Below are 67,779 nucleotides of genomic sequence, written 5' to 3'. Positions count from 1 at the left end.
TGGCAGTCTTGCAAATTGCCTAAAAAATAATCAAAAACATCCCTACATTCAAACAGGCGAAGAAACAAGAAGAACCAAAAGCCCAGGTAAAGCAAATAAAAACTACAAACCTTATCAAGATACGGCCACATGTACTCTAAAAACTTGTTGAGCCAGTCAAGCTTGAGAAAAAAACGGCGAATCGGGTTAGTTCAACGGCCAAATCCTAAAGCAAGAAAAAGAAACAAAACGAGGCAATTGAGTAGCCAGTTACCCGATCGAAATCCGGACTTTTTATCCAAACAGGAATCTCCGGAAACATCCGCTGCAAAGTCTCTTGCTCTTGCTCCACCATTGGTTTGATTTCAGGATCCTGTCCAAGCCACAATAACAATTATCAAAGCGAAAACGAGGGCAATGCTCAAAGATTCACAGTGTACGGCGCTACAAGCATACATACCTCAACATTAGTGGGTTGAAAATAGATGAAGAGAAAATAGCCAGCCACAAGGCCAACCGAAATCCCAACCCCGAACCCGAAAAACCCCAAAATGGCACTGAAGAAACCCATCTCAACTCGATCCTTATTCTTTCACCCTGTCCCAGATCGCGATTCCTCTCCTTTACTTCACCATTCCTACTATACTACTCAGCTAGCGCAAACAAAATAGAGAAGAAATGATGATGAAACGGTTGCGTTTTTTTGTCCTTATAGCAGAGGTGGGGCAGGTCAAACAAACAGTCCAAGACCAAAGGCCAAGCAATTGAACGCCCAGAGACGATGCAGAAAGCAAAGCATCCATAACATTAAATTAATTACCAAATTAAATTCGAATAAAATATATTAATTATACACGTGGCTTGCATGGGAAGTTGTCGGTATGGGTTTCCGGCCATATCACCTCGCGGTGACCGTGACTCCCAATGCCTCGCACCGTATACATGCCACCTGGCTAGTTTCCATATGAAACAAGACAAAAAATTATCTTTCACCCTGCTTCCAGGTGTGTACTACCATGAGAGAAAATTAAAAAGAAAAAAAAAAAACTTATCCAAATCAAATTTTAATTAAAATTATCCATATTATCTAATGTAAGAAATTATAAGATAAGTAGAAAAGTCGAAAAAATAAAAAGTTTCTACACGAGGGTTTTATGGTGATGGTCACCTTTAGAACATGAAAAGTGGTGTTGGTAGGAATTGCAACTACAATTCAGAAGTTTGACCGGCTGACATTTTTGCGTTGTGTGTACGTGGTTGGAGAAGAAAGTCACATCAAATGGATCCAGTTTTAATCCCTTGATTAATCCTAATCCTATTATTGTAAAATTAAAAAAAAAAAATCTTTTTTACGAAATTTATGTATTTAATAATATGGGTATAAGAAAAGGTGATGAAAATCTTTCTTTCTGTCTTCTCTATTTTTCTTATGAATATCTATTTTATTGAGGATAAAATTTGTATTATATTAACATATGTTTTATTTAAGATTGTTTTAATTTTACTAATATGAAATTTGAAAACTAAAAAACAAATATTCCCTGGTTTAATTTTAAACAATAATTTGCTATTTAAGGTTGTATTTTGTTTACAAATCACTTTCCATTTTTTTTCATGATATTTCGGTCTTAAGAATTTTGCTTTCAAAACACTTTGTTTTCCTATAGCTATATTTGTCAAAGACGTGAACATCATAATATTCAAAAGAAAATAGTGTTTGCTCGTTTTCAGATTTCATAGTGGGAAGACTAAAATAACCTTAAATAAAACAAGGGTTATTATAGTAATCAATGTTATTATTATAATTTCAATTGTCATCTTTTTCATATAGATTGATATCTCCTTTTATAATATAAATAAAGGAGATGGTTAAACATTAACAAAAATAACACATATTTTTTTCGTATAGTCTTTGATAACAGTTGATTTTACGTGTTTTTGTGTATATATTTTGTGAATAAATCAACTCCTTCATAGCTTTGTTTTTACCTCTAATCTCTTTATTTGAGTGTGTGAAATAAATGAATAGGAAGCAATTCTAGTGGAGGAAAACAAACCAAAACTCAAGAGAACATGTTTTGGGACAATAAAAGATCAGTTTGAAGCAAATACCCATGTTGGACGCCTTTGGAGCAAGCAGATCTGCAAAAAAAGTGAAAAAGATGCAGTGCAGAAAAATCAGGCCATGCCCCCTGGTTCACGGGGGCTGAGCGCACCTGCACATAAGCTAATTTCTGGTGTGCTCGAGCCGGGCACCCCGTGAAGGGGGCTGGGCGCCAGTCTTCGCGCAACTCTCGTGTCGGGCGCCCCAGGAAGGGGGTTGAGCGCAGACGGTGTTGATGTGTCAAAATGAGTTATTTAAACATGGGTCTCGCGATTTTTTGAGCATTCTTCTCCTCCTACACTTCATTCTTCACCTAGAGAGATTGGGAGAGGCTCTTGGAGGGTGTTTCGGGTGTTGGGAAGCTCTCCCACTTCTCCTTGGGTCTTCAAGCTTCATCAATGGTGATTTTGCCCCTTTTGGGTTGAGGAAGAAGATGGGTCACAAATTGGAGATGGACAAGGGGAGGCACTAATGGAGCATGGAGTAGCTGCCAAAAACCTTGGGAAAGGTTGTGCATCCTCTCTTTGGTTCCAATTTCTTCCCTATCTCTTCAATTTTGTAAAACTTATGTTCTCCACCATGGAGGGCTTTTCTTATTTGTTGAGATTAGTTGTAAAACATGGAATTCTTATGTATTTTGTGATGTTAATGCTATATGTTTTTCCAATTCATGTTAGTATTTGATTTCCATGCTTAATGATTGCTTTGGATTGATCATCCATGCATGAATTTTGGTTCTTGATATATTGATAAATATGAATTGAACATAGAACTGAAATTGAACACCTATTGGATGGAATTGAGATGTTTGTGAATGCATGAGAATGAAATGGATGAATCATAGTCTTAACAAATTGTAAATACTCTATGTTAAATTCCTTGCACACCAACTGTTTGATAAAAATACTAAAAAGATTTTCTTGTGTTTTTTTTGTACACTTTGACGTCTAATTAAGTTATGGAAGAAATAGTTGTAATGTGTTGCATAAGTCCCTTGGAAGAGAACGATATTTATTACTTACTACGTTGCGACCGGTGCACTTACCGTTGGTTTTGCAGCTAACCGTCTTTTCAATAATTTTTTTATTAATAATAATTTGATCTCAGTATATTTGGTTCTTCCATTTTGTTTTTGTTGAATATTTGTCTACTTTATTGCCATCGTAAACATGTATTTACGTTTATGAAAAAGAAAAACACTTTACAATATATATATATATATATATATATATATATATGTATGTATGTATATTAAGAAGTTTTAACCCTACTCGCAAAATAAATACTTACAAGAGAACTAAAAAGGTTTTACGTGTTCTAAAATGTATTGGCATGTGTATTTAAAAAAGTTTTATATATTCTATTCAAGGGTTCTTAACTATTGTGATTGTTTGCTTTATAATATATTTTTATCTTTTCAAAAGTGTGTAAAAGTTTAAAGAGACTTTATAGTGTGAAATTAGTTTTCATGCCACATGTTTTATTTCAGATCCAAAAGATATGGATGACAAAAATTAAGTTGAAATATATTTAAAAATAATTAAAACTTGTTTATGTTAGGGATCAAGGTAAAATTCGACATTTATGTTAGGCTAATATATGTTAATCCAACATAAATACTCTGTTTTATGTGAAACTCGTAACAGTTTAACATAAAATTATTTAAATTCTGATTTTTAACTTTTTCTTCCTTTTGGTTTTTTTCTTCTTTTTTTTATTTTCTTTCTTTAATGTAAATATTTGTGAACATTTTGACGGTCATTTTTGTAGTTTAAATTAATGGTTGTTAATGTTTTTAGTTTTAGATGTTTTCCATGTATTAGAGTTTTTGTAAGTTTGAATGTGACATTGAAATATGTTTTTTATATTTTTATTGTATTATTGAAATTGAAATCATTATTATTTTTAGATGTCCTGTATGAATGTTTTAATTGATTCATGTTGTATTGTTGTTTAGTTTTATTATTTACATTTTGTTTTTCGTGTTTTAAATTTATTGTATTTATTTTGTGTGTTTTACTATTCATTCAATATTAAAAATATATAAAAGTTGACTTTTGAGTATTTTTTAAGTAAAAGAAAGTGCAAAGAAAAAAAACCATAACACACCATTCAACCCTGTCTTTTATGACTATCTATTTTGGATAATAGTATTGTTTTAAAATGCCAATATTGATCTCTTCCACATGTTTTTAAAATTGATTTACACTGTATTGACCTCGTTTTTCTTTTAAATAAGACCAATTTTTTGAAGAGCCATGTTTCAATAAATCTAATTATAAGAATCACAAGTTTACTTTAAATTATTTTTTACATTTGCAGATTGAACATTATTTCTTAAAAACAATTTCGTCAATAGTTAAAATAGTCTTATATTAAATACAGAGAATTTTATTATGAAATGTATTTTATGCGCTACTGTCAGATTTATAAAAATCCCAACTTATTGGAGTACATGTATAAGTGAAAAGAGTGTCTGAAATTCAGAAGTGGAAGACAGGTGTGTGATGCAGATTGGACGAACGGTTTTGACGGTAGGAGTAAAACTGAAGCTTTCAAATTTTCGTGTCACTTCTCTTCATGCACCATTCATCTTCAACCTTCTGAATATCCTCCTTCTCTCTACCATCTCCACCTTCTCTCTAAGAAAATCTCATCTTTTCTTCTTCCGATCACCTCTTAGGCACCGTTTGAACTCTCCCGGCGTCAAGGGCTTTCGTTTAAACCGATCGAGTTGTGGTTCTAAGTTGGTGGGTTACTTTCTCCTTAGCACGTTCGTTTCTTTTCGCATGCAAACCCATATTTTTGGTTGCCTGAGCGGATCATCTTATTCTGAGAATTTTTGGTTTTCTGTTTGGTTCAGTTTCACTGTCGAACATTAAGGTCTTTGGTAGTGGTGAGCTATATTCTGCATCTGTGAGCGTTCGATTACGTTTGAAGGTAAGGGAAGCTTATATAATTTGATTAAGATTATGTTTTGAATGGTTGTATGTTTGTATGATACTTTGTTTGATTATTTGATGAATATGAAGTATTCGTGTTACTGCATGTTTGGATGTGTGGATGGATGATTGATAAATGGTGTGAACTGAGTGGAAATAGGGTTTGATCTTCAAACTGCAGTATTTTGAGTAAATGCTATAAGTATGGTCGAGCGTCATTCGTGATCGTTCGATTCTTCATGGAAGTGTATGGTCTTAACTGATTTTTCATGCTTTAGGGATATTGTCTGAGAGTCATTCTGTAATACTCTGCAGAATTATGTAAACTGTAACCGAGAGTCAGTATTGGCCGTTCAGTTTTCCTTTTGAACGTCCGTCTAAACTAAATTCTTCTTCTGGAGAGAATTTCGTTCATGAAGATCGTTTTATAATATTATATATAGGTAAATGAGCGTTCGACCTAAGTGTAGTTCTCATTTAGGTTTTCTAAACAATTTAGTTAATGTATTATATACTACTTAAAGTCGTAGATGATATCGTTATTTTTCATTAAAAATAAGGGTGGCGCAATTGTGTATATATATATTCATTCATTTTATTTAATCTTAGTAGTGCTCGGTCTTGGACCAAGCGTTCAGTCTAAGTAGCGCTCGTTCTTGACAAGTGCTTGGTCTTGGACCAGTGCTCGTTCAATAGTGTTCGGTTTCTACAAGGCTTGGTCTTAAACCAAGCGCTCGGTCTCGTTTCCGTAATCTATTATTACCGTTTTTAAAATAAGAGTCTTTAGCCAAACTCAATAGCGTTCGTTTCTTCATAGTATCTCATCAGTTATTAGTATTTGGTGTCAAACCGTTTTGGTCTTTAAAAGGTGTTCGACCTAGAGTCTTAGTACTCGGCCTAGGCTTCGTAGCGTCCGGTTTGAACTCTTAAGGGTCTGTTCATTGAAGCGGATAAATTCGTAAATAACGCTCGATCATGATTAATTTCTAAGAAGTGTTATTCCATTCGGACTTGTGCTATGACGAGAAAGTGTGATCTTATTTCAGTTGAATATATTGATGATGAAGTATAAGGGAATTTGAAATGTGATGCGAATGAAATAGTTTGGTTATGAAAGAGTATTCCAGGGAGGAATATCTCAGAAAGTGGTTATTGAATGGTAAAGTATGAATGTGGGCAAAGCTTAGCGGGCGTGTATCCTGATATTCCGTGATTACTCATTCTCACGTAGAGAGGAGTAAGTCATGTGTGGGAATGGCAAGAGGTCCTGGTCCATAAGGTTAACTTGGACTGAACGGACTAACCTCGGGTGGCAGCTGTTGAGGGTATCCCAGTTACTACATCACCCGGGTGCACAAACGTCGTAGCTACACATGATTCATACAATCCGGACAATGAGAGTCAAGTGGTCAGTCTTTGCATGCCATGATGTATGAATTATGATTTGGTTGTTATTTGATTTAATCACGAACATTATGTGTTTTATTGAATCAATTAAATTATATAAGCTTACCCTATTTATTATCTTGTATGTGTTGTACGTTCGGTTGTTTGTCCTGTTGCAATGATCATCCATGTGTTGTGAGCAAAAGGAAAATAGTTGTTGGAAGAAACACTGGAAGAGGTGGAAGTGAAGGCCGAACCTTAGGAACGTTCGATTAGTTGTTGGCCTCTTCTTTTGTAGGACCGTTCGTTATAAGTTTATTTTGTAAACCATTCGGTATAGTTATAGCCATTGTACAGTTTTAAATTCTGTAGTATTTTGTAAGGTCGTTCGGCCATAGCTGTGCTTCCGATCTTTTGTAAGACTGATTTATCATATTATTAATATGTGATTATTCTCGTATATGGTTTATACTGTATTTTTGGGATGTTACCGCTACAAACTATTTTATTTATTATACATTTTAATTGTGATATATTTACATACTTAAAGTATTATTCATTGTAAATTTAGTTATACCGAATAAATAGATATCGTGTTCATTGCACGTGTTAAAGTATATAAAAAAATCGATACAATTATCTTCGTTATTTTACATACGAATACTTTGATAAATTTATATATTTTTTTGCAATATTTACTTCAAAACATCTCCTTAATAATGATAAATCATCAACATATCACGAGTTATTTTGTATTTTTTCAGTAAATTAAAAAATATAAATAGTGAGTTCACAAACCATTACTTTGTCAGTTTAAGTTTTGTTATGACAGACTAAATATATTTTCTAAAACCTTCATGAAACTTTTTCAACATTATAAGCTTTCAATTCCACAAATATTTATTTTTCTCAAAAACAGTATTTGTTGAGTATAAGTTATGTATAGAAAACACCAAAGTCAAACAAATACATCAATAAATAATAAATTCATAAACATAATTAATATACCTCATAGAATATGGTATTTATATTATTATTAATGAGTCTTAACAGGTATAAATCACATAGTCCAATCATCTACTAATTTGAATTGTCGTAATTAATTATAGGTTAAGTTAAGTTTTTGCTAGTCAACATTAATTATTTCACCAAGTGGATCGAGACAAAGCCCCTAACAAGGATCATTGCTCAACGAACATAATGTTTGGTTTGGAAGAACGTAGTTTGTCGATTTAGGGTGTTGCATATTATTATCACGGATAATGAGAGGTAGTTTATAGAAAAATAATGATTAGTCGAATTTTATATTGACTTCGACATCAAACACATAATTAATGACCTGAGTGGAACATCCTCCATATAATGGTGAGTTGAGACCGCCAACAAGGTCATCATTGTAGAATTGAGAAAGAGACTAGATTTGGCCAGAAGGTTTGCTAAAAGTGTTGTGGGCCTATATGTGCACTCATCGTTCTTTAACTAATTAAACGTCTTTAGCTAGTATACGACATTAATGTCATGATCCCTGTAAAAACCGAGGAGTCGTCTCCTCGGTAGGAACAATTTGAGGAATAACGTAATGGATGTTATCTCGACACTAGCCTACACTTATTAGTTAAAAAAATGAGAAAAAACTCATATTTATGAAACGATTGTTAAGAATAAGGCATTTAAGAAATACAATTCCAAGTTACAATCTAGATAAAAAAAGGTGATATAGTATGGCACATGACAAACAATGTGACAACAAGGTCTCCATCAATTGGGAGGGACCATTCTAAGTGGTTGAAGATGTCAACAAATGTGTCTACCTCCTATAATGTTTATCAAGGCAACTGATACCTAATGTTTGGAATGTAAAAGGAGACACCCCATTTCTTCGTAACCATCATTGACTTTTTCTTCTACATGGATGTCTCCGATCGTTACCAATTCACTAGTTGCCTTAGCAGTTGTGATATCATCAACATCCATCACACGACCTTCATATATGTTTGTGTTGAAATCAAACTTGACATTCTTGAAGAGACCTTTTTGTAAATGAACTTTGCTTGCCCAAGCGTCTTGTTGAAGTTGTTGCTAGTGGTATCAAAATGGGTTAAAATCCATAGACCAATTCGACTTACTATGGGTCCAGGCTGGTGAATTGTTGGGTTCTTCGTGGGTGTGGATGAGGTTCATAACGATGATGGGGTGATGAATCATAGTTGATTGTTATTTTGTTGCTACGGATTTTGTTGAAGCAGTGCCACATGTGGATAAACAACGCTTGTTTGTGGAGAGATTCTGATTGACGTGTGAGATTTCCCGCTTATGATTTGAAAACACGAGTAGCTAGCTTGTCTGCAAAACAAAGTTAGTGTTACTACTCTTGATTTATCCCTGAATGTGTACATGCAATAACCCTAACTGTTACTTTGACTTGTTATAAGAAGAAATTTATAATATGTTAAAAGTTGTCTATGGCAATATTAAAACAATTTAGTTTATATACTAGAGAACGTTTGGAGTTTATTTTCTTATAAACAACTTTAGAATTGATTTTCTTATAAACAATTTTAATATAGTAAACTTATTTATTCGCCAGTTTTTTTCATTCTTTTTTTTATTTGTTAATATTATTAATTGAATTTTGGTTAATTATTTGTTTTTTTAATAAATATTAGATTTCACTTCAATAACAAATAAAATCATATAAGTAGTAAATTATATTAAAAAAATTATTTCATACTAAATTACAAATTTTTTACATTTTTAAAATTAATTTTAATTTTTCTCTCTTTATAAACATTTTTATAATAAAAGAAAAAATTAACAATTACCATTTTATATTACTTTAATAACTATGAGTATTTTGGTAATCTTTAATTTCTATCAATTACACAATTTTTTTTAATTTGTCACATCGGTCAAATCTTACACTAATTTTTATAAACTTTACTTTCGAATTTACTCTCACCAACCTCAAAATCCACTCAAACAAACAACAATAAATTTACTTTCAAATCTCCTCAAATTCATCTACTGACTGTCCCAAAATCATCCCAAATCATTCCTCTAAAATAAACCCACCCTTATAAGTTACAAGATTAATTTAATAAGTCTAAAATAAAGGATATAAGATGATATGGGTTTAACTCCCTCCACTGATATCCACTAACATAATACTAAAGAAAACCTAAGATGAATATAAATGATAAATAAATTGAGAGAAAAAAGAGGTTAATGTTAATGTGAAATTAAAATATTTTACTCTTCAAAATTTTAATACATTTTCACCTCGTAACTTTAAAAAATAAATATTATTTTTAACTTAAAGTTAACCGACTAAGAAAAATATATTAATTTAGTTTTAAAAGTTTAATAATTAGACTGTATTAAATTTTTTAATAAATATAAATTTTAATTTTGTATTTAATTTTTTTGACTAAAAATATATTTGAATTTATTTAAATTAATACGACTAAATGTAATATTCATCCTTTTTTAAAACAACTTTAAGTTGGGAAAAATATATTTGAAAAATATTTTTAAAACTTATTTTATACATACATTTTTTTAGATGATATATTTTCTTCAAATTTTCTTGATGTGAGGATTCAATGTCATGATGTAATTTATGGAACCTTTTTTGATATTATAAGCAATGTGATGATATTATTTTCTTAAACTAAGAGGTGAGAAATTTGTATATCAACAAGAATAGTTAATAACTTTTTAAGACAATGATACATATTTAATGAAAATATGAAATAAAATAAAATAATTATAATATATGTAAGTTATGAATAAATTTACGTTTACATCCTTTATATTATTTTATTACATGAAAAATATCATGATTATACATATATAAACATGGTAAGTAATTATTGAGAGTCAAACGCTGAATAGTATATTTATATGGAATATTGGAATTATAAATATTCAATATTTCAATTTTTAAAGTTAACTTTTGTTTTTAAATAAAGTTATTGACTATAATAGGATTACTTTGCACTTGGCATTTTTCATCGATGTCGTACTAAAAAATATTATTTATTTTCATATTTAGAATTATCTGAATTCTAACTTTATTGCAATTACATTGGACTAAAATAACTTGTTTAAAAAATTTGTAAAAGGTAGTTATTTCTAGAAAAAAATATATTTTATCATAAATATCTCCTTAATTATCTGCATGAGTTCTAAAAATGTTTAAAATCTTACACTTTTTTTTTTAAATTGTACGCCATATTTTGATATTTTGATTTACAAATATGCGTAATATTTTTTTTCATTATATTTATGTAAATTTTGTGGTGCAACCAATGAAAAATATAAAATAGTACATACTCTCGGGTGGCTGGTGTGGTGGCGTTGGCTAAAACGACGTCGTGGGAGGTGGAAGTGTACGCGCCACGCTGTGACAGTGCCACCGAGGAGCGTGGCTAGTTCAGTTCGGTTGGACGAAGGAAAGTGACCACCATCAAATAAAATTTTATTTAAATATTAAAAAAGGCAAAGAAAGTTACATATAAAAGCGTCATTTTATTCTGTCCCTTTATTCTTCCATTTCTTTTTCTTTCTTCCTCTCTTACCCATTTGCCTGGCTTAGGGTTTCCGGCAACAACCCTCTTTCGTCATTACCTCAAAATCTTTGTTTCCGTTGATTACACTCCTCCGAAATCTCACTCCACGCCTTGTTTGAAAACCGCGAATCCCCTCATCTGCAGTTTCTAGGGTTTCAATTTGTGGAAGATTCGTTCTACCGACAAAGATTCGATCCATGGTAGGGATTATTGGGCGGATGAAAGCGTGATTGACGCTCGGTGGCGAGCGAGTTGATAGACTGCGGGTTGGGTGGATTTTGTATGGAAACACGGAGCCGGAAGCGGGCGGAGGCTTCCTCAGCTGCCCCTTCATCCCCTTCCTCTGGTCCCACTACCCGTTCCAGCAAGCGTGCGCGTCTCTCTTCTTCTTCCTCTGCTTCCGCCGCCGCAACCACCACCGCATCTCTTTCTTCTGTTAACACTCGCTCCCGTGCATCAAGAACTAAGGAACAACCCTTACCTCCGAAGAATCCTCCTCCCATGGACTCTGCCAATGAATCATCTGGTTCCCGACGTGATCGCCGCAGCAAGGACAACTCCGACAAGGGTAAGGAAAAAGAACACGATGTTAGGATTAGGGACAGAGATGCTGACAGAGGGCTGGCATTGAACATGGATGGTGGTGCAGAAGATGATGATAATGACAGTGAAGGTGGTGTGGGGATTTTGCATCAAAATTTGACCTCTGCGAGTAGTGCACTTCAGGGGCTGCTTCGGAAGCTTGGTGCTGGGTTGGATGATCTGCTCCCATCTTCTGCCATGGGTTCTGCATCTTCCTCTCACCAGAACGGGAGGCTGAAAAAGATCCTTTTTGGGTTGCGAGCGGAGGGCGAAGAAGGGCGGCAGGTTGAAGCGCTGACGCAACTCTGTGAAATGCTTTCAATTGGGACTGAAGAATCGCTTAGTACATTCTCAGTTGATTCGTTTGTTCCTGTGCTTGTGGGTTTGTTGAATCACGAGAACAATCCCGACATCATGCTTCTTGCTGCAAGAGCATTAACCCATCTCTGCGACGTGCTACCTTCATCTTGTGCTGCGGTTGTTCATTATGGTGCAGTTTCAATTTTCTGTGCGAGGTTGCTCACCATAGAATACATGGACTTGGCTGAGCAGGTTGTTCTTTAGTTCATGCCTATTGTGGGACTAATGAAAATCGGTGTTTAAAACTTGTAAAACAAATATTATTATGCTTCAATGTTGAATCTGGTGCTGCCTAATTGCTTTTAAAATTATAGATTATAGTCTCCCAGGGTCATATTTTCAGTTGGAGAAGAAATTTTCGTTTTTTTATCGGTGACAGCATTTTGAAATGGAAATTCTTACAATTTGATTACTTTGTTTGATGGCATGAACAGTCCCTTCAAGCTCTGAAGAAGATATCTCAGGAGCATCCCACTGCCTGCCTACGAGCAGGTGCTCTTATGGCCGTGCTTTCTTATTTGGACTTCTTTTCTACAGGAGTTCAGGTAAATTGTCAGTGAAGGACTTACATTTAGTGTATGATTATAGTTTTGTTCTTTTGGACAGTCATAGTTCATTTGGCCACTGGTTCTTTAAGTGGCATGTGTAAGTTGACATTATTCTTCGTTTCAGCGGGTTGCATTGTCTACTGCTGCAAATATGTGCAAGAAACTTCCTTCAGATGCGTCTGATTTTGTGATGGAAGCTGTTCCTCTTCTCACAAACCTTCTTCATTACCATGATGCCAAGGTATGGTCATGTTTCGTTTTCAGTCTTGTCACGTAATGGAATCTGTATTTTTGCATTTTTCGTCCATAAATTTTCCTTTTAAGGAAGTTTACCTCGATAGGTGGGAAATTTTGATAATTATATTCTATATTATAAATTATTTGTCTGTACTTTCACCTTATGCATTGCCAATTTTTGTAGGTTCTAGAGCATGCCTCTGTTTGTTTGACTCGAATAGCTGAAGCGTTTGCGTCATCACCTGACAAATTAGATGAATTGTGCAACCATGGACTGGTAACACAAGCTGCCTCCCTCATCTCTAACAGCAGTTCTGGAGGTGGTCAGGCTTCTCTCAGCACACCGACATATACGGTAAGTGTAATTTGTGCTTCAAGTCTCATGCATTTTGCCTGTAGTTGTTGGTCCTTGACTTGGGTATATGCAGGGTTTAATCCGACTTCTTTCAACTTGTGCGAGTGGATCGCCTCTTGGAGCTAAAACTTTACTACTACTCGGAATTAGTGGTATTCTTAAAGATATTCTATCTGGTTCTGGAGTTTCTTCTAATGCCTCTGTTTCTCCTGCATTAAGTAGGCCCCCGGAGCAGGTATGGTTTAACTTCAGAACTCTTCCTTTTTTGGTCATTCACGTTTAGTTTTATATCGTAAGGGTTCATTTATCAGACTCTGACCTGACCTCAATGCACCATTATTTAGAGCCTTGATATTTCCAGTTCTGTTCCATTTCTGAAGAGAAGAGATTATTCTAATTATCTGTTCCAATATATAGATATTTGAGATTGTAAACCTGGCAAATGAGCTTCTTCCCCCATTGCCACAAGGAACAATTTCTCTCCCTATCATCTCCAACATGTTTATGAAAGGGCCCATTATAAGGAAGTCTCCCGCTGGTAGCTCTGGAAAACAAGAAGATTCAAATGGAAATGTTACTGAGATATCAGCCCGTGAGAAACTATTAAATGACCAGCCTGAACTTCTTAAGCAATTTGCTATGGATCTTCTACCAGTTTTAATACAGGTTGACATTTTTTGAATTGATCAATTGCTTATATTTTGCTTCATAGATTTCTTAAATTAAAAACTAGTTGAGATAAATTGCTCCATTGCTTCCTTATTTGTTTTTGGTTTAATTGATCGTATTGGCTTGCCTTTAATTCAGATATATGGTTCTAGTGTCAATGGTCCTGTTCGGCACAAATGTCTTTCTGTCATTGGAAAATTGATGTATTTCAGCACAGCGGAGATGATCCAGTCTTTGTTGAGTGTGACCAATATATCAAGGTATGTAGACCTTTAATGGTGTTGATATTACTTAATATCCTAACTGATTTTGTGGGTTCAAAGAATTTATGCATTTTCTATTTGATTAGTTTCTTAGCTGGGGTCTTAGCATGGAAAGATCCACATGTGTTGATTCCTGCCTTGAAAATTGCTGAAATTCTTATGGAAAAGCTTCCTGGGACATTCTCCAAGATGTTCATCAGAGAAGGTGTTGTGCATGCAGTGGACCAACTTATTTTACCCACAAATTCAACCAATATCTCTACTCAGGCATCTTCTGCTGAAAAGGATAACGATTCTATATCTGGAGCATCATCTCGCTCTAGGCGTTATCGGCGACGCAGTGGAAGCTCCAATCCTGATGGTAATCCTTTGGATGATTTGAAGGCTCCTGTTTCAGTGAATGTCGGCTCACCTCCAAGTTCTGTGGATATTCCAACAGTAAATTCCAGTATTCGCATGTCTGTTAGTGCAGCCGCAAAGGCTTTTAAAGATAAGTACTTTCCTTCGGATGCTGGGGCGTCTGAAGTGGGTATTACTGATGATCTTTTGAATCTGAAAAATCTTTGCATGAAGCTAAATACAGATGCGAATGAAGAAAGGACCAGTGGAAAGGGGAAATCTAAATCTTCTGGATTTGTTCTAGAAGAGTATTTAATTGGGGTCATAGCTGACATGCTAAAGGAACTTGGCAAAGGTGATGGTGTATCTACATTTGAATTTATTGGCAGTGGTGTTGTTGCAGCTTTGTTGAATTATTTTTCCTGTGGGTACTTCTCTAAAGAGAAATCCTTAGAAACCTGCTTACCACACCTTCGCCAGCAAGCACTTACAAGGTTTAAGTTATTTATAGCTGTTGCACTACCTCCCTCAACTGAAGTTGGGACTGTGCCTCCTATGACCGTTTTGGTTCAAAAGCTTCAAAATGCCTTGTCCTCATTGGAACGTTTCCCTGTTGTGCTGAGTCATTCATCCAGGTCATCTAGTGGGAGTACACGCCTCTCCTCTGGACTAAGTGCATTATCTCATCCCTTCAAGTTGCGGCTTTGTCGAGCCCAGGGTGAAAAGTCACTTAAGGATTATTCATCAAATGTTGTATTGGTTGACCCATTAGCAAGTTTAGCAGCCATTGAAGAATTTCTTTGGTCTCGTATCCAACGAAGTGAATCTGGTCAGAAGTCCACTGTACCTGCTGGTCATTCTGAATCAACTCCAGGAGCTGGTGTATCCACTCCTTCCGCTACCCGTCGTCATTCTACTAGATCCAGATCATCTGTTAATATAGGTGACACATCTAGAAAGCAAGTAGTTCAAGATAAAAGCACTAGCTCTTCTAAGAGTAAGGGAAAAGCTGTATTAAAGCCTGCGCAAGAGGAGTCAAGAGGACCTCAGACCAGGAATGCTACTCGCAGAAGAGCAGCTCTTGATAAAGATGCTCAAGCAAAGCCTGTAAATGGTGACTCTACTTCTGAGGTATACGGATGGAAACTAAGTTAGGGTTAGTTATTTGTAAAAATTAACTGCTTTAGAAATCAGTTCTGTATTATAACTCAAATAACACTTTTAGAGAACAATACTGTGTTAGAAACTGTAGGATGGTAGTCATGCGTAGAAAATAACTGCTGGTAGTTTTTTACTAGGAATTTAAGAGTATACATCTGGTAATATGTTTTGTAATTTGGCAATGTGAAGTCACTTTTAGTTTGTGGATAGAGAATACTTTCTGTTGGAGATTTCTTTCTATGGGACATCAAGTGTATTGCTGACTTTGTATGTGATTGGAGACTTTTGTCTCTGATATAGCAACTGTATTGCTGTATTTGTATGTTATAGAGACTTGTCTCTGGGACAGCTCGTGTATTGATGTTTGTGTGTGATTCAGTGTTATATATTATATTTGTTACTTTATGAAATGGTGTTATATTATATACTGTGAAATCCTAGGTAAGAGTTTGGAATGCTTCAATTTTTTTTATCTGTCAATTTATAACTTACAATTATTATGTTTTTATTAGATGTTTTTCCTTTTTTTTTCTCTCCCGTTCCTTATGATATGTATGACCTGACTAGGTTTTAGTTGTCCTTATTTTGGCTTATAATGTGAAATGTAAGGAGAATACTTAAAAGTGCCTATATAAGATGCAAAGGTGCCATATTGGATTGAAAGACATTGAAATTTTTCTGCTATATGTAACTTTGGACACTATATTTATTTTCTGTAGATCCTTAAAATGTTTTACCTCTGCCATTTAGTTTTATAAAGAGCTTTGGATCATAATTATTTATGATATAATCTCTTACACGAGAAAAACTGCCTATTTGTTCTTTTTAATTTTGCACCATTTATTTCTTTACGAACAGTTCAGTTGTACATTAAAATTAAGCTGTTGTAAGATTCCTTGCCTAAGTATCGTAGTTACTAAAAAAGTGAGGTAGAGTTAGCATTGAGAGGATAACTTATTATGTTGCATAAGGAGCATTCTTGTAACGGTGTATTTGGGATCTGATCAAATGGGTGCTTCATATACGCTAATCCCCATCCTTTTTTCGTAAAGTGCACACGTCAGGATTTGTTGCATTGTGCCTCTCATAATTTAAAATCAAATGCTTTATACAGTTTAAGTTTGATTATTTTTTTCTGGCATTATGCTTGTCAATTTCAAAGTGCAGTTCAGTGCCCCTTTTAGGGGGAAATGTTTTAGGATGACTTTTGGGCGGGCTTATAGTTTTCCTATTTACGTCATATTTTCTTTGTTTTTTTTTTGATTTTGTTATGACAGTGTTTACATGCATGCTAAGCTTTGGTCTAAATCATGAACCTAATTCAAGTATCCTGAAGTATCTAAAACATTAGTCTATTGCCACCCATCCCCCTCCCCCCCTTTCATTTTTCTGCCCTTCTATTGACATTTTCCAAAACATTGCAGGATGAAGATTTGGATATATCTCCTGTTGAGATTGATGAGGCATTGGTGATTGAAGATGATGATATTTCTGATGATGAAGATGATGACCATGAAGATGTATGTTATATACTGTTCTTCTTTTGCTAATATTATCTTCCTTTCTTAATCATAAGTATCTCATTGGAGTTGAGTGGTTACTGTGCTACTGTTACTTTTTGCTTTCTGTCATCATTCCTTTTTTTTTTTTTACATTTTGAACATTGCTTTTGATATGTTAAAATCTATGCATCTTTGTTTTTACTACCAGTGCTGGTGTCCTTCTATCTTGTTTGCAATATTTTCAAAATGAAATGCTGCTCTCTTTCTATCATTTTGTTGAGTATATGACCTTGTCCACGGACGATAATAATGGGAAATATTATACTGTAGGGATTGCTTGAAATTGTGTGTTGTGTACACAGGATAATAATGGGAAATATTATATAAGATATTTCCATATCAAATCATATAATGTCTCTGACATTTATCTGGATTGAATGTTAAAATTAAATTCAGTTGTATAATATATTTATGATTTTTACATATTTTGTGTTTGTTTTAATTTTTTTTGTTGCAGGTTCTGAGGGATGATTCTCTTCCTTTGGTGTGCTCTCCTGACAAAGTACATGATGTGAAATTGGGTGATCTGGCCGAGGAAAGTACTGTTGCTCCTGCGACAACTGACGGCCAGACTAATGCTGCTTCAGGTTCTAGCAGCAAAACTGGTACCGTGAGGGGATCAGACTCTACTGATTTTAGGAGTGGCTATACATCAAGCTCAAGAGGTGCAATGTCATTTGCTGCTGCTGCCATGGCTGGACTTGGATCTGCCAATAACAGAGGTTTAAGGGGGGGAAGAGATCGACTAGGGCGTCCATTATTTGGTAGTTCTAATGATCCTCCAAAGTTGATCTTTACCGCTGGTGGGAAGCTGCTTAATAGGCATTTGACTATATATCAGGCAATTCAAAGACAGCTTGTGCATGATGAAGATGATGACGAGAGATTGGCTGGCAGTAATGACTATGTATCCGGTGATGGAAGCAGGTTGTGGGGTGATATTTATACTATAACTTATCAGAGGTCAGAGAACCAAACAGATAGGACTACCCCTGGAGGTTCAAGCTCTAATGCTTCCAAATCTGGCAAATCTGGATCTGCATCAAATTCTGGTTCTGAAGCCAAGCTACATCAGACATCTGTATTAGATAGCATCTTGCAGGGTGAATTGCCCTGTGAATTGGAGAAATCTAATCCTACATACAATATATTAGCACTATTGCGGGTGCTAGAGGGTTTGAACCAACTTGCCCCTCGATTGAGGGCCCAAGTGGCTACTGATTACTTTGCAGAGGGTAAGATTTTGGATTTAGATGAGCTAAGTGTTAGCATTGGTGCTAGGGTTCCTGCAGAGGAATTTATAAGCGGCAAACTTACTCCAAAATTAGCTAGGCAAATACAAGATGCCCTTGCCTTATGTAGTGGGAGTCTTCCTTCATGGTGTTACCAGCTAACTAAAGCATGCCCTTTCTTGTTTCCTTTTGAGACCCGGAGACAGTACTTCTATTCAACTGCCTTTGGGTTATCTCGTGCACTGTATCGTCTTCAACAGCAGCAGGGTGCTGATGGTCATGGATCAACAAATGAAAGAGAGATCAGGGTTGGTAGATTGCAGCGGCAAAAGGTTCGTGTATCTCGAAACCGCATTTTGGATTCTGCTGCCAAAGTGATGGAGTTGTATTCTAGTCAAAAGGCAGTACTTGAAGTAGAATATTTTGGTGAAGTTGGCACTGGTCTGGGTCCCACCTTGGAGTTCTACACACTTCTCAGTCATGACTTACAAAGAGTTGGACTTCGAATGTGGAGATCAGGTTCTTCAGATAAATATTCAATGGAAATTGATGGAAATGAAAGGAAAATGAAAAGTAGCGATGGCTCTTCTGCTGGAGATGGAGAACTTGTTCAGGCTGCTCTTGGGCTGTTTCCTCGACCATGGCCTGCAAATGCTGATGCATCTGAGGGTACCCCATTTTCTAGAGTTATTGAATATTTCCGGCTATTAGGTCGTGTAATGGCTAAAGCTCTCCAAGATGGACGCCTATTGGATTTACCACTTTCAGCGGCATTTTATAAGCTTGTTCTTGGTCAAGTAAGTTATGGAATGTTGATGTCTTGTCAGTTGTCTGATTTCATGTGTATTCTCGATCTTTAGGATGATTTGTAGTTTGTATATATTTAGCCTTTGATATATTGCAGGATCTTGATTTGCATGACATTCTTTTCATTGATGCTGAGCTTGGGAAAACTTTACAAGAGTTAAATGCCCTTGTTTGCCGAAAACGATATATCGAATCTTTTGGTGGTTCCTATACTGATAAAATTGGTAATTTACAATTTCGTGGGGCTCAAATTGAAGATCTCTGCTTTGACACTACTCTTCCTGGCTATCCAGAGTACATCTTGAAACCTGGAGATGAAATTGTATGTATTCAGTCTTTTTCTCTTTCCTTTTTTTTTTTCGGTTTGGTTCTGATTCTCTCTTATGACAATTTCTTTGAATTTTTTTCTGAGCTTTCAGGTTGACATCAATAATCTAGAGGAGTACATATCCATGGTGGTCGAGGCAACTGTTAAGACTGGAATCTTGCGTCAGATGGAAGCATTTAGGGCAGGGTTCAATCAGGTATAATTGTTGATTTTAATTATATCTTTTAAATTTGACTATGCTTCTTGTTTGAGGATTGTGTGTAAGTTCTTAAACAGTATGTAATGTATTTGTTGTAACTGTGAATAGAATTTTTTGCAATTTCATTGTTGTCTTTTATTATACAGGGTCCATTCTTTTTCCGTTTCCTTTTTTGTTTCTCCCAAACAATTTGTTTGGAAAGGAAATTTGACTGGTGTTTAATTTGGTATTGAACATTAATAGTTCAGCTTTTTTAGATTTTTATGTTTAGATTCTATAGGGCACTTTTCTCTAGTGAAAATTACTACCTTTGTTTTCTCCTAGCCTTTTACTTAGTTTGCTACTTGCCTTGTGTCGTGATATGAATTTGGGTGATATGAATTTGGGTATTATGGGGTGTCCAAGTCTCACATTCAGTAGTATGCGATGATGGAGAGTATGGTGCTTGGTTCTCCCCCTTAATATCTAGATTTTTTAGGGTGGGTTTCCCGAGTGCTTTGGTACTTATCTCATCATATTAGAACTGATGGTGAGTATCTTGGAAAGGGCTACCTACAATGGGGTTTAACCGGTGAGGGGTTCTGACCAACAAGAGAATTGGGTAACTTGCCTCTGAGAGAAACATTGGCTCTCGGAAAGAGCTATAATAGGAACTTGGATATTATGGAGCCAAAGACCCCTCAGTGAAGTAGTCTGAGATGTTCAATGGTGTATTGAGTGTTTAGTTCTCTCCCCTTAATAGTTAGCTTTAGAGAGTGGGTTCCCTAAGTGCTTGGGTACTTATCATGTCCCCCTTACCTTTCATATCAAGAAAGGAAAATAAACGTATATATAAGTAAGTTATTCAGTGTAAAAATTTGACAAGTGAAATCAGCTGATAGGTCCTTGTGTGTGAGAGATAGGCTGAGCAATAGTTGGACCATGAAAAAACTAGTTGGATATTGTATTCATATCCTTATGTTGAAAAACTAAACATTTGTCACTTTCTCTCTTGTTCTTGTTAATTCAGGTTTTTGAAATCTCATCTTTGCAAATTTTTACTCCCCAAGAACTGGATTATTTGCTTTGCGGCCGTAGAGAATTGTGGAAGGTATTTTTTTTTTTTACTTAAATGTATTGCTGCTTCTTACAACAATATGTGAACTGTTACCTTGGATATGCCATAAATTTATTTTGTTTTCTGCAGACTGAGACACTTGCTGATCATATAAAATTTGACCATGGTTATACTGCCAAGAGCCCAGCCATAGTTAATGTATGATTCTTGTTCCTGTTGGACAATTGTGTTATTGGAAAAAAATATAGGCTTTGTTATATTTTAAGCTCATTCTGTATGATGCTATTTTCAGTTACTAGAAATCATGGGAGAATTCACACCAGAACAGCAGCGAGCCTTCTGTCAATTTGTTACTGGTGCACCTAGACTTCCACCTGGTGGACTGGCAGTTCTAAATCCAAAACTAACAATTGTGAGGAAGGTATACAACAATAAGTTTTGGTAACTTGCAACCTGTCTGCTAGTTCATTAATTATGCCTTAATGTTATTTTGTATCCGAAATCTTGAATGTTAGAATTGTCTTTATTATGTGAGGTGGGGATGATCCTTTGTTTGGGCTATTAGAAATCTGGTCATTACCAGTGTTACTTGCAGCTCTTTCTTAAGTAACATGATGTTTATGGAATCTTTGACGGAATAGTTATGACATGATAAGCAGAAGATTTACTTTGTATAGTTTTCCTCTTTAATCTCGTAGCAGGGAGGGGGCCTATACAAAATACAATGCTAATAAGTAATTACATTTACATGTCTTGGTGCAGCTTTCGTCAAGTGCAGCTAATGCTTCATCTAATGGGAACGGGCCTTCAGAATTAGCAGATGATGACTTGCCCAGTGTGATGACGTGTGCAAATTACCTGAAACTTCCTCCTTATTCTACCAAGGTAGAACACTGCAAAGCATTGTTGATTTTATGACCGTGCATGTCAAAGCATCTCTTGGTGCTAATCTTTGATTTCCATTTTAAAACAGGAAATTATGTACAAGAAGCTACTCTATGCAATCAATGAAGGCCAGGGATCCTTTGATTTATCATGACCTTCCGGAACTAACCTACCCGACCCTGCATGTTAATATGGCAAACCAGGGTTAATCTCGAGGCTTAATTATTTTTTTGGTTGCGTGTACTTTCCTCCTTGCTTCTCAAATAATGGCTTCAGTTGGGTCACGCACGTCAAAGGTGGGAATGGTTTGGGTGAGTTTACCATTGTGAAACCTTACGATTGATTCTTTATATTATTACCAGATCAATCATATTTTAAAGCAATTTAACCAAGAGCCTCTTACCGTTTTGCTCGTTGTCATTTGTTCATAATCTAATTCGTCTGAATTCCTTGATTACTGGCAGTTGAATTGGATTGCCTCATTTTCAAGGTGTAAAGGGATTTGCGGAGCTCGTTTTAGCTGTTCAACATGTAAATAGAATAGGAATATTGAGTAATTACCCTCCTAAATTTTTCATCATTCTGTTTCCAAGTCAAAATTATTGGCAGCTAGTTATATACATGTATGGAAGATGGTAAAAGGAATAGAAATATCAAATACTATGCTTTATGATTTGACATTTTCCGTTAGATCTCCTGTTCGGTGCATCATAGTGCTAAAATACCAATGATTCTAAGATGTTTGGTATGATTGTCCCAGAAAAAGGCATTCTTACAATAAATAAATATCAGTTACTAGCCTCTAGCTACGTTATATTACCCATAGTGTAAACTCCAACACAGGTAGAAAAACGATATTTTTTGTTTTGGCTAAAGAACGTGGGAGACATCTCAACGTAAACACAAATAAGCACGAATTCTATTCTATATCGGGTTTCGGCTTTTGCGTACTGAGATTGTGTATATAGGGAGACTGTATAGGCGTTTTGTAGCATTTTAAGTTACGAAATAGTAACCCGTACGAAATGCTTGATAACCATCAGTAGGGTTGGCTCTGTCCTAGGCAACATGGACACTTTGTATTACTTTAAAATTTTCAACTTCGTTCTTAGTCGTTTGAGTAATTTGAACAAACTTGGATATAAGATTCGTCATCATATATAATTATATTTTGTATAACTTCTTTTTTATCATCTTGTTCCTAACAACTAAAATTCTCTTGGTGCCTTTTTTTTTGCTAAATTCGGCACTTGTAGTATAAAAAGATCAATAACACACAAACATATGGTATGGACTTTTACTTTTTAGTTTCCACAACAAAAGTTAATGAAAAGTAATTATTTTCTCGAATGGTATATGTATAATTCAGCAGGGAATTTAAATTTGATGATATAACTTTTTTTCCTATGTAAACAAGTCAAACTTCGAAGTTATTGTGCAAAGAAATTACGTTGAAATAATTTATAATTAGTTTCTAAAATGGGTAATTTTGTGTATATTTCAGAAGTTATCCCATAATGTCTGCTTAAAAAGAAGTGTTCGAGGGTTAAGATTATTTAAAAATGGATGTTTCAGAGAAAAATGTCAGTAAATTTTGAAACTTTGAAAGATTAGAATAGCACAACTTGTAACTTTTAAGGATCATAGTTATCATGATTTTGGCGTTTGTTTGTTTGTTTATTAGTTTATCATGCTATATGATAAACTAAGAAAAAAAATAGTTTGACAATTAAACTTATAAAATTCATGTTTTTTTTTTATTTTTTTCTATTTCGGGTTAATTTAAGGTTTGTTTGATTCAATAATGATTCTTAAAGTCATAAAAATTTACATGGCATGTCAGTAAGATAAAAGTATTCATAATAAGTATTTAAATAAATAAAAATTTAACCCTAATTTTAGATACTAATCCTCGCTTACTTAATTACTTATGAATAAAAAGTAAAAAAACAAAAATACTTCTTTAAATTGGTTTTGCCACTATTTTTTATCCACTTTATATAGTCTTAGCTGATAACCCAAATGAATAATTTTCTGAGTTTGTTTACACAAGTTATCTGTACTTATCGTTTTTTGGGTTAATTGTGGAGTCCAATTTTAACGAGATAGACATAAATATTATTTTCGTGGACAATTTGATGACGAAGATGAATTCTTAAAAAGACAGTGAGTTTTGAATTAAGTTTTAGGAGTTTAGTTTAAATTGGGTCACACAGCACTTAACTTTTAATTAACTTTTCTGGTTCAATTTTTTGTGTAATAAAGCATTAATCAATGAATAAACCGCATTTGGTCTTAACCTGCCAGTTAATAGTTTTCACATATTTTGGTCCAATTCTTAAATGGAAGAAGATAATCATTGCATTTTAGTTGCTTTGATCAACTTAGAAATGATAGTTGACAAATCTCAACCTCATTATTACTGTTTTTAAAAGCATAATAAATTACTTCTTTGGGACTAACCATTTTGGACATCTTATATGATATGATAGAATATTCGTACCGCATGAACAAGTAAGAACTCTGGATAAAAGCTTAATCCTATCGAACTTGTATTAAATGTTTCTCTACATCTTTAATGTAATCAGAACAAAATTTTTTAATGTAGTCAGAACAAACAAAAATGCTGTTTGTGAAGAAAGGACACTGATTTGAGGTATCCTGTGACTTACTATAAAACAAAAGAAAAGAAAACAAAGTGAAATCTGAGTTTATGAACTGCATTTCAGCAATCAGATAACTAACGCAAACTCAGCTCTAACTGTCCTAGAAACAGGTTTCTATAAGTCACACTTCACTTGAATTGCAAGAGTCTTCGACACGTCTGGGCAAGGATCTTTTCCCTTGGTGAAGGTTGAGGCTTCAAGTGGAATGGAGCATGACTGTTTTCCCACGCATTGCTGAACAAAGTCAAACAAGCAAAAAACAAAAAGGTTGAGCTGCATGTTTGAGGAGTTTGCAAAGATAAAAACAGTGTTAGTTGGTATTTTGCAAAGAAAGAAACGAGAGGTTTGCCTGTTCAACAATCTGCTTGGTGGCAGAGGCATCACATTTTCCCATAACAAACTCTCCACAGACACCCGTGGGATCACCAAAGCTTGCAAACTCCACAGTCTTAATGGTTTTGTAGGTTGGACATGTGACTGTAGCTGTTGGCTTCGGATTTTCCACAACAGTCTGGAACTTGCCACCCTTAGATGCCCAGGAATTGACGTTGGGAGGGTGATTCTCTGTGATAATACTGCATATTGTATCTCTGTCAACCGTTTGAATCTCTATCTGACTTGGGTCTGATGGCTCTTCCTCAAATATCACAAGGAGATTGTCTTTTTGATTTAAGTAAGTCCTTGGGATGTGGTACCTGATGCAACATAAGTAGCAAATTTGAGATGGCCAAAACAAAAGTTAAAAAAACAAGGATAATGAATAACTCTGAGTTGGTTCGTTTTCTTGGACAGATATTTGTTTTTCAGTGATTTACTTACTCTGACTGAGTAGGGCTTCCAAGGGGAGAGAGGAAACTCATCCAATGACGACCAATGCTTTTACCATTGATCCAAATCATTCCCTTCCCCATACCAGTCATCTTTATGGCTACAGGATCCCTTCCCTCTGGTGTTGTAAAAGTTGTCTGTAAAAAAATTCAAACATGGGTCCCCTAGAAAGAGCTTGCAAAATTTTAATCCATTAACTATTACCTTGTACCACGAGAGAGACTTTCCATTTCCCTTGGCCTCTTTCCATTCTACTTTCTTTGATCCCTCCTCAGTGAAAACGGCGTACTCCTCTCCTTGGATTCCAACCTGCAAAACGCCACCAATTCAGCTGTGCAATCTCACCTGTTCAACTGTTATTTAAACAGATTGGTTGATCAATTAATAATACCTTAGTGCCCCAACCATTAGAAGTCAGATCAATTTTTCCTGAGTTAAGACCAAGGATGAGTATAGACTTCGGTCCAGCATACCTGTGCTCCATGTATGCACCACTGTCCTGTATATATTAAAGGGGATACAAAAATATGATGACATTGAAACATTGAAACATTGAAACAAACAAGTGGTGAACATAGGTGAGAAGGAAAAAGTTGAGCCTCTTACAGGGAGTCCAATAGTGGTAGCCAAGATAGCTATGTTGTTAACTCCAACCTTAAAGTTTACAGCTTTCTGGAATTCAAAACCTTTCTCTTCATGGGTACCATGATTTGTTCCTTAAAACCATCAAGACAGATAGTTAGCCAAATGTGAACAACCCTCATGAGTTTTTCTTAGAGAATAGAATACTATACACTTTGCAAGGCATGAAGAAATCCAAATACATTGGACTCGATCCACTTCCCTCTTTTATGGAGAATGATCATTGGTCAAGTTTCTGCGTTCTTACCAATAAATTCTCCATTTACAAAGGTATGCAGTGAATGGCCAAGACTCAAAATACGAATAACGGTGGATACGTCACTCTTCTTTGGCAAGTCTTCCGGACCCAATTCCACGCTGCATTAAATGTATAAAAGGGTCTCATACAACAGTTGTATAGAATACCAACGCAGGGATGATGAGATTGACGAAATATCAGGGCGAAATCTTATGCATGGGATAATAAATAAGGGAAATTGTTTCTGACAGGAACTCACCTGGTGGTGTACCATGCATAGTCTGTGGTGTCTTTAAGCAAGCTATAAAGTTCAGCGGGGACATTTCCACTAACTGGTATATCCTTGGCGACTGGAATGGTTTCAGTAAACACCTCCCACTTGAAATTGTTTGCATTTTTTGACCTCTTGAAGTTCCTTGAATTATGTTGTGAAGCAACCTGATTGAGGAGGCAATGTGAATTAAATACAGGGACTAATCAAGAAGCAAATCAAAAATTTCAAAGCCTTGTAAAAAGAAAGGGTAAAAGAAGCTACATTTTGGGTGTTGAAGACCACAGTCTTGCAGTCAGGGAGGATACTAATGGAACGTGGTGGCAGAAAATAGTTCGTTTCTCTGAACTTTATGGTGGCTGAATTTTTGGTGTGGTTGTTAGTGATGAAAGCAGTACATAAGTGACTCTCTTTCTTCTCGAAAACTATAATCTGCGTAATTTAAACTTGCAGCATTATGGTTGTAGTTCAAAAAACTTGCAAACATGAAGGCTGGTGAGATGAGATGCTGACCTCATGATGCTGGTTAACTTTTGTGGTCGTCGATTCAGCACCGAACAGGGACTGTCTGCATAGGGTCAATGCCTTGTGCACGTCTCTCAGGTGACTCCATTTTGGGTCTCTCTGCAAACCGAACTCATCAAGAGGGGCTTCATCGTAATATCGGGTTGTACTGAAGGCAGAGCTTGTTCTACCAAAATTTGTTCCACCATAGTACTACACACAAGTTTCAGATTGAGTTGAGTGAGAAGACAAACTCTCTATCCATAACTTCGTTTCGTAAAACAAATTTGCTAGCTGGCTAGCTATATATATAGCATCATAAGGTTTTCATTACCATATAGTAGTTCATCAAAGAGCCCCTCTTAGAGAAGAAACGGGCAACTGAGAAGGCAATGTCTTCTGCTGATCTTTGCGATGGTGGATCTCCAAACACCCTATACCTGTAGTTTCAATTGGGTTAATTGATGTTCACGAAACATTACAAAAATACTTACTTACAATGTTGATCAGCAATGAATATACTTACTGAGCAGTCCAGTTTTCAGTCCACAGGACAGGCTTGTCGGGTTTGTTAGGGCCTGTAAAGGTATCACCACAGTGTCTTCCATTGCATGCATTTACCTGGAAATTCACGCAAAATCTAATTTAACTCTATAAAACCGATTTATGAGATAAGTTTTGTGTGTAAAATCTAATTTAATCTTGTAAGATATGTTTTGCATCCAAAATCTAATTTTTCCCAACCGTTTGTAATATGTATACACGATTCCATGAACTTACCACTGGATCAGGAGCATCCGTTTGTTTGCACATGATCCATGGAACTCCAACATCCAGTGCAACTGCCAAATTTGCAGCCCATTGGACGTACTTATCTCCGTCCTCTCTAAAAGCGCGTTGGATATGGTTGTACTCATTCTCGATCTGTATTATAAATCAAATGCTGTGAACACTACTTTGCTTATACTATATCTTGTGAAGTAATTAGCGTTGGGAGATTTTTTATTATGTTGATAATATTCAGAACCTGTGCCAAGATGATGGGGCCTCCTTGGGGAGCGAAGAGCTTCGCTTCTTTACATAATTTTATAACAGTTTTTGTATATTCTTTCATGTATTTCTGCAAATTAGAAATCATTTTAATAATCTTCAACTATATTACCAGGAACTCGAACCTCACGTAAGGTTGATTCATACCTTAAAGGCTTCATTGTTTGAACGGAATATGATATCAGGAACCTCTCTTAGCCAATACGGAAGTCCTCTGATGCATCATCAACAATGAAGGAAATTAATTATCATCATATGAGACAGCGACGAACAGGTATTATTTGTAGCTCAGAACATGCATTTCATTTCAGAATTTTAAATTCAATAAATAGCATACCCGTGATTCCATTCGGCTTGGATGAAAGGTCCAACCCTGAGGGTAACATACATTCCTTTGTCATGACAGAGCTGCATGAACTTCACGAAATCATACTCCGGATCCACTTTGAACTGCAAAATCAGAGAACAAACCACCATTTAGACCAGCTGAAATATTCATTAACGATTCGTGTATGCAGCTAGTAGTTCGATCTAGTTCCAGAAACAATTTTACCTTGCCATGTACAGGCTCATGAACGTTCCAGAAGATGTATGTTTGAATCACGTTTATACCTCCACGTCTAGCTTTGTCAATAATCTGTGGCCACATCTGAAAACGTACACCCAACAAAACCATTTATTTGTTCATCTATACCGAGAAATTGTTGCATGGTTTGGAATCCTCACGTTCACACGTAGCATGGAGTTGAATATTTTATATTACAACAAAAATTAATTAATAAAGTTCAACTGCATGTTACGTAGAGATTCACTGAGATCATATAGCATGCATTCAGTACAACAATTTCTGCATGTTACGTGATGAAGAAGGTACCTCAGGGGGACTTCGAGTGTAATGGACGGAACCGGAGAAGAGAAGCTCCCGTTTTCCATTGATGATGAGCGACCTTCTATCGTATGTGACTTCCTTATTCTTATTCTTCTCTGCGCTGGTAACAGTGATGAAAAGCAAGGTAATCAAAGCAAGTTTGATTGTCGACATGTTGAGATTGTGTGAGGGCAAATAACTCGAAATTGATTAATCAGATGGTGTAGTTGTTCTGAAACTGTTTCCACAATTCCATCAGCCACACTTACGTAGTGAAACAACAGACAACACATGATGTTGTATATAAGGTGTTGGAGGAAACCTCGGTTTCCTTTGTCAAATTTCTGTTAGGAATCATTGGTCATGGTTAAGCTTTGTCTACGTGTCGCTTAAATATGTTGCTTTCTCCTTCTTTCGCTGCTAGCTACATAGTATTTTTCTTTGTAAACTATACTATTATTGTTTTGCCTGTTATTTTTGGAACGTGTATATATACATATATATCACATGTTTATCTTCCCCATGCATTGCTTTGAATTCTTTGCGGTGTTCATGGTCCATTGCACACTCTACTTTCCTTTTTGAAAATGTTTGACATACACTTGCAGTTCATGTACACCACTTCCACGTGGCAGTATGTGTGGCATTGCTGTACAGGTGGCAATATTTTAACTTAATATCTTGTGGATTTTAAGAAACTATGTAATGACTTATGCTTAGAAGACATTTATAAAGTTTGGATGGTTATTATATATTTATATTTATGCATCCTATTAAAAAAATAACACGAAATCGATCAGCATCAATAAGATTTTTTTATCAAAAAATTATTTTATGATTTTAATTCCTTTTATTATTAGTAAGAATTAAAGATGTATTAAGAACTTTACAATAATTCACAAGTATCTTACAGAACTAATATTGAGTTACAGTTATAAATTGGAATATACAATCTTTATTTTGTTGGAATTGTAACAACTCTTCTAATTATAACATATAATTTACAATATGATGTAATTTATTCCATTTAAAAAATTCGAAGTATTTTAAAAAAATATGTATAAAATTTATTACCTTCTCATGTATTAAATAGAATCAAATCCATGCATTTTTAAAGTCAGAAGATTAAATTGGACTAAAATTTCAAAGAAAGATTAATTCTAATTTTAATGAAAGTTAATGAATCAAAAATATATTTTACCCTATTAAAACCCATGATACGAACAAAAACCAAAGAAATTTCTATTTAAGATTGTTAATATAAAATATAAAATTAGGTTGTATAATCGTAGTTGTATTATAAAATTTATATTTCGAAATGTACAATAGAAATAGGATAAATTTTAGGTATTAAATTGTAGAATTCAAAACAAACAAATATAACATTTTAGCTAGAGTGTGTAATCCGAGATCTACAAATTACATAATTCAAAATTAAAATTAAAAAAATGAAAAATAACTCATCCATAAGAAATGCACCAGTACCACTCCCACCACCAACTGCCACCAAAACGCACACCAGTACCTTCACACCAAACCAAAAACAAAAAAGCAAACCAAACACAGTCTTAGGGGTGCAGAAAGAAAAAACGGAGGTGCAGATAGCATTGGCCTTGCGAACTTGCGGTCAAAGTGGTTTTTGTCAGCACACGTTCATATGTTTCCTGAAGAAGCAGCAAATTAAAATAAAAAAAAGAAAAGAAAAGAAAAGAGTAGAATTGTTTGAAGAAAGAACCAAACTTTGGAATACGAACGAAAATTGAATAAGACCCATACATCGTGGTGGTCGCTTAAAATCAGGTGGTGGAAGGTTGATTGACATAGGTTTAGGTGTAGATTAGATACTCATAAATTACTATCTATAGGCAAATTCAACATAAAAATTCCAAGAGATACGTGCCGTGTGTTACACACAGAGACGAATATATATAATCGGTTGACTTGATTCATGCAAACGATTATTGATGCTTAATCTTTTAACTTTGATTAATAAAAAAAATATACTTTTACATAAATAAAAAAGTATTATTATTTTTTCTTATATTATTACTCGATGAATAATTGATAACAGTGGATTTGCTTAATCAGTGGCAGATGAAGCTGAAAGTACCTGTCAGCACTCTGCAGTAGTTCCGTAAAACGTCACAATTGTTGATTTGTGATGATCCAACTAATCTGATTAGGTGGGTGGTACCATTCATCAATTTTATGCGAAATGAAATTGAAATTTAAGCATGTTGTACCACTGCCATGGACATGCTACAAAGTTAGAGATAACATTTATGCATCACCATTCACTATCAATAGTAGCATATTTCTGCTTTAATTACACATTATTAAACAAAAGCTTTCCATACCCAACCATGAATTATCGCTTCCTAATCAAGGAATGCTATGCCTTTCTTTCACATCATTCTCACACTTGTCACTATCTTCCACGTGGGTTTAATGGAGGATGCATTACCCATCCCTGTCGTCTCTTTTCTCCCTAACACTGTAAACTTCTTTCGTAATATGTAGTGGACGGTGTCGAGAGTTCTGTTTAAGTCTAGAAATGAAAAAGTAGAACATAAAAATGAAAGATTTATTAATTTATTGTTTTAAGATTTTAGATAAAAAGTGATGTCGACTCTTGATATAGTTGGTTCAGATGTTATTGGTGTTTGTGTAATCCACATAGAATCTATCTCTTCCTTGATAGACCCAATTATTTTAAGATTTTAAGTAAAAAATGGTGTCGATCCTTTATATAGTTGGCTCAAATGTTATTAGTATTTATATAATCCACGAAAAATTTTTTTTTAGACTGAGAAGACAACCTGCTTTACATTTTATTCTTCACATAATTTTAGAAGAAAAATATCTTCTTAAAAACTTTTTTTTTTATAATTTTTTTTACAACGTTGTAATTCGTGATTGATTAAAAAACACTAAGTTGCAAAGATTAAAAAACAAGACATGATTTGTTTGTTTGTTTTTCTCTTTGTCAGAATTATGAGACATTATCTGAAGTCTTTTATGACAGACCGAGATTCATTTTAACATGCAATAAATTAATTACTCATGCAAAATACCGAACTAATATATTTAGGGAATTATAATACTCCCAAGTTTGTAAAACTGATAATGCATGCATGAATGGTTAATGAGAGAGAGATAGTGTGAGACGGCTAATCAGAATTCAGAAATAAAATTTTCTTTATTCACAGAAAACGACGAACATTTCACATGCTAGTCCTATGTATTAACTTCTTTCGTACAGCAGCAATTTCTTGTCTCTCTTCTAACCAGAGATTCTTAACAAGTGCATCATCACACTTAGTAACTTTTTTTTAAAAATTATCCTAAGTGTCTAATTTATATAGGCTACTTTACCTTTGTATACATTAAAACAGCTACAAAAGAAAATTCATTTGCATTATGCAGCAAGCTCTATGAACAATGAAACATGGCTGACACTAAGTTGCAGCCAAGAGTGGGGGTCCTCTAATCATGGTTCTTTTGCAAAACAAAGAAAATAAATCTTCATTTTATCTCATGTTTATAAAAAAAATTAGATATAATCTATCTACCTAAATGTTTGAGGTCTTTTTTCTTTTTGTTTTTAACTAAATTAAAGTTTTATCTTGATAATAAAAAATTTCCGTGTTTATAGTAAAAAAATAATTTATCAGAATAAAATTCTATTTTTGGTTAAAAAACAAAACAATTTATCATAATTTATACCGGCCTAGTTTTATTATATACTAGACTTAATTATATATTTTATTACTTTTTTGACCCATTTTTGCTATTATTTGGTTTTTAATTTGTGCATTTATTATGTAACAAAACGATATTATTTTGTAGAAGTTTATGATAAAACGATATCCTCAGCTTCTAAGGATTCTTCCCTAATTTTTTACATACTGAAAAAAAAATGTAAAAATTGAATAAAAGTGATGAATATATATTAGTATTGGAAAAATAGGTGTACTCTATAAAATGATGAGTTGAACCAAATTAATAATAGTTACTTAAATTTGACTAGACCAATATTGTTTAAACTCATTTAATCTATAATATTGGCTTTCATGGGTTTATGATCTTGTATGCTTTTAGAAAATAATAATTATAATTTAAAAAATAAAACAATATTATTGTACTAAATATACACATACGTAAAATGTATATATCGATTACTTTTTCTCTTGATAAATCATTTTACACCCCACATTAAATTTTCAGAAAAAAAAAAAAAACATAGTTGTAATAAATTCACAAAATAACTATATAAATAGTAAAAAAAAGGGTAAAATCATTGCTTTGTTATTTTATGTGAAGAAGCCACAAATGGAGACTATGCAATCATAGGGAAATATTACGATTGAAATTCGTTTCATAATTTGAATTTTTGTGTGGAATAAAAAAAAATTAAAGCATTATAAATGAATCCCACAAATAGGTGTGAAGTAGGATTGGTTGAAAAGTTGGTGCGAGTTGTTTATTTTTCTTCAACTTGAAAATCATTCTCACAACTTTTTTTAATACTTTTTCTCTTCATTTTTTTAATTTTAAAAAAATTAAAATAATAATAATGAAAAATGTATTAAGTAACATATTCCCGAGTTTCTTTCATATTCCAACATCTATAGAAAATATTTTATAAAATAGATATTTGCCAAATACTATTCATCCTCACACTTATTTTTATTTAAAATAGATATTGCCAAGGTGAGATATTTCTAAATATAGTCTTGGAAATCAGTAAAAGTAATTAAAAAATATTCTTTAATCATTTATTAATACAAAACACCCATATTTATAATAATTAATGAGATAATTAAGATTTTATTGAAAGCATAAAATATCTTATAGTTGTTTGGATTTCTTTATTTGACAAAGGCATTGGGATGAAGGTGAGGGGAGTTGGTGGGGGCATATTAAAATTTGGTAGTCTGAGAGATGAAAGATGATGAATTTGTGGCATAACAAAAACAATAGCTGGCAACTACAACATGCAGGCCCAGCTCCAGCAGTACACCAAATTCAATTCTTTTCCCCTTTCTCTAACACCCTTTTTTTCTTCCTTCTCTCTCCCTTCTCTTTCTTCTTCTTCTTTCTCATCTTCTTGAACATGCACAATTTTACTCACCATTGCCGCATGAACCATTAACCTTTATCCTACCTGCAACAAACACAGCAATGAGTGCCTCCAGGTTCATCAAGTGTGTCACCGTTGGGGACGGTGCCGTCGGCAAGACTTGCATGCTTATCTCCTACACCAGCAACACTTTCCCTACGGTCAGTCTGTTTGTACTTCTCTCTCCCCAAAGAAAGCTTCACATTTTATTAGCTCTTCAGGTTCTCGCTCACTGGGTTTTCAGACAATGACAAAATATGGGTTGGGGATACTTCTGACCTATTTGTTCTTGCTTTTTAAGAAATGGGGTTGCTTGTGTTCTTCAAAATTCATTTTTTTTTTGGTTTTTTTCGTGTTCTTGTTCCTAGGGTTTTCTTGGTTATTTGTCCTTACCTTACCTCGTTTAGAGTTGCTGATGCTAAGGTTTCTTTTAGACAGACCAAGCATGGTTTTTTTTTTTCTTCTCTTTGGTTAAATCTTGGATGTTGATTTCAATAGGTGCTATATTTTTGCTTTATACGACTCTACGGAGGTACAATGTATCTTTCAGATGCTTTGCTTATCTTGGGACTTAGATCTTTGTTTTTGGGATTGATCTTCAAAACGATTTTCTTTATGCTGTTTGACTGACAATTGACCTAATCACGGGGACGACTTTGGGGTAGTTATTGTGACATCTTGTGTTTCTTTGTGATTCATTGCAACAGGACTATGTGCCGACTGTCTTTGACAATTTCAGTGCAAATGTAGTGGTGGATGGAAGCACTGTGAATCTTGGGTTGTGGGATACTGCTGGTAAGTATAATTTCCGTGTCATTTTTCATACTTACTGTATTTTGGGAGTGGCTTGTCACGGTTTTGGTTTTTAAACTCATGGAACAGGCCAAGAAGATTACAATAGATTGAGACCCTTAAGCTATCGTGGGGCAGATGTTTTCCTGCTTGCTTTCTCTCTCATAAGCAGGGCAAGCTATGAAAATGTTGCCAAAAAGGTATGCTTGATATTTTTCTTTCTTTTTTATTGTTTCTTTCCCTCTCTTTTTCTGGACTAATTTCACCCCCTTCTTTTCCAGTGGATTCCTGAGTTGAGGCATTATGCTCCCGGTGTTCCAATTATTCTTGTTGGAACAAAACTTGGTTATATTTTTGTCCCTTCATTACTTTCTTTAATTTTGTTTTACATTGTTAATGTGTTCCTTATGTGTTAGATAACAATCAGCATAACTGTAATTCCATGATATTGCAAAGTTTCTTCATTTAATGATGACTTGCCTTGTTGTTCTCACTTTGTGTACCCCTCACGGTTTTATAGTGAAGAAGTTACTTGTTAAATAAACCCAACCTCTAGTTATATGTCTACACCTAAATTCTATCATCTTAAGCTATCGCGGTTACTTTATTGGTTGTTATTCAGTAGAGAGTGATGAAGTTCCTTCCTGTATTACAAACTTACCTCAGTTGTCAGTTGTGACTTTAACAAATAATTGGTTCGCATATAACTAAAAAGGCAAGTGTAGGGGTTGTTCTAAACGCTGCATGAGTGGTTGTTCATAAAAGCTTGAGAAGTTTGGAGTTTAGCTGTGTATTAGGGGGTGTAGGATGAAAGAGTGAGCATATTTAGTTGCCAAGTGAGTTCATGATTTATCAGTCTCAATTTCATGACAACCAAATCTGTCTTGTAGATCTTCGGGATGATAAACAGTTCTTCCAAGATCATCCTAGCGCAGTGCCTATCACCACAGCACAGGTGCTAGTTATTTGCCACTACTTCCTTCAATTAATTGTTTATGCATTTTCTTTTACTGTTTTTTTTTTCTTTTTTATGCATTTTCTTTTACTTTTTTTTTTTCTTTTTTCTTTTAGCCTTTATTTGTCAATACGGGCATGAACTTGGTAGATTAGTGGTCTGATTTACTTTATTTTCTGAAGGGTGAGGAACTGAGAAAGGTCATTGGTGCTCCAGTTTATATTGAATGTAGTTCAAAAACACAACAGGTTTGCATATATGTTCTCTGAACCTTTAAAGTTCGGAAGGTTAAAGGAAGTCACAACCTTATTGATGTTAACCTCTGAATGCAGAATGTGAAGGCTGTTTTTGATGCTGCCATCAAGGTAGTTCTTCAGCCACCAAAGCAGAAGAAAAAGAAGAGAAAGGGGCAAAAGGCCTGTTCCATTTTGTGATCTTCAAGTCTTGATATAGTAGTTTGCGGAGGATGACATGACTTTAGTCTTTGCCATTCTATATCTTATACTATTTCCAACCTAGATGAAGGAATCACCACGTCCAACTGACCACATCAAGGTTCGCTCAAAAAGAATCAAGCTATTTGTCTAATTGTCTCTGGCTGTAGGATCTGTACAGTCATAATTTCAGTATGTTTGGCGTGCGCACAACACTTACGTTTCAATTGGCTGTTTTCCTGTTGTATTGATTGCTATTAGATGGACATTTCCAGCAGTGGAATTCATGTTGTAATCTAATCTAGAAGGTGCTTGCATGCATATGTGGCATTGAATATGATCTAAGTATATGTAATTAATTATGTTAGCTGCTTTAACAGCTTGGATGTAGTTGGTTTGATCAAGTTTTCATTCTTCCATTTGTTTGTTCCTATGAGTTTGACTTTCCGAACTAAAATGTTGTGATAATTGTAGCATTAGGCTGGTAAAAGCGAAATTTAAAATGCAATCTTAACTGATAAGCAATGAAAAGAATATTATTGGAGCTGTCAACAACTTTGTGCTTGCACCGTTGCAATGGAATATACGTTATTTTGAAGGATTCACAAAACAAGACCAAATTCATCTTTGACTTCTCACCAGCTTTATCAGATCCTCAACGTGTGGACTGCGGGAAACGACTAGCGAAGTGTGGATCTAATTTCTTCTTTTTGGATGTGGGTTGTCCAATAACTATTTATTTTGGCATCGATGCATTTACAGGGGAAGTAGCATCAGAAGCTTAAAAAAGGAATTCTCGAACTTTTCTTAATTTACAAATAGTAAACTAAACTATAATTATGTGTTTGTAGATTCAACATTTAGCTTTGATATAATATCTTAATGAAGAATCTTATGGTGTGAACCCTTCTTCCACCGATGATTAGATTGACAGCAGGAGGTTGCCAAAAACTATGTAATGTGGCAAACAGCTTTCGCTCTTTGGTTTCTCCCATATCGTATCAAAAAGTTGAATGATCATTAGAATCTTATCTTCTTTTTTGTGAGGAATATATTCTGTGCCCACTTCCGTTAGTGAATTGAACTCTTGATTCTGTTCAATCTCCCTTCTTTAGCCATTAAATAGCCTGCAACCTGCTTTGTTTCTTGTAGTGTTCTAATCCTTTTGGCTTCCCACTCCTCCTTACTTCCTCTTCTACGATCCTAAAAGAACTTTGAATGGCAACCAAGAGAATACTGAAGGAGCTCAAGGACTTACAGAGAGATCCACCAACTTCATGCAGTGCAGGTAAAGAGGTTGATAAAAGTTTAATTGCGTTATTAGCTGCAACACACTGCAATGTAGTGTGACATGCTAGTTATGGCGGATTTCAGGGCCTGTGGGTGAGGACATGTTCAATTGGCAAGCAACCATCATTGGTCCAAATGACAGTCCCTATACTGGTGGCGTTTTCCTCGTCATCATTCATTTCCCTCCTGATTATCCCTTCAAACCTCCCAAGGTATACACCAAAAACTGTTACTCCTGTTTCTGACACCAGTTCTCTTTATTTCAGCTAAACTTTCATTTACAAATGACTATGGATAAGCAAAGAGTGTCTTCCTTTGCCATATTTGAAGGTGGAACATCTGTTTTTCTAGAGCAATACACACATATAAGCAGCCATGTACTAGATTTACATACAAACATATAGTAGCAAAATCATCAGCTAAAAAAAACATGTGTTTTCAGTTTAGAATTCTAGGAACTGTTATTTATTGTGAAGGGCTGGATCTAAATGATGGCTAGCATCAAAAACTATTTTACAGGTTGCATTCAGGACCAAGGTATTCCATCCCAACATTAACAGCAATGGCAATATTTGCCTGGACATACTCAAAGAACAATGGAGTCCTGCTCTCACCATATCAAAGGTCGTATTGGGGGAACTTTATTCATTGATGTCATTATTAGTTTGTATCTGTTTGTTGTAAATGCTGACTGGTTTTCAAAAATCATCATGCAGGTGCTGCTCTCTATCTGTTCTCTGCTAACGGATCCAAACCCTGATGACCCTTTGATGCCTGAAATTGCTCACATGTGCAAGACCGACAAAGTCAAGTATGAGTCCACTGCTAGAAGCTGGACCCAGAAGTATGCCATGGGCTAAAGCTCTCTGCTTTCTTGCCTCCTCCAATACGTTTTGGAATTATCTTTTTGCACTTCAAAAACCTTCTCTTTTATATTATTATTCATTAATATATATACATATGACCGTGAAGCTTGAGCATTATTGAATAACTTGTATACACATGAGAATTGTTCTCAAAGGCTTTACCTTTGTGATTGGAGCTTTGCTCTCTATGAATAAATGCTACACTGATTTGGAGCTTTTCTATATATTCCCATTGAAAATAATACCAATACTAAATTGTCGTTTACTTCCTTGAGTCAAGAAACAACTAATATCTTGTTTACGCAGGTAGGTTCCTAATGTCCCAGATCACTGGTTAGGTTTTCTGAATTATATATAAGTACTAAAGGTAGCAATTATTGCAGAATATGAGATTAATATTCTGATTTAATAAATGCAACAAGCAGTATGAACATCTTTAAGAGCAAAAACATGATTAGCACGCAAATGAAATTCGAAATTAGACATTAGTGATGCCATGTCAAGCACGTAAAGCTACATGAAATGTCCTAATAATAGGATTTGATGGTCTGCTTATGGTTGGCGTTATTACATAAAGAATAAGGCTTACAGCATCATATTCCTGGACCAAATAATCCTCTTGCATCGTTACAAAGATGCAGTTGAGTATGCTACAACACCTCTCTCATATCTACACCATTCTCAGGCTTCAACTGCTTCCATCTTCGTCCTTTCTATTCAACCTCCCTAGTTTTTTTCATTCAAATGGAAGCTTCTACTTCTGTTTTTTGTTCTCGATTGATCGTTACATTCTACCAATTTTTGTATTAGATCTGACAAGTTGCAACTTTTTTTTCCTCTCTAAATTCATTGCTCAATTCTACACATCTTTAATAAGATGGTCTGAACTTTATTGCTATTACAATTTACAACTAGTATCCTTTATTGAGTTGAGATTAAATTATTAACTGAAATAAAATCTTAATAATTAGCTTAGGCATAATAAAGCTTATAATTTTTCCTAACTCAAAAAACTCAAATTCAAAGTCATGAAATTGGAAGATAAACTCAATTTCATAAAATCATATCCTGGTGCAAAACTCATGCAAGCAATCACCACAAAGGAAAAAAAAGATAGAAATTTGAGGACAAAAAAGGTAAAAGGTGAATTCTTCAGGAAGCTTATATTTATTTTCTTGTAGCTTGACGAGACAGAGAGAGAAATATGGTGTTATAATAATCCTTTGATGCTTTTGAAGGGTAGAAAGAAAAATGAAAAGAGAAGAGAAATCAAATAACAATATTATTTTTTGTTCTAAATATATATTGGATGGAGTAGTTATAATTAAGATCATATGTTTAATTTGAATCTTATAAAACATGTTTATGTGATATAAAATTTAAAACTAAAAGTAAAATATTTTCTTTAAGTTTTGAAAAATGTAAATTCTAAATTAAAAAACTTCCAAAGGGCCAATTTTATAAAACTCTTGCATATTAAAACAAAATTGTAAAAAGTTTTAAAAATCATACAGTGTAGTGCTGTCCGTATAAAACATTACCCAACGAACTTCGTATTATAGATGACCTAATAAACTAGTTGCCAAATAAAATAATCCAATTAAAAATAAATTAAATAAAGTAAGTAGAAATGCAAGGATATGGATTTGATTTTAATTTTTAAAGCAAGGAGAAAGAACCTTGCTCATCCTTTCTATTCTAATTTCTTTGGTCCAATAATGCTTTCGGTTGGTCATGCATCTTTTCAAAAAAATATAATAGTTTCCTTTGATAAATTATTCTTTAATTTATTGAGTAGTTGCAGCTTTTATAATTTTTTTTCACATAAAATTTAGATATTTTTTTATTACAATTGTATACTAAAAATAATTAAAACTAATAAAACTATATATATGCACTAAAATTCAGCAATGAAAACTATAGACATGAAAGCCACTATAATACACCAAACTAAAAGGCGAAAAATACAAGTTTTACTGATTCTACATGTTTAACAAAAGAAAGTCATCCCATGAATTCATAAATATAATAGTTTTTGTGTTCTTGTAAAACATTCGCAAACAGTTCAGACCTCTAACTTTTACCAGAAATTCTTAATCCCTTTCCATTAAAAAACTATTAAAATGTTTTGACTTTCTTATTCTCTTCAATAAATTTGTTTTCTTTTCGATTTAATTGGATTTATTGAAGAGATCAGATAATTAAAAACATAAAAAAATAGAATTTTTTTAATTTCAGTTAAAAACTGAAGCGAAAAAATGGAAGATTTTGCTTTAATGGTAAAAAAATCAAAACAGTTAACTGAAAAAAAAATGAATTTTTGAATCGGATGTTATCATATCCTGTTATGTTTTGATTCATTGAAAACCAATATGAAAGGTTATTTTATTCTAGTGATTAGTGTTTCATACCACAGATGAATATATATAATCTTATTTATTAATATGTTTAATGGATTAAACTGTGCAATGCTTTTTCTTTTTTTGGTTGTTATGAAGGAGAAATGACAACCTAAATGTGACAGAGAAATGGACAGAAAAATGAAAAGAGAAAAGGTGAAAGTCCAGTTAGAACAAACCAAAGCAGAGCATACCAATTTCTGTTGTACCTAATATATCAGATAAGGCAGAAGATTTGTCAGCTCATTTCTCACCAAAGAACAACCTCGCCTGACAACATTATATGTGACATGTATTGAGGTTGAAAGTTGAAAGGTTATGTTTTAGACTTTGAATTTGTGGGGCCTACTCAAGAATCAGAATTTTAACGTGTTCAACTTTTATTTCATTGTCAAGTTCAATTTCTTCTGGCTAAGCAACTGTAATAGATTAATACACACTACGTGACAACGTTCGTGTTGCTGAGTTAGGGCTGCTATATTCTGCTAAGGGTGGTGAAAACAGAACACTGTACAAAATTTCAATGGAAAACGTGCGCTCCCAGAATTCTAGAGTCTAAAATAAATTCATCATCTTTTTATAAGTTAAAAGTCTTATAGAATAAAAATAAATAAGATGATTAATATATAAGTTGATGGTTTACGTACTTATTTTTTTAAGATTTTGAATTGAAAATTGTGTTGCAGTATGATTATAATTGTTATAAGTTTGTGATAATTAACATAAAATAATTTCTTATTTACTGATATTACAAATAAAAGATACTGAAGCGATTATATATTACTATAATAAGGGTTTATAGTTTTTTTTTATTGAAGATATTTTCTTCGCAAATTAGGGTTTCGTATGGAGCAGTTAACCAATCGATTTCTTAAGATTCTAAAGAAAGCAAAGGAGACAAAATGGATTTTGTAGGCACAACGATACTGCGGGCACGTAATATCATTTGGTTGTGTTTATCCCCTTTGGACGATATTAATTATTACATAATTATGAATCATCTTTGTCATAGCAATTATGTCATGGGAAGAAATTATGATTATTAGAAAATCAGATGGAATGTTCATAGTTAATTTCTGTAAAATTCAATAGGTAGCACTTTTGTCTCATTTTTTTTTCTGAAATTTCAAAACAATTAGATGAAATTTATGATTTAATTTCTTCCTTGGATTCCATTTCACTTAGCATATATGTCATGTATAACAGAAAATATAAAAAAAAAACCCGTTATGAATAAATGAAAAAAGAATTCAATAAATGTAATAGTTATGATTTCAAATTATATATGCTATGCAATGACATGATGTTATGGAATTGAATGAAATTATATTGATTTAAATGTTAATAAAATGGTTATTAACATTTATGATTTTAAATCTTGAAAAACATATAATTGTTGTCGTGTAATTACACTTTCTATTGTAGTTCATCGAGCTAACATCTACGTACATTTGTACCAAATGTGATGAGGTGGTGTTCGGCGCAATAATCGTGGAACAGTGTTTCGTTTTCATGGAGCCATGTACCAGAACCGGATATTAAGGGTTTCCCGCGAAAACTCTCTGTTAGGACTAAAATTTTTCAGGTTCATATATCATCATTTCGTAAAACACAACCTTCTACCCTTACTTTTCGCATCATTGTTTTTTCCTTCCTCGCGCCTTAGAGTTTTTTACTTCTTCTTTCCAATTTTATCAACCCCTTTCATTCAAGAACACACTTTTTTATTTTTCAAATCTCAAATTTTCTGCATGTGTGTTCTTTCATTCCGTTCTTCCACAATGCCTAGATGCAGATTCACTCGTCTTTACGATTCTAGTTTAAGTTGGTTGTTTAAAATAAACATGGCTGCTTCCAACAATACTTAGGTACACATTTATTCGCCTAATCTTGTTTTATTCGACATATGTTTAATGCCACGATTTGTTTTACGAGGATATTATATTAATTATGAGTCGTGTGACTTTTATGTTATTCTTCTTCTCCCGTTTTAGATTTAAATATTTTTCTAATAGGACGCCGTCTTTGTCATGGGTGCTGCTATTTAATATTCAACTATGGTATATCCTGGTGTGCCGAGTATTGGGCATGATGTTCGAGTCCCAACCATGAAAGTAACAGATGCTCTGTTTTGCAGAGGATGAGATGGTTCGCTCAACAAGGAAGGCGAGGTGTTTGATGTAAAGGCAAAACGCAATGGAAGTTGAAAAAAGGTTTGTTTTGGTTGGTATTAGAATTGATGGCCATAGTAGACAGCTTCTCGACTGGGCACTTGTCAAGGTTGCTGAACCAGGGGATTCTGTTGTAGCAGTGCATGTTGTTAAAAATCCAGGTAAAAGAATTCACAAAGCTTCCACGCATATTATAGCATATGTATTTTTTTCACGCGTGTACCTGTTGAAAGAGTTAATTTAATGCAGATCACGTTTGGAAAAGCAATACTCTGATAGATGACTATTTAGAAGTTTATGAAGGGCTATGTGATGCTAAGAAGGTAGATAGACTTTTCTGTACTTTTTAACTTTTTTTTTCCCTTTCGTTCTCGTCGTTGGTAAATGTCACAGATTTTTATTGACGGGTATGGTTGGATTTCAGTTAGATCTCACTGGTCAAATCTTCTGTGGATGCTCCGTCCGAAACATTCTTGTTAGAGAAGCAAAAAAACATGATGCTCTGGCTCTAGTGGTAGGGTATGTGGAGCTTAGAGAACAAAATGAATTCTGTAATATTTCTTGTTGCGTTTAGTTTATCTGACTTCCTTTGCCTCCTCTGATTGGTTAAAAGACTAAAGCAGATTTCACTTGCAGGGGTCGAGCTGGCTTAGCTAAATATTGCGCCAAACGAGTACCAGCCACCACCAATGTTCTAGCCATCCAAGGCTCAAGGATTGTATATAGGAGTTGCACCAACGAACAACAACCAGGTTTGTCTGGTGGAGACCATGGTTTTGTCTAGTGGGAAAAGTATTAACATAAGTGAGTCAGTGACAAAAGCGAAAAAAGAATGAAGATTGTTTCTTCCTCTTGTGGCAGGTACTCTTATAAAGGACCCAAGGCCAAGCTTAAGAACCATAGGAAAAAACTCAAGTGACAGAGTAAACCAGTCTACATTTGGTGACTCCACCCTGGAGATTGAGAAACCAGCAACCAAAAATTCCTTAGATTTGAAGGAAGAAGCATTTAAAGGATTAGCAAAATGTAAGACAAGGTCAATATCCATGTTTGCAGGTGATTCAGCTAAGCAAAAGCTTGGGTGGCCTCTACTCCGAGGAGCCAATTCGGGAACCTCACAAACCCATCATGCAAGGGACATGTCAGTAGTACAATGGGTAATGACGTTACCGGATCGTTCACCATCTAAAAGTCCCTGCTCTTCTTCTTCTGAGGATAATCCATTTGAAAGGAGCATCAGCGATATTGATGATGAGAGCTCCAAATTTTCTTCAGCTCCATCTGTTGAGCTACCAAATGGCCTAGAGGAGATGCAACGCGTAAATTCAATCGACTGCAAGTGGTTCAGCCTTGAACTTCTGCAGTCTTGCACTAGACAATTTTCTTCAGGTTGGACCACTATGGCTTGCAATACTAACTGTTACGATTTTTTTTAGTTTGTAAGCAAATATAAGTATATAACTCTGTATTTCATTGCAGAAAACTTGGTTGGGAAAGGAGGGAGCAATTGTGTGTACAAGGGAGTCCTCCCTGATGGAAAGCCAGTGGCAGTTAAAGTATTGCAGTCATCCAAAGAAGCCTGGAACGAGTTTGCCCTTGAGATGGAAATAACATCCTCATTGAGGCACAAAAACATTGCCCCTCTACTTGGGATTTGTACAGAGGACAATACTTTAATCTCCGTTTATGATTATTTGCCCCAGGGCACCTTAGAGGAAAATCTGCATGGTAAAGTTTCTTTCTATTTTTTCTTTTACTTTTCATCCATAATTTCAATTGTCGAAAGATGTAATTGCTGATATGAACTTGGAAATGGATATAGGAAAGAGCAAATTGTCATGGGAGGTGAGATTTAATGTGGCAGTTGGGATCGCTGAAGCCCTGGATTACCTACACAGGGAAGCTTTGAAGCCTGTTATACACAGAGATGTCAAGTCTTCTAACATTCTTCTTTCCCAAGGGTTTGAACCTCAGGTAATCAAAAAGTTTTGAGATTCTTACTATTGAAAAGAATATCTAGTACTATCAGTATTCAAATGAAGCAACATTTGTGAGAATTTCATTGTAACTCACTATGGTCCATGATGCAGTTATCTGATTTCGGACTTGCAGTATGGGGACCTACAAATTCATCCTTTTTGACACATGATGTAGTAGGAACATTTGGTTATCTTGCTCCTGAATACTTCATGTATGGAAATGTCAGTGACAGGATAGATGTTTATGCATTTGGTGTAGTTCTACTTGAACTAATATCAGGAAGGGAACCAATCAGCTCAGCAGCTTGCAAAGGACAGGAGAGCTTGGTCGTGTGGGTAAGATCTAACCCCATTTACAATAATGAATTTTGACTTCTCTTAATCATATAAAAAAAATGTAAGAATGGCATTATTCTTGCTATACCTTGTTACAGAGATGGAAAGAGAAGCACAAAATAAGATAAATGATTTGACTCAAAAAATGAATTTGTTGAAAAGTATATCAGACAGAACTTGTGAAAACAGCGTCAGTCAAAGTATAAATCTTTATTTGATACATCATAGTTTATACACCTAGGAATCCTAAACAATGATTTCATTTTCAGGCAAAACCAATGATAGATAGTGGGGATATTAAAGGCTTATTGGACCCAGATTTAGAAGGGAAATTTGATGAGGTCCAATTGCAAAGAATGGTTATGGCAGCATCTTTATGCATCCAACGGGCTGCTCGACTTCGTCCTAAACTGAACCAGGTAATACCAAATTACACATTAAAGTTGTCATGTTCTTAATGATAATCACGTTTAATTAAGAAAATTAGAGGTTTGAAAAAAAAAACACCTTTTGAGGAAAATCAAGCCGAATCACTTTATAAAAATCATTTTTCTTTAATTATCTGAACTGTTTTTACAGAGTTCTTCATTCTGATTTTCTAAATTGAACTGTGCATTAGTGTAACAGCGATAACTAAACTAAATGTGTTTAAAAGAAAAATACATTCTTTAAAAGACTGAACCAATTCCCTTTATAAAAATGGCTTGATTCCATTTTTCATTGAGGTTATGTAAAGTTTATTTATGAGAGTCATAGAAAAAATATATACTTTTAGATCTTAAACTCTGTCATTTACAGATACTGAAGATCCTAAAAGGAGATGAGAAAGTTGAATATTTGCTGAACTCCCTTGGGAACAATGAGGATGATTCAGAAAATGGAGAAAACATCGATGATGAAGTGTATCCAAGTTCAAGTGCTGAGTTACACCTGAGTCTTGCTTTACTTGGTGTGGACGATGACAAAGCATCACAAACTAGCACTGAGCTCAGCTATAGTGAGCACTTGAAAGAACAATGGAGCAGGTCATCAAGTTTCAATTAGTTTTGTTGAATCCTAAGTTCCTAACCCTTGTATTTGTCCTTAGTTTGTGCATGTACAGTTACGTTAAAAAAACAAAGAAAGAAGACAGAGATTCAGCACCCTTGATGAGGTGGTTTGTAGATGTAGAATGGCAATTTTGTTTTTAATTTACCCTGAGAATAATGTACTAAATTTTGGTTTTATGAATGCATCTTAGGCAATGGTTGAATGCATCTTACTCAATCATATATACCGAAACCGACCATAGTTCATAAAATATATAAATTTCAACCGACGATAGGATCATTATGTTTGAAATTTCAACCAACAACGTAAGAATATGACGAGATTCCGAAACAAATTAATCTCTCACTGCTAACCAACCAAGGTCTGACTTCTCTTTGTTTAGGAATAATTTTAGGTTTTATATCCTTTTTAGTAGGGTGAGATAAGTACCTTAACTATATTTTACTACTACTACATCTTACCAATCTAAACTCACAAATGAATATAATAGAGACCAATTTTAAATGAAAAAAACAATTATCGTTCCCTTTTATGATTACCTTTTACAACAGTATACAAACTAAGAAATATAATCCATACAGTTAATATTATGACGTAAACTTAATTTATTTGGACTTAATATCATCCTATTATTTCTTTTAACTTTAAGGCCATTTTGAGTATTTTTTATATTTTTATTTTTATTTAGATATTCAAAAGTTTTATTTTATTTATTAAGTTTTGATTTTTAATTTTTTTGTTAGTTGATTAATGTGACTTTTATTTTGTTCCATAATTTTCTTTGTTTGCGAGTGAAACGATAGATTTATCAAACCTCATTGGGAGATATTCTCATATCATGTTAAGACTTGAGTTTAATTTTAATTCAATTTTACAAATCAACTTGTAAGAGTTTAGTTAGTAGATTTCGTTTTTAGAAGATGATTACTTTTCTAGCAAATTTTGATATTTTAAGAGACTGATTGCTCTTTTAACATATTTTTATTCTAGAAAACAGGTTGTTCTCTTAGCATATTTTTGAGATTTTAGGAGTATAACAATTTCCATAACAGATTTCGTTTCTAGAAGATTGTTATGATATCAAGATTTTAGGAAATTAGTTTCTTAACAAATATCTAGATTTTAAGAAACTGATTATTCTCTTAACAAATTTCGAAATTTTAAGAAATTAGTTATTTTCTTTAACAAGACACCTTAAATAAATCTTCTTTCTATATGATATAGTGTTTTAGTATTCTCTTTTGCTTAAATTATCATTTAAACAAAACTACATATATTTTAAAACAAATAACAATACAAAGTTTTTATAATATAATAATATAATATCAAATAATAATAGTAAATGTTTCAGTTATTTGGAGCTAAGTCACCAAATGCCTCCACAATTTGTCTTCTTATACGAAAACCCTTGGAGATTTGATAAAATAGTAGTGAATGTGCAGTAAATGCAACCTATCTACCACTTACCTCTGACCTGTATTTATAGTTTTTGCTATGAGCTTGAGATTAGTGAGAAGTTAATCTTGGTCCAATTCCAACCCAACATATCTAATCACTTTTGACCTTAATCTTCGTCTTAATGACCTGGTTTATTGATTGGCTGGTTTTGCTCCACTCCCACACGGTGAACCATCATAAATATTTATGCAAGTTGCTCATAATGCTGTCAAAGGAGTAAAAAGATAAAAGAAATATTGGCTGTCACAGAAGTTCCAACCCTACTTTCGGACCGTCCGGTTTATATGTTACAGTAAAGATTTCCAATACAAGATTGCATGAAATATATTTTACTTCTCGAAATCTCTTTCAATTTTGGTTTCATTTTTTTACCGTCTCATTTTGTCCAATTTAAAAATACTCAAATTTAAATTTAAAGTGTGGCTGTAATGATTTATAACCGCCTTTAAGTGATAATTATAAATCACATCATGAAATTGAAGTACTTTAAAAATTAGAATAATAAAAATAAAAACACTTGTTTTAAGAAAGAAAACCAACATTAAAAGATTTTAAAATATTCAAAGTACATGTTTTTATACCTAAGATTGAAGAGTGTGTACGTGGGAAGTAACTGGTCTTGGTTTGGTAGGCGGACGAAATCAAAACCTTATTTGAACGACGTAATAAAACATCAAATTAAATGTTTGACTTATAGCTTTTATAATAGAATAATGATATTGATTTAAAATTAATAATAATAATCATAAATATTAATATAGTAAATAACGTTAAAATATTATAAAAAAATATTATGAAGGTATCATTATCTTTATAATATTTCCCTCACATTTCATTTGTTTTCACGTTTCATTTGTTTTCACGTTTCATTTGTTTTCATTTGAATTGTTTTTTACTGAACTTGTTAGAAGTTATTAAATAATTTCCTGGATAAAATTCTCCAAAAGTAATTATAAAAAATAAAATAATAAAGTAAAAAAAAGTTTCCATAAAATAAAATCAATTATATATTAATTAATTTATTTATAAAATCTACTTTTTAACTTTATTTAAAAGAGGTTTCTTAACCTGTACATAAAATTATATTATTCTTCTACTTATTTTTCGTCCCGTACTAGAAATGCGATTTTTCTATTCTACCCACTGTATTTGAAAAGGATTGAAAAGGCGAGAGTAAAAGAAAAAAATATGCTAAAGTCAGCATGTTTTTTCGTGTTTTTTATTTTTGATTTATTCAACTTTTTACTTATACTACATTTTGCTCTAAAAACTAATTTTTGAAATCGAATTTATAGAAAGAAAAAACAAAATCAGAATTAAATGGTGATGGGTGATGATAATTGTGGTATTATTTTAATTAAAATAAAGCTATATGTTAGTGGAAAAGGAATATAGCTATATGTTAGTGGGTACAAGGTAATAGGTGAGAATCTTAAGCCCATTAAAATAAAGTAATCTGAATTACTTTAGTCGAAGATTGATGATTAAGTTTGAATTTGTGTTGGATTAAAACAAAGAATAAAAACTAAACAGAAAAAGGTTTACATAATCACGTTCTCACAAGATTCCTTGTCTCTCCTTAAAAAGGAAATTATAATATTATTATGATATTTATGAACCGCTAATCTCTGAAAGAGTGTTTGGGAAGAGGGTTGTTCTAAGAATCAGAATTTACAGTGGGAAGAGGGTAATAGGTATAAATTTGAACCCATTGAAATTGAAGAGAGAGAAAATCGACAAAGAAAAAGTTGAGGGTAGAATCTGTGAAGCTATCGTTTCTTTCTGGTACGTCCATTTTTTGCTTTTCTTTCTGTTTCCAAATCATGTTAGGGTTTCTACACGATTCGATGTAATCCTCTGTATGCACGATTCCAGGTTCAGTTCAATTTAATTGAAATAGCACATTTTTTTAATAGGTCTGATTTGGGGATTTCCGTTCAAATGGACGACGGCGAGCTCGATTTCTCGACGCAGGAAGTGTTTTCGAGTCCGAACATGGGGGAGCTTCCGAGCAGTGGTTCCATGGACAGTTTCTTCGACGAGCTTCTCAAGGACACGCATGCCTGCACGCACACCCACACATGCAATCCTCCGGGGCCCGATTTTTCGCACACTCATACGTGCTACCACGTGCACACCAAAATCGTGCCGGCACCTGATGAGGACCAGGTGGCCACCGACGACACGGCGGAGTCCGCGGAGAAGAAGTCGAAGAAGCGGCCCCTTGGTAACAAAGAAGCGGTTCGAAAGTACCGTGAGAAGAAGAAGGCTCGCGCGGCCTCGCTGGAGGACGAGGTGGTGAAATTGAGGGCTCTCAATCAGCATTTGATGAAGAAGTTGCAGAACCAGGCTGCTTTGGAAGCTGAAATCGCGAGGCTGAAGTGCTTGCTGGTGGACATAAGGGGCAGGATTGAAGGGGAAATTGGTTCCTTTCCGTATCAGAAATCGCCGAATGCGAACCCTCCGGTGGTTAACCTGCCTGGTTCTTATGTGATGAACCCTTGCAACATGCAGTGTGATGATAGGGTGTATTGCCTTCATCCAGGAGCTGATGGGAGAATCGTGGAGAATGTGTCGTTAAATGGGGAAGAGTTTGGTGGTTGTGAATTTGAGAACCTGCAGTGTCTAGCAAACCAGAATTTGGGGCTCAAGGAGCTGCGTGCATGTGGAGTTGGGCAGGCAGGGTCAAATGTAAATTCTTCTGCGTCAAAAAGAAAAGGTTCGACCGCTTCACATGCACTGTCTTATTCTAGGACGAACTGTTTGATTTGCTGCTTAATTTGTGTTTATTCTTATTTATATTTTAATTGCTGGCTGATGGTATTGTCTAATAGCATAGAAAATCATCGAGATTTGAGAGAATGAAAGAAAGAGTATTGAGATTTGAGCAATGAGAGCGAAAGCATTGGAGATGACTTGCTTTGCAACGTGATCTCCCGCATCTTTTGTCATGAATTGTTGGGAATTCTGATCTCAGATGGTCACGCCGAAACAACCTTTTTGTTTATATTTGGTATTGTTTCTTTGCTAACATTCGTTAGTGTACTCATATTTAGGGCTGAAATTTGATTGCTAAATTTTTTATAAGGTCTTAGTTAGCTTATATGATAGTGCCAAGTGTGGAAAGGGTAGTATTCCTATTTGTAAGATGTGGTAAATTAACTAAAGTTCGCCCATATGTGTACGCATGAGTGATCTCCATCGGGAAGATTAAGCAACTGAAATTTAAAGATTTTAAATACCAAATTATTTTATTGAACATTTTTTACACTCTACTAAGAGTGTTGGAACTAGACTTTCTTTTTCAATTTTGTTATTTAAATCTGTTTCTCCCCGTTTCTCTATGAATTCTCAAGTTCAGTATGATAACTTCGATTTTTATTTTTAGGGGGATCTCGTGCAGCAACAGCTGGTTGAAGAATTAATAGAACGTTGGTTTTCATCCTTGCCATGGTAATATCTCCTTCCAATATCTCGTTACCAGTTGCAGCATCAGCTATCCATCAAGTCATTTTTTAAAATAATTCTCTCTTTTTGACCCTCTGCTGCATTATCGTGGTTCGAATGGCTGTTCTACTATGGAAGATTAGTCATAAATCAATGTTTCTTCTTAAAGTATTATGGTTGATCTGTAAACAGCATAGCTTATGGCTGAGACAGATTGGGCTCTTCTCTGCGCAATTAATTTTCTTGCTTTTTTATGCATGGAACTAGTTAAATTGACATCATAAATGTGTCTATGCTCAGCCACTTTTACATTTCTCAGTTTGTGAGTATTGGTTGCTTTGTTTAACAATAAGAGAATTTTTAGTGGCGATTAATGTTTTCTAAATTCGCAAGTTTTTCCTTGATGGATTACAGAACTTAGGGCAGATGGGGTGTGTTTCATCTTTCAGTACTTAGTGCTGTGGACAGGTGAGACACCGGTGTCACTTTGTGTAATATTAAATGTTGTGTGGGTGAAATAATAAAATTAGCTTGTTTGGTTGCCGGCGTTGTTCTTTTTCCGTCTTTGTTTATCATAATAATATGAGAGGTTTACTTGTGTGTTTAGCATTTTTACTGGACAAGGGTTGACTAATATGTATCCAGAAGGAACTGTAGTCCCCTAAGTGAAGATCTTGCATGCGGGCTTGTCTTCTACAAGTTGAGACATACAAGTGACTTGTTTTGTATTTGAGAACGCTAGTAGCTGTACCTGATTCAATGATGGGAAGCATATCTGCCTTTCTGCACTTAGATAACAAGTCTTCACTAGTTTTTGGTGACCATCTTTTCGGCATTAGATGATTAATAAAACATTATATTATTGTATCTTCTACTTGGATTGTCATTTCTGGACAAATTTTGTAATAATTAACCTCGCATTGGTTTCTCGTTCAACTTATTATATATACATCAGGATTTCGGGACTAAATAAAATTTTAATACTATGAAATCAACTTATTCGTCTATTAATAATATACTTATGTTTTTGCTTCCTGTGAGTTTTGATATTATTTCTTATAAAAGATAGTTCATTGTTCTTCAATTCCAAAGCGTTTTAATTACTTTTTTAATCCTTTTCCAAAATTTATGTAAATTTAGGTTAGACTTATTAGATTATTAATTTTGTTTAAGGCGCAAAAGAATATCATCAAGACGAAAGGCATTCTCTCAAAAGGGAAGAATATATATTGTATTCGTCTCCCTGAAAAGTTTCATAAAACTAAGGTCGATGGCATAGCTTTTCCTTTCCAATAACAAGGAACAAAACGGCGCCATGATGCTACAACACGCGGAAAGCAATTCCTAAACCATTTTCCTATTTTACCCATCAAACTTTGCTGTTCTAGCTTGTTGTAGACAAAATTATGCAACGTGCGAGGGGGAATAATCACATGAGTGCGCACAAATTATCATGAGGCATTTTTATACGGGCTTTAGAGAATCCATTTTTGACAAAGAAAGATACTATGTTTTAGGAAATTCACAAAAAACTGACTGGCGATCGTAATAAAAATAGAATAGTCAAGATTCCATTCAAACAACAAAGCATTTGATCATATGGTGGTCAGTTAATCATTGGCCGTCCACATGTTGTCATCGTCGCCGTCACTGTAAATGTTCTCTGCCATTTGCCATACATGGAAAGAATTGTCCTCAGCTACACTTGAGATAACCCATGGCTGACTTTTGTTCCATGAAAAATCTGATATTTTCCCTTTGTGACCCCCGTGAGAGAAGAGTAATTCGGTGGGGCCACCCTCACCATCTCCCTCTATCTGCTCATCTCCGATCCTGAGCCAACACAAATATAAAGCAACAAGGCAATATGTAAACATATCTTTAATTATTATGCCTTTATAGAGTTTGCACTTTGCAACTAAATAACCATAATCATGATAATTTGAAAAACTAAGATCCATTACATCATACGATTGGATGAGTTGCCTACTAATGGAGTTGTATCATAAGATGTTATGTACTAATACAATTTTGTAAGATCATGAATCAAGTGATTCAACGATTTATTTCTTTATTCTATTTTCCACTTTTCTTTCACCAGTTTCCTTAAAAGAAAATGATAGGTTTCTTATTTTGTTAAATCAAAAGGGATTAAAAGAACACTTCTAAACTTATGATATTTTATTATTCCAGTTTTATTTTTCTCATTTAATGTATGTACTCAATTTGGCTTTTCACACAATCCAATATAACTGGCCCTTTTGGTTTTACGAGACATTGATAATTGGGTTTAGCTATTTCCAGTTCAAAATTATTATATTTAACCCGATCATCTACTAAAAAATTAACCAGGCAATTCTTGATTTCGTAACCATGAGCAAATTGCTTCCTTTAGTAGTAGACCGACAATCGCAACATGTATAGTCAAGAGAAAGAGACAAAGCACTCTGCCCTTACCTGCTAAGATCCCAAACCATCAGCCGTCTGTCAGCGCCAGATGATGCCAACACAGTCTCGTGATTAGGATCCCACTCAACCTGGAATACTTCATCGCTATGCAAATTAAAAACAAACCACATCAGTGAGTAAAGAATATTTGAGCTTCCTAAACTAATGAATAATCCGTCATCACATTGAAATTATATCAACAAAAAACAATTATTTCACCTAGGTTTTATAAGTAGCTGGGAGAGAGTAACTGGATTTCAGAGAATTTAAAAGTAAAATTTTTTGTTATTTATTTGAATAGATTTGGATTTGAAAGAATTTAAAAATAAATCTTTTGTTATTTATTTGAGTAAATTTGGAGATAAGTGAGAATGAATTTGAAAGTAACTTTTTCAATTTGTTAAATCAATCAAATCTTATACTAATTCTCATTAACTTTATTTACAAATATGGACTCACTTATCTTTAAATCTATTCAAATAAACAAAAAAATATATATATTTAAATTCTATCAAATTCATTCAATCAATTACTCACATATCCCTTCAAAGTGAATGGAGCCCAAAGAATCAAACCATTGCTTATTTTTTACTCAAATGCAAACAGTAGATTAGGTGTGGTATTGAAGAAAAAACACACGTGATATACTAACGACGTACGTGTGGCTACTTAAAAAATGTAGTGGAATTTCCAGCTTCCGAATGTCAAATAGACCAACACTTGTATCTGAAGATGCTGTAGCCAAAATCCATTGGTTATATGGACTGAATGAAAGAAAGTTAACCTGATTCAAAAAGAAAACAGATACATGTCACAAACAAATAATATTCAGTTAAAAGAGCAACAAGAGTAAGACGATTAGAGACTTAGGGACTATATTTCAGTTAACACAACGACGATAATTAAACATAAAAAATTGCACAATAAACAGTGTGCTACAGTGGACAAAAAAAACAGCAGTTTTTAGCAATGCCACACACAACCCTATGTTGTGATCCTCACAGCCTCAGGCTCTCGGTACAAATTCCATTCAGTTAAATCGAGGACTTCCAGAGTTTAGTGACCTTAAAAATACTTAGTGTCTCTCTTCTAATAGTCACTCCAATTATTTCCTCACAGCACCCCACGATCCCAAAAAATAAAGAATAGACAGCGCTATCTTGACCTTTTTCTTTCTTTCTAGGAACCTAGTAGTAGTTCAGAATAAGTTTTGACGTATGTAAATGTCGAAACTAAACAATCCTAACGACCTATGCGCACAGCAGTGCAGCTTCTGCATGCACAGAGAAACTATGATCAGACTCACAAGTCATAGTGCTGATCTTGGAAGCAAGGATTACGACGCAAATATATTACCTCGTTATCATGTGGTTTGACTGATTGTTGGGGTTTGTTAGTCCGTAAGTCCCAAATGACCAATTTAAAGTCATCTCCTACAGATCCAAACAGATTCTCGTCCTTCATATTCCAGGACACATCTTCAACCACACTCTCATGACCCTGACAAGACAATCAAAAGTCCTATTCAATCATCAAAGTGACGAGCAACCAAGCAAAAAATAAACTGTCATCAATAATTCGAAGCACTACCTCGTAAACATGAACTGCATCAATCACACTCTCTTGAGAAGCAGCAGGCACGTCCCACAAGCAAATCTTATGGTCATGCGAACCACTCAAAAGATACCCACTCTTGAAAGGGCTCCAAGACAAACCATAGCCCTCTTTATCATGACCCCTTAACCTCGAATCAGGGGCAAACTCGCTCCCACGCTGCTTGTTGAAATCAAACACATAAACCTCGGAATTACATGTCTTCGCAGCAACAATAGCAGGGTTCTGCGGCATACAACGCGCTCGATTCACCTCCCCGTCAACAGCAACCTTTTGGGAAATTTCTACCTACAAAAACAACAAGAAATAACACTGAGGACTTTCATCGAACAGTTAGTGGCCACAACTCAATGATGCAAAAAGACGGGCATGAGTAAAAGAAACCTTGGGTAGAACCGGGTCGGCAGGGTCGGCGGCAACGATGGGTTGCGAGGTGTCGGCGGGGAGGGATGCGTCGGCGAGCATGAGGAAATTGGGTTCGCCCTGGGCAGTGTGAGTAGCGAGGAGGAGTTTGTGGACATTGAAGGAAGGGTGGGAGTGGGGTTGGGGAGAGGAAGGAAGCCAGTGAACAGTGAGAGAGGGCCATTGAAGAGGATGAGAAATGAACAAATCGTACAACAGAGGAGTGTTCTTCTTCCAAACGGAGAACTCTTCTTCAACTTCACCTTCATTATACTCTTCCGCCATTTTTTTTCTGCGCCAAAACTTCAAACCCTCGCGCGCCAATGCCACATTCAGAGGGAAACACGCCTTTAAATAGTCCCCCTGTACAGTAAAGATGGGCTTGGGCTGGGCTGGGCTATGCAACTTCCCCCAAGCCCATTTTAGAGTTTGAAAAACTGAATATAAAAGTCCGAATAAATTATCAAATCTAGTACTATAAATTTTATGAGAAATTCCTTTGACACATAATTTTTTTTATATTAATTTTTTTTTTACTTTTTTATTAAAAAAATAGAATTTTTTTATAATTGTTTTATTCTTATAATGTATATTGAAAAAATATAAAAATTTACTCTTTTATAACTATTTTACATATATATCATTCTTCTTTTCGAAGGAATATTTACGAATACGAGTCTGATCTCTTTGAAATATAACAAGAGATGATTTTTCGTATTTCATTTTTTATATTATACTTTGCCACCAATCATTTTCAATGTGAAAAAAAAACGCGCATATACAAATCAAATCAGTACACTACCATCAATATAGTCAATTAATTTTTTCAGAAAAATGAGCTACCAACAAAACTCAGATTAAAAATATTTTTAACACAGCATCATAAAAAAAAAAAAAAATGACAAAATCACTTTAAAGTTACATACATTAGGTGACCTATTTTACTTTTGTCTTTTCCATTGCTACTATGATACAACACAAGAACAAAAAACAAAAGTAACACAAGACGAGAGACGGTTATGGACATCACATGACGACACATGCGGCGGGGTTGTCGTCGCTGAAGGCGGTGGTGTACCTGACCTCGGTGGAGCTGGCACGTGCGAGGTTAGTCAGACGAGGGTCAATGTCGGCGTTTCGCACGTACCCAGAGGGCGCTTTCTTGTCGTAGACACCGGGCGCGTAAGGGTGCGCAACGACGTCGTACGGGACGTACGGCCATAGCTCCGCTCTCTTTCCAGTGCGGTGAGAGATGCGAGACACAACCTTAGAGGGTTCAACGTAGCCCGAAACGGTGACCTTACTAGCCTTCCGATCCACCTCCACCTGAGTCACCCCTTTCATTCCCTCCACCGATTTCTTCACCTTCCTCTCACACCCTTCACAGTCCATCTTCACTTTCACCTCCACCGTCTGATACACGCATCAAAGAATCAATATTCTTTACTACTAACGAACGTGATGTTATGCGATGCGATTTGAGTGATAAGTGAAGTGATTGGTTTACCTGGAATTGTTTGCGCTTCTTCTTGAGTTTGGAACTGGTGTGGGAGCAGTCGAAGAGCTCGGAGATGTGATCCAAAGCACCCATTTTTTCGTTTGCTTTGCTACTGTGTTCTCTTATGTTACTGGGTTTTTGTCTTTGCCTTTTCTTTTACTCCATGTTATTTATAGCCATGACCATGACCTAAAACCTAGCAGATATCCGAAACAGTAGAAGGTTCCTACGAAATAGAAACAGCCGACATAAAACTAACTCTCCTAGTCGGTTGGATTTGTCTTTGAGCCACGTGTCCAACTGCTGATTGGACAGAGATACACGTGTCCATCGCTTAGTTGATGGGAAGCAAGAAAATAGTACGGGGCTGGCGATGTGGTTGGATTGGAGTGGAGAAGTAATGAGCTTATGGGTATCCATTCTATCTCTTTCAATTAAGACTTTCAGCTCCATTATTTGTAAAAGGAAATAAATGTTTCTGCAAAATTATCTCTTTTATTCTAATTTTAGCTGAGAAATTTCTCTGCTTTCAGTGGTCCACACACTACACTGTCTAACTAATTCAGTATTGACTTCAAAAACCGCGTTTATTAATTGTTTAATATGTGTTCTGTGTATTCAGGCTGATGTTAACTTATTTTAAGTGTTTTCCAAGGTTTTGGTATTGAGAAATGATGAAAAACAATTGAGTGTAAAGAAAGAAAACAATGGAGTAAGCAAATTCATGGACCATAATAGGAGAAAAGTAAAGATCAAAGGGAAAAAAAATACTTTTCTTAAAAATAAAAATAAAAAGCAAAAAAGTTGTTTTTCTTAAAAGGACAATGGTGACTTGCTTGGAACATTATCAAAAGAAAGTTTCCCATGAAAACATGCCATGCCTAATTTTGATAAGACACAACTGCTACATTGATTAGTTTTAATTTGAGATAAAAACAACTTAGAATAAATCTGCAGCCAGCCCATCACTGTTTGAATGATATATTTTATGGACACCATGTGCAACCAACACTAACATCAAATGTTTATACACTGCTGTCTAGGAATTTTAGGATGTGCGAAGGCAAAACAGATTAATTAGCATGGAATTAGATTCGGTGAGATCACTAAAGGACAAGACAATTTATTAATTTATTTTGCTTAACCTATCACATCCTTATTCTATCTATTACCCGTGTGAACATAAGACTGAATTCATGTGCTGTCTACATATACTCAATACCCAAACAAATAATAAAACAAACATCTTTGTTGTGACTTGAAACTGGAAAGATTACACAAAACTTTCATGGTGACCAACTTAACTAATATGTTCGTCAATGTTCTATTGATTTGTGTTTGTTTGGATTATTGAGCTGAGGTCCTCTGTGTGATTATGTTTATTTGCCTAAGGCAATAATATTAAGACAGTTGTTTATTAAATAATTACATATATAAAAAAAATCCATCTCATGATGATAGGATACTTGTGGTGAGTGAGGAATAACATAGACCCATGCATTTCCTTTTATAAAATAAACACATTATCTTTGAGTTGTCATTATCACTGACAATGTATGTTCATATTACAAAGTCGTCTTAAACTTATTTTTGTTTTGAAAAAAATACTATGGCAAAGTAACAGATAAAAGCTAGTATATGATGGAAAAAAAAAGTTTGCTTTGAGCCTTGTGGGCTTGAATTTCATTACTCTGAGCACAAAAGGATTTGCAGAGAGATAGACTATTGCTTCCTGCATCCACATATTAACATCTACACTCCTACCATAAGAGGAAAAGACTTACATCCTTCATCACTGCATCACACCACAGAGAAAGAAGATAGGCGGAAATAAATAAATAAATAAATAACTGAATAAAATGTGTCTGGGAAGTTTTCTCCGAAACATATTTCATGTAGGAGTGTTTTAGATAACTAATTCCAAAAGGTATTATATGCACTAAAAAAATATTTCAGAAAACTTATTACAGAATACATTTCATTTGTTCTGAAATTCTATTTTGGAAAAAAACATTTCGGAAGTCTCATTTAAAATATTCTGTTTCAAAAATTTTGTCATGAAAATTTATTTCGAAATTCTGAAAAAATTGATTCTAAAAGTTTCTTATATAACCTGGAAGTCACCTTTCCAGAAGATATACAAAGACATTGGAAGAGTGCATGAAGCAAAAGTGGAGGACATTTAATACTCAAGGCCGTCATAATGCAAATTGGGTCGCACGGATACATTTGAAAATTAAATTGGGCTTGCTGAATGGAAGAATGGGTGCAGACATAAAAAAAGAGATTACTTTTTTTCCGCAACCCCACTTGCCATGGTCACCCATTACCGCGTCCATCTGCTTTTATCATTGTTGTCCTTCTTTATGGAGAGTCAAAGATGGATTCAATGATAAAGAAAGTGTTCTTGATTGTAGTTTAATTTTTTTTCATGCAAAAAAGATAAATTTTACATTATATAAACTCAAGATTAAAAATGTTTTCACAAAGTTTAAATTAAAAAACAACTTTTAAATTATACAATACACAAGTTAAAAAAATAGGTTATAGAATTTGAAAATTAAAATGATTTCCGAATTATGCGAAACAAAATTATTTTAAAACATATTATATATATATATATATATATATATATATATATATATATATATATATATATATATATATATATATATATATATATATATATATATGAGAAACATAAGAAACCGAAATATTAACCTAAAGAAAGTTGAAGGTGGGCAAAAATAGTATCTACTACTCCTACATCATCGTGGTTGGGTAGATAAGATAAGCATGAATTTGGTGCAGAATATATATCAGTATCTTTAATCTTTAAGTTTTAGGAGTGAATATTAATGAGAACGCGGTGGATTTAGTAAAAGTGATTGGCATATGGTGAAAGTTGGTACCGTTCTTATGTCGCCTGCTTCCCATGGAAAGAGAAACAAAATGAAAGATTAAGTAGAAAAACAAAAGTACTCTGCAGATTTTGTGTAAAGAAAAGCTAATTATATATGTCTATCTATCTAAGACGCAAAAAGGAATTAGCTAGCTAGGATTATAGGGGATATGAACATTGGTTCAAACTTCAAAGACTGAATCAATCATCCATATATATCCGCTTTCAGCTTTCTACACATGCTTTTCTGACTCACTCACTCAACCACTGGTAAAACAGCATGCAACATTGCAATTCCGGTGTAGTCAAAGTTGCACGAGAACCACTCAAAAGTTCTTCTCTTACCCCTTTCTTTCACTGTTTTGGGGCACACAAAAGCAACCTCATACAACAACATCTACATGCAAGCAATATGCATGGGATTGGGATTGGGATTGCGATTGGGATTAGGATTGGGATGGGTCCTTCCCCCACAAAAAGACAATTTCCTACTTCACATGATTTGCGTGTGTCGGTCTCCAATGTACAATATATATATATATATATATATCTGTCAGAATTCAACCCACACATGATCATACATGCATACATTTATATGCACAATAACAAGTGACCAACCACACAATTTCATATTTTACAACCACTCAAGAACCGTCCTTAATTTGTTTATTCATTCGATTTTCGTTTTCATGTTAAAGTATTGGGCTTTCCTAGCTATAATCTACGTTGTATTTGCTTGTAAGTTACTGAGTCGGATTGCAATCTGCAACCAAACAATATTAACAAGAAGAAGAAAATGTGACATGATTGAGGAACAGATGATGTTAATTATGGTTTGTTTGTTTTTTACGAACTAGATGCTAAATACGATGACATCACAAATTAGCATCAGTATAATGTGACAGATTAGGTTTTAATCGGAGCTGTCTGTGCCGATAATTATTTATTAAGAACCAGATTTCTTAACCGACCAAAAAATATATACTTTTTTCTTCAGTTCATCTATCTTTTTCCACTTTTAATCCTCTGCTGCGGTAGATTGAGCTGCCAGCTAATGAACCTAGCCAGTAGCTATGTACTATCCAGTAACTTAAATATATTAAAATACTTATACAGTATCAGTTACTTACATTAATTATGTTACATGCATATCAGTAAAGATAATATAATTTGCAGCATCTGGTTATTTCCGTTAAAGATAAAAATATAATATTTGTTGTATTTGGTAATGACGAAAGTGATTGGGTAAATATATATGCTACATGGTAGTGATCAAAGAAGTTGAGTTTTTTCTTTCTTTTTCTTTTTAAACCGAACCAAACAGATTTATTCCAGCAAAAGAACAGATATGTGAGTGTTGTGAACGAAAGAACACGCAATTCATAATTGGCCAATCCCACACGGGAACTTTTTATGCAGTGTGGAGGTGTTAAGTGGTCCTGCTATTACCCCCAAAGCATGTTGAAGCATCTGCTTTAACCCATCCAAGTCAAATCTTTGATATCACCCAAAACCTAACAAAAATTAAATGGCCCTTAATTATTTTCTTTTCTGCATAAATAGATTGGTACGTGATGGGGTACATGGAATAGGACAAAGCTTTGATGTTAACAGATTTGGTACGAGATGAAGTAGTAGGTTCGGTGCTTAATTAGTTGCGTTCAGCTTGTCCACGAGTTGTATATGTACTATTTCTCAGATGATGCCTTCAATCGTGTATTTCTAAATTGCCAAATATGCTAATTAACCGACCATATTCTTAAACCCAGAATTCATGGTATTAAAAACCTAAGTCAGCTAGGTTTGCTTCATAGAAAAGAGTTAACTTCCGAATACTTTATATATATTTAAGATCAACCGTACCATGTTTAAACCAGAACTATGAGGTAGGATATTTAATTGCAGAGCTAGTTGACTCTTTGCATGTTTTATATATATGCAACGCTAAGCTGATGAATTTCATCAGCTAGAAGGTTGTGCCATGTTTTGACTTGAAAAGTTTACATTAATTTACCCTCACGGCAGTGTGATAAGTATATATAGGAGCTGATTAATAATGCAAGGTAGAACAGAATCACAGTGCTCTATGAAGGATTACCTTACCCTGATTCCACGACATTTCCCTATGTTTAATGATTGCGCGAAATCAAAGTCTTGGAAGTTAATTAAAAATTAGGAAGGTGAAGGAATAAAGTTTTTGACCATTTTAGGGGATTAATTAGGATTACCTTTTACGGCACAAGTTCCATCTTGTATATATAACAAAGAAGATAAGTAATTGAGAAGTTACCCCAAGACTTTTTGCATCAAAAACGAGAAATATATATCCCACGACTTTAATGAGTTAAACAAAAGAAAGCAAAATCAAAGGGCAATTCCCACAAGGAAAGTGATAGATAAGAGAATATTATTATTTTGGCACCATGAAAATGTATTTAAAAAAAAACTATTAAGCCTAATGAGGGAAAGGTTCAATGAGATATACAACGAGATCTGATCCAATTTCATAAAAAATTCAGATATTTTTACCCAAAACGCAATTGGTTAACTATCTCTAACTTTTATATGATTTTTCTATTTTTAATTGAATCACGATATTTTAATAATTTTTTGACAATAGAGTATTTATTATTATTTTATTGGTTTGTATATTTAAAACGGATCAATCACGATGATTACAAAAAAATTGTAAAAAAAAATTGATAAAAAATATTTTTCTTTTTGATTTCTATCCATATAAAACTTAAACTTACACTAATATTCTAATCAAAACTACACTGTGTGTGTGGAAGCACCTTAGCCCCTAAGTCGCATTTGCACAAGTACCACCCAAAGGTTGATTGGGTGGAGAACACATGGGTCCATGACCACCACACCATACTCCTCACTCTTCGCCACACCTTAATATTCTATTGAATTCAACTCAATGATTCGTCTCAGCCATGAATATGCATGATGATAAACAGATTAGGGTTTGGAAAAAAAAAAAAGAAATGAATAAAATAGAAGGAGGGTTTGATGACTTTTCCTCAAACACGGAGATTTGTTGGTGTATGCGTGCATGTGTCACTTCACGGTGTTGGCTTGACACAAACTTTAATAAATGTTCCGTGATTTGGGATTCCACGAGAAGCGTCAATAACGTTGTGTTGTTGTGGGTCATGATCGTGGAGGTGTTTACATGTGTGTCTCCAAGAAGATAGGTCCAATGTAACGTCCAAACTTCAAAGGAATATCGTGATCGTCTTATGTGGATGTTGACTATGTCTAATATACTCTTCTTCTTTTTTCATTTCTTTATCCATTTCCCTAACTTTCATCTCGTATTTTTCTTTGAGTAAAATGTTTTGGATCACTCTATCTAAGTTATTTAAATCCGTAACTCCCGAACAATGCTCTGTGTGGCTTACGTGTTCTTTTTTGGCTTTTTCTTTTGCTTTTTATGGACGGTAAGGTGTGTGAATACACGCCTTCAACCACTGAACCACCACACAACTATTCAAATTTCAGAGTTTTGCTTGCAAATTTTTATTTTGGAGATTTTAGTTATAAATAGACCAAAAAAATAATTTCACAATATTTTAATATGGGTGATATTTTCTCAATGGTTCATTATTTATTTTTTGACATATTTTAATTTTAATAAAAAAATGACATGTGTCTTGTGTTAAAATATCATCAAATATATTTATTTTTGAAAAAATTTTAAAAATTAAAGTCAAACCACGTGTGTTTAAAAAATTATTAGTTTAGCATTGGGAGATTATTTTTCTAAAATCATAGAATGAGTTTTTGCTAATTAAATTAAACAACTCTAAATTTAGTTCATCGACTTACTAAAATAATGAACCAAATCTAATGGTTTTTTTTTTTTTTAAGAATATATTATCGATAAATTGATCTGTATATATAGAGAGCGAAGAACTTTCCTACAGCTTTAGGCGGTTGATGTCAACGAGGACAAGCTTCATGTGTTAAAGATTAATTAATGTATCTGTAAAGAATTGTAACCCTAACGTAAGATTTTGGTAGAGATAAATAAATATTAAATATTTGAATATTTATTTAATATTGTTATTAGATATCTGTAAAAAAATATTAGACCATTTTTCGCCATTCACCTGCTATAAATCTCTGTTTAAGAAATCCACCATGTATTTGTCAGGTGAATTGAATAAAACTGCTCCGAATTATAAATTTTAATTTCAAAAAACGCAAAACACACTTAAGTTTCGTTTGAATACTTCATTCGTGCACGATCAGTTTTTAGAGAGTAAATTAAGAATAACAATTTGATTTTCTTAAAATTAATTTTTAGTTTTTTTTAATGCAATCAAATTTATTTCGTTGTCAACTTAATTCAGTTCAATATTTTTTTTTGACCAAACGTGCATTTCAACAAATATCTTTCGTACATTACAAAATTTTCTGTTGTAGCTGTACGATGAAGATTAATTCAGAAATTATTGTTATTACCATAATATCATATAAATGAGTTGGTAACATTCACCACCAAAATTGGATTTAACTGGTCAACTATTCAGTAGGATTACCCGTGATTACACTTTTGAAACATAATAAAAAAGTAATTAATTAAATATATTTATAAAATATTGTTTCGATAGATAGATATTGTTAAGGTGATTTTTTAATAAAAACATTCATTGTTTATATAAGAAGAGTCGTTTAAGAAACTGAAAATTATTTCCCTCACATTAAACATCCGTTTTGATGCACAAATTCCAAACTTAATGAATAAAACCAAAATTTAATAACCAATTCTTAGCCACTAACTCGTTCAACTAAGCTTTTAATATTATTTATTAAATTTCGAAGAGTTTTTCTCTAGCTAGTTTAGTAAGAAACAGTAACAGTGGGAAAGAAAGAAGAAGAAAAAAAAGACGAATATTGATTTGTTTGATAAAACATAAGAGAATTATTTAAAAAATAATGGATACAAAATTCCTCCACAAAATAAAAAAGAAAAATGTGAAATTTTATTTTATTTAAACAGCAAATATCTTTTACTAGATAAGTTTATTTTTGGACTTAATATTAATATTATTCTTATTCTTCTTATTATTAATATTAATATCTTGAGTTGTTTTGTTTTGTTAGGAATTCTGCTCTTGTAATAAAACTAAAAGTGAAAATATTAATGAAGAATAATAATAAAAAATAGTTTTAACCAAACAATATACAAAATAAAATCCATTATTTCATTAAAGATCTAAAACAGCCAGCTGCAGAAAATCTAAACTAAGGGCAACTTACAAAGTATACATTATGATTTGGTTTTAATCTGTTAGTTTTAGTATTGTTGTGTTGAGAAATGAGTATGATAATTGTGATGGTGAAAAGTGAGGCAGTGCAAAGGAGAAGGACATGTTATGGTAAGTTTTATTGAGGGAAATAAATCATGCAATGGTTTGAATCCTTTAGAAAGGAGAGAACTGACAAATCTGTGGGATAATTGTTGAATAAAAACTGAGACTTTCAGAGGTTTCTGTAACTTTCTCACTGGCCACCTACTTCAAAATTCGAATTGAATTCCTTTATTTATTTATTCAAAGCAGAAGAAACGCCTCTGAAATCTCTGACCCGATAGTTTAGTCACAAAATATGCATGTGGTACGTTGTTGCTTACCACATCTTGCACCTATTTCTTAAATGCTTATAGGACAGGTAAGAAATAAAGAACAAACAAAGTTAAAAAAAGAAAAAGCTAAAGAGAGACTCCACCACACCCTATGCTCTTCTTATAGCCTCTTTCTCTCGTTTCCTTTCCAAGTTTTTCAGTTACTTTTTCTGCACAATCAAAATCCATCCATTAATTGACCCTCATTAATGTTCCTATTATTTTAATCAAATATAAACTTCAACTGCTAATTTATTCCTGTCCTCAACTTTCTCTCCTTACTACTTTTTCTGTGCAAGCCATTTTCTTTTTATTCAACCACTCTTTTATTATAAGTATATGCATATTTCCACACCACCACTAGCCTCCACAACACAACACAAACATATCTCTTTACGCTTCCTGCCATGCCGAATATCTTGCTGTGAAAACGTGCCCCAAAAAAACTATTTTTCACCCTTCCAACCTTCAACTTCCAGCTAATATCATCATATCAGCATGCCTAGTTACTGAAGAGATTTAAGGGGGAAAAAAAGCTCAGTTTTTTTCATCACTTTTCGAAGGTTTGCCTTTGTTCGACGTATTGGTGCTCAGATTATGGCTATTCAAACGCAGTGGTATCCCAATAATTCTGCTTCTCCATTCTGGAACAATGGTCATTGTGCTCCTGCCTTCATCGATTCCGGCATCAGTTTTCAGCACAAGCATCAGCAACAGCTGCCGGAACAGCATTTGGGAGAGTTATGCAATGGGAGTCAGGGAGGAACCTTTGATCCAAATCTTCATGTCTGTAGTTCAAAAGGGATGAATTCTCCTATGTTTGCTGTTCAGTTTCAGAAACAATGGGAAGAGATTGATCAGTATATGAAATCTGAGGTTAGAATTCATACACAGCTTTATTATCATCGTTGTGAGACTATATATTATTGTTATTTATGATAGTAAGTTAAGATTTTTATTGTTAATTTTGAATGGGGTAGGATGAGAAATTGAGATATATGATAAAAGAACACGGGAAACAACAGGTGATGGCATTGTTGAAAAAACTGGAAACTCGTACGCTTCATGTCCTGAGGGAAAAAGATGTAGAAATTGCACAAGCCATGAAGAGAAGGTTAGAGTTAGAAGAGTATTTGAGAAAGTTAGAGGCGGAAAACAACAGATGGCAGAGGTTGGCTCAGGAGAAGGAAAACATGGCATTGTCTCTATACAAAACGCTGGAGGAAATGACAGAAGGTGGAAACTTTTTGAACAATGGGGCAGTGGCAAATGATGCAGAGTCTTGCTGTGGCGAGACTGGAGGAACAGAAGAGAGGGAAGAAGAAGGAACTGCAGAAAAAGGTTTAGAATGTGGAGGGGTGAATGAAGTTGAACAGATTACGAGAAAAGGAGGAGTAATGCTTTGTAAAAGCTGCCATTCTAGGAGCTCGTGCTTTCTGTTCCTCCCATGCAGGCACCTTTCTTCCTGCAAAGTTTGCAACGCTTCTCTCGAGGCTTGCCCCGTCTGCAGAACACCAAAGAAGGCTACCATTGAGTTGAGACTTTGATTTTCTAGGCTCTGATACGAGTACAGACTTTGATTTTCTAGGCTGATATTCCCGGAAAAAAGTAAATACAACAGATAGATTGCTTAGCTATATGATGAATCATGGATCTGCCAAGATACATGGACATTACTCATTTTCAGTGAGTTCAATGTTTCAAGACTCAAAACTTTAACCATAGTTCGATCGATGTCTTTAATATTCAAATGTCTGGTTTATTTCCTTAGGATCTTTATGTGTTTAGATCTAATTTGTAGAAGACCAACACAAGAGAATTTGCCGAATACAACAAAATGTTCACATTTGTGCAATATTTTAATCTACCATTAAATCAATCAGTCATTTTTGTTTTTCCTATTTATCATTGAAAACTCATCCACCACCATATATATATATATATATATATATATATATATATATATATATATATATATATATATACACAGTGATGGTTTCTGTGGCATATCTGCTATGGAACAACTTTATAGGTCTAATTTAGTTTCCTTGTACGGGTAATTGGTCACTGAGATTTGTGCAATGTGATGACAGCACTTTTTTCTGAAGGAGTGGTTTGCAATTTGGGCCTGTGATGGTGGACATTGAGTGGTGTAGTCTATTCATCTTTGAGAGATACCATTGATAGTTTTGCAGTGATGATGTCTGCACATATAGACAGAGTTATGTCAAATATCATTGGCTTGTAAACAGATGGGTAAAATAAAATTATCTTAGTTTTTAAATCAGATAAAGTTGTAGTTTGAAAAGTTCAGATAAACCATTTGAACAGAATACAAATATATT

At 34.2% G+C, this 67,779-nt stretch overlaps 10 protein-coding genes across 19 annotated transcripts in view; 6 read left to right on the top strand and 4 right to left on the bottom strand.

Moving 5' to 3' along the window:
• The window catches only part of LOC124840943 (synaptotagmin-2-like), a 9,580-nt gene extending 8,811 nt beyond the window's left edge, over positions 1-769 (bottom strand). Inside the window, exons 1-4 of the mRNA XM_047317084.2 lie at positions 440-769; positions 254-352; positions 111-161; positions 1-19 (exon numbers count right to left, since the gene is read on the bottom strand). The exon at positions 1-19 is cut by the window's left edge and continues 105 nt beyond it. Coding sequence (XP_047173040.2) covers positions 1-19; positions 111-161; positions 254-352; positions 440-550 — 280 coding nt within the window. The 5' untranslated portion in view covers positions 551-769. The remainder of the gene's footprint in view (positions 20-110; positions 162-253; positions 353-439) is intronic.
• Positions 770-10,958: 10,189 nt separating this feature from the next.
• KAK (HECT ubiquitin protein ligase family protein KAK) lies at positions 10,959-22,256 on the top strand. 2 transcript variants are annotated; one of them, XM_047317102.2, is made up of 18 exons: positions 10,959-12,116; positions 12,359-12,469; positions 12,597-12,713; positions 12,894-13,064; positions 13,138-13,299; positions 13,482-13,730; positions 13,872-13,993; positions 14,083-15,466; positions 16,921-17,016; positions 17,516-19,087; positions 19,195-19,419; positions 19,517-19,621; positions 20,634-20,714; positions 20,811-20,879; positions 20,974-21,102; positions 21,444-21,566; positions 21,655-21,862; positions 22,031-22,256. In XM_047317102.2, the coding sequence occupies exons 1-17, from the start codon at positions 11,265-11,267 to the stop codon at positions 21,718-21,720; spliced, it is 5,634 nt and encodes a 1,877-aa protein (XP_047173058.2). In that variant the 5' UTR covers positions 10,959-11,264; the 3' UTR covers positions 21,721-21,862; positions 22,031-22,256. The 2 variants fall into 2 exon arrangements, with proteins under 2 accessions (XP_047173058.2, XP_047173056.2); XM_047317100.2 differs by having other exon boundaries at positions 21,655-21,877.
• Positions 22,257-24,164: 1,908 nt separating this feature from the next.
• LOC124840946 (beta-galactosidase 13-like) lies at positions 24,165-29,009 on the bottom strand. The gene is made up of 18 exons (XM_047317087.2): positions 28,640-29,009; positions 28,319-28,414; positions 28,103-28,215; positions 27,913-27,979; positions 27,743-27,835; positions 27,496-27,639; positions 27,242-27,336; positions 27,050-27,155; positions 26,725-26,928; positions 26,476-26,643; positions 26,200-26,378; positions 25,950-26,059; positions 25,667-25,776; positions 25,452-25,559; positions 25,265-25,369; positions 25,052-25,197; positions 24,582-24,927; positions 24,165-24,466 (listed from the first exon to the last, which is right to left on the bottom strand). The coding sequence occupies exons 1-18, from the start codon at positions 28,805-28,807 to the stop codon at positions 24,347-24,349; spliced, it is 2,478 nt and encodes an 825-aa protein (XP_047173043.2). The 5' UTR covers positions 28,808-29,009; the 3' UTR covers positions 24,165-24,346.
• Positions 29,010-33,530: 4,521 nt separating this feature from the next.
• Positions 33,531-36,355, top strand: LOC124840986 (rac-like GTP-binding protein RAC1). Its single transcript, XM_047317147.2, has 7 exons — positions 33,531-33,916; positions 34,463-34,550; positions 34,638-34,747; positions 34,829-34,892; positions 35,438-35,502; positions 35,685-35,750; positions 35,835-36,355. The coding sequence occupies exons 1-7, from the start codon at positions 33,818-33,820 to the stop codon at positions 35,934-35,936; spliced, it is 594 nt and encodes a 197-aa protein (XP_047173103.1). The 5' UTR covers positions 33,531-33,817; the 3' UTR covers positions 35,937-36,355.
• Positions 36,356-37,064: 709 nt separating this feature from the next.
• LOC124840987 (ubiquitin-conjugating enzyme E2 28-like) lies at positions 37,065-38,316 on the top strand. The gene is made up of 4 exons (XM_047317148.2): positions 37,065-37,224; positions 37,311-37,438; positions 37,746-37,850; positions 37,943-38,316. The coding sequence occupies exons 1-4, from the start codon at positions 37,155-37,157 to the stop codon at positions 38,084-38,086; spliced, it is 447 nt and encodes a 148-aa protein (XP_047173104.1). The 5' UTR covers positions 37,065-37,154; the 3' UTR covers positions 38,087-38,316.
• A 3,634-nt stretch (positions 38,317-41,950) lies between these two features.
• LOC124840979 (protein kinase STUNTED-like) lies at positions 41,951-46,233 on the top strand. 2 transcript variants are annotated; one of them, XM_088108608.1, is made up of 11 exons: positions 41,951-42,076; positions 42,629-42,823; positions 42,912-42,985; positions 43,087-43,181; positions 43,299-43,414; positions 43,524-44,051; positions 44,142-44,390; positions 44,485-44,636; positions 44,753-44,977; positions 45,247-45,396; positions 45,776-46,233. In XM_088108608.1, the coding sequence occupies exons 2-11, from the start codon at positions 42,688-42,690 to the stop codon at positions 46,019-46,021; spliced, it is 1,971 nt and encodes a 656-aa protein (XP_087964734.1). In that variant the 5' UTR covers positions 41,951-42,076; positions 42,629-42,687; the 3' UTR covers positions 46,022-46,233. The 2 variants fall into 2 exon arrangements, with proteins under 2 accessions (XP_087964734.1, XP_047173095.1); XM_047317139.2 differs by lacking the exon at positions 41,951-42,076 and adding an exon at positions 42,085-42,359.
• Positions 46,234-49,111: 2,878 nt separating this feature from the next.
• On the top strand, positions 49,112-51,868 carry LOC124840958 (basic leucine zipper 23-like). 7 transcript variants are annotated; one of them, XR_007029081.2, is made up of 5 exons: positions 49,112-49,270; positions 49,402-50,204; positions 50,874-50,938; positions 51,347-51,400; positions 51,578-51,868. XR_007029081.2 is itself a non-coding variant. In XM_047317115.2 (4 exons), exons 2-3 carry the CDS (start codon positions 49,427-49,429, stop codon positions 50,900-50,902), a joined length of 807 nt encoding a protein of 268 aa, XP_047173071.1. In that variant the 5' UTR covers positions 49,112-49,270; positions 49,402-49,426; the 3' UTR covers positions 50,903-50,938; positions 51,578-51,868. The 7 variants fall into 7 exon arrangements, 5 of the variants coding, with proteins under 5 accessions (XP_047173071.1, XP_047173069.1, XP_047173068.1 ...); XR_007029080.2 differs by having other exon boundaries at positions 51,540-51,868; XM_047317115.2 differs by lacking the exon at positions 51,347-51,400.
• Positions 51,869-52,370: 502 nt separating this feature from the next.
• Positions 52,371-55,802, bottom strand: LOC124840957 (WD-40 repeat-containing protein MSI2-like). Its single transcript, XM_047317111.2, has 6 exons — positions 55,379-55,802; positions 54,971-55,282; positions 54,737-54,880; positions 54,040-54,164; positions 53,390-53,485; positions 52,371-52,765 (listed from the first exon to the last, which is right to left on the bottom strand). The coding sequence occupies exons 1-6, from the start codon at positions 55,679-55,681 to the stop codon at positions 52,543-52,545; spliced, it is 1,203 nt and encodes a 400-aa protein (XP_047173067.1). The 5' UTR covers positions 55,682-55,802; the 3' UTR covers positions 52,371-52,542.
• Positions 55,803-56,175: 373 nt separating this feature from the next.
• LOC124840959 (heavy metal-associated isoprenylated plant protein 26-like) lies at positions 56,176-57,065 on the bottom strand. Its single transcript, XM_047317116.2, has 2 exons — positions 56,904-57,065; positions 56,176-56,809 (listed from the first exon to the last, which is right to left on the bottom strand). Exons 1-2 carry the CDS (start codon positions 56,985-56,987, stop codon positions 56,423-56,425), a joined length of 471 nt encoding a protein of 156 aa, XP_047173072.1. The 5' UTR covers positions 56,988-57,065; the 3' UTR covers positions 56,176-56,422.
• Positions 57,066-65,697: 8,632 nt separating this feature from the next.
• On the top strand, positions 65,698-67,339 carry LOC148201871 (putative BOI-related E3 ubiquitin-protein ligase 3). Of its 2 annotated transcripts, none has more exons than XM_088108843.1 (2): positions 65,698-66,310; positions 66,460-67,339. In XM_088108843.1, the coding sequence occupies exons 1-2, from the start codon at positions 66,032-66,034 to the stop codon at positions 66,979-66,981; spliced, it is 801 nt and encodes a 266-aa protein (XP_087964969.1). In that variant the 5' UTR covers positions 65,698-66,031; the 3' UTR covers positions 66,982-67,339. The 2 variants fall into 2 exon arrangements, with proteins under 2 accessions (XP_087964969.1, XP_087964968.1); XM_088108842.1 differs by having other exon boundaries at positions 65,705-66,310; positions 66,415-67,339.
• The last annotated feature ends 440 nt before the right edge of the window (positions 67,340-67,779 follow it).

The sequence above is a fragment of the Vigna umbellata genome, chromosome 3 (genome assembly GCF_029865625.1).
Source record: "Vigna umbellata cultivar VRB3 chromosome 3, Vumbellata_1.0, whole genome shotgun sequence".
Lineage (NCBI taxonomy): Eukaryota > Viridiplantae > Streptophyta > Magnoliopsida > Fabales > Fabaceae > Vigna > Vigna umbellata.
This window is presented reverse-complemented; position numbering and strand designations above follow the sequence as displayed.

Excerpts from the sequence above, each read along its gene's own strand:
- LOC124840957 (XM_047317111.2), bottom strand. The coding sequence starts at position 55,681 with ATGGCGGAAGAGTATAATGAAGGTGAAGTTGAAGAAGAGTTCTCCGTT. Across the intron at positions 55,283-55,378 it reads CCGACCCGGTTCTACCCAAG|GTAGAAATTTCCCAAAAGGT; the intron begins GTTTCTTTTACT and ends TTGTTTTTGTAG. Across the intron at positions 54,165-54,736 it reads TCAAACCACATGATAACGAG|GTTAACTTTCTTTCATTCAG; the intron begins GTAATATATTTG and ends TTTTTGAATCAG.
- LOC124840959 (XM_047317116.2), bottom strand. The coding sequence starts at position 56,987 with ATGGGTGCTTTGGATCACATCTCCGAGCTCTTCGACTGCTCCCACACC. Across the intron at positions 56,810-56,903 it reads AGAAGCGCAAACAATTCCAG|ACGGTGGAGGTGAAAGTGAA; the intron begins GTAAACCAATCA and ends TGCGTGTATCAG.
- LOC124840987 (XM_047317148.2), top strand. The coding sequence starts at position 37,155 with ATGGCAACCAAGAGAATACTGAAGGAGCTCAAGGACTTACAGAGAGAT. Across the intron at positions 37,225-37,310 it reads ACCAACTTCATGCAGTGCAG|GGCCTGTGGGTGAGGACATG; the intron begins GTAAAGAGGTTG and ends GGCGGATTTCAG. Across the intron at positions 37,439-37,745 it reads ATCCCTTCAAACCTCCCAAG|GTTGCATTCAGGACCAAGGT; the intron begins GTATACACCAAA and ends ACTATTTTACAG.
- LOC124840979 (XM_088108608.1), top strand. The coding sequence starts at position 42,688 with ATGGAAGTTGAAAAAAGGTTTGTTTTGGTTGGTATTAGAATTGATGGC. Across the intron at positions 42,824-42,911 it reads GCATGTTGTTAAAAATCCAG|ATCACGTTTGGAAAAGCAAT; the intron begins GTAAAAGAATTC and ends AATTTAATGCAG. Across the intron at positions 42,986-43,086 it reads GGCTATGTGATGCTAAGAAG|TTAGATCTCACTGGTCAAAT; the intron begins GTAGATAGACTT and ends GTTGGATTTCAG.
- LOC148201871 (XM_088108842.1), top strand. The coding sequence starts at position 66,032 with ATGGCTATTCAAACGCAGTGGTATCCCAATAATTCTGCTTCTCCATTC. Across the intron at positions 66,311-66,414 it reads ATCAGTATATGAAATCTGAG|GATGAGAAATTGAGATATAT; the intron begins GTTAGAATTCAT and ends TGAATGGGGTAG.
- LOC124840946 (XM_047317087.2), bottom strand. The coding sequence starts at position 28,807 with ATGTCGACAATCAAACTTGCTTTGATTACCTTGCTTTTCATCACTGTT. Across the intron at positions 26,379-26,475 it reads TGGTCTTCAACACCCAAAAT|GTTGCTTCACAACATAATTC; the intron begins GTAGCTTCTTTT and ends CTCCTCAATCAG. Across the intron at positions 25,370-25,451 it reads CTAATGGTTGGGGCACTAAG|GTTGGAATCCAAGGAGAGGA; the intron begins GTATTATTAATT and ends GGCGTTTTGCAG.
- LOC124840986 (XM_047317147.2), top strand. The coding sequence starts at position 33,818 with ATGAGTGCCTCCAGGTTCATCAAGTGTGTCACCGTTGGGGACGGTGCC. Across the intron at positions 34,748-34,828 it reads ATGAAAATGTTGCCAAAAAG|TGGATTCCTGAGTTGAGGCA; the intron begins GTATGCTTGATA and ends CTTCTTTTCCAG. Across the intron at positions 35,503-35,684 it reads TGCCTATCACCACAGCACAG|GGTGAGGAACTGAGAAAGGT; the intron begins GTGCTAGTTATT and ends TATTTTCTGAAG.
- LOC124840958 (XM_047317115.2), top strand. The coding sequence starts at position 49,427 with ATGGACGACGGCGAGCTCGATTTCTCGACGCAGGAAGTGTTTTCGAGT. Across the intron at positions 50,205-50,873 it reads TTCTGCGTCAAAAAGAAAAG|GGGGATCTCGTGCAGCAACA; the intron begins GTTCGACCGCTT and ends TTTTATTTTTAG.
- KAK (XM_047317102.2), top strand. The coding sequence starts at position 11,265 with ATGGAAACACGGAGCCGGAAGCGGGCGGAGGCTTCCTCAGCTGCCCCT. Across the intron at positions 19,420-19,516 it reads TGAAACCTGGAGATGAAATT|GTTGACATCAATAATCTAGA; the intron begins GTATGTATTCAG and ends CTGAGCTTTCAG. Across the intron at positions 20,715-20,810 it reads GCCGTAGAGAATTGTGGAAG|ACTGAGACACTTGCTGATCA; the intron begins GTATTTTTTTTT and ends TGTTTTCTGCAG.